The sequence below is a fragment of the Balaenoptera acutorostrata genome, chromosome 8 (genome assembly GCF_949987535.1).
Source record: "Balaenoptera acutorostrata chromosome 8, mBalAcu1.1, whole genome shotgun sequence".
NCBI classification, from domain to species: Eukaryota; Metazoa; Chordata; class Mammalia; order Artiodactyla; family Balaenopteridae; genus Balaenoptera; species Balaenoptera acutorostrata.
In genome coordinates, this window is record NC_080071.1 from 68188043 (window position 1) to 68260131 (window position 72089).

Consider the following 72089-nt stretch of genomic DNA (forward strand, 5'->3'; position numbering starts at 1 on the left):
ACCTCTTGGCTTATTGTGTTTGCTGCTTTCTTCCATTACTCACAAAACTGTCAAGTAAGTCCCAGAGGATGCACTAGCACACGGCTTCTAGAAAATAGTGTTTGAAAAGCTTACATAATGGGACCAATGAAGCCAACATGCTCTCCACTGTAAAAAAGCCCAGGGTTCTCTTGCCTTGTTAATTGACCCTCAGCTTCAGAAGTAAGAGGGCGAATTTGAATGGGAAACAGAATGAGAAAGGAAATTATCAGGGGACTGACTTGTAGATGTTTCTCACTTTAAATGATGCTTATAAGAGTAGAGAATACATGAGGCTTTATAATGACACTGAATCCACAGTGGGAACTGTCTTGGGAAAGAAGAAATGACACAACAATTATTATTCTATTTAGAGAGTATGAGAAGCAGGGAGGCAAAGGCCTTTTCTAATGCAGAGTTTAGGAAAAAATAAACTACTATAGGTAAGTTGCAGGAGATGAATTACTTTTTCAAGTTTTGTTTTTGCTCATGAGGTTACAACTGTGGTGCAACTTAAAGTGCTTGTCATTATTTTTCTTCTGGTAGGAAGATGAGCCAGGGAATGGTAAACCTGAGAACAGAGCTAGCTGTCCTTACCAACTGAAATGTAATCCTGTGGAGAGTTAGGGGGAATGCTCCAAGCATCACTTTGGAGTTTCTGGGTGGCCTCTACAAAGCCCTGTCCTCTCCACACCCCCTTGCCCACATCTAAAGATGTGATGCCATCATCTATACCTTTACTCAAAGGAGCAAAATAAAAATAACTGTGCATTTATCCTCAGTACTATGAGTCATTCAGACAATAGACAAGGGGAATGAAAGGCATTTTAATCATACGGACCAGGGGACAAAATGTAATATGGGGATGGAAACAAGTATTTTATCATTTGGCAAATTTTGGTGTGCTAAGTGACACTAAATAGCTGTGTCATGAAAAGAAGTAGTACAGTCATGCCAGGTGATTCAGCAGAACTCCTTTCCAACATCTGCACATATACTTTATAATTATGCCCCATTTAATCTCCCCCTCTAGTCAAAGTTCCTTTGAGAACTGGTCAGCAGGGAAATCGATTTCTAGAATGAGACCTTTAGTTACTAACCTCAGAGTGGATTCTCATATGTATGAGATGGCTGATATACTGCTCTGCTTGAAGCCTAGTAGATTCTTCATAATTCTATAATGATCAGATTTTTAAATATTTTCCTCTTATAAATTTTTACCTTCATGAAGTACTTCAAATCTTGTTTGACCCAACAATGAAGAAAAAGTCGGGGACAAACCCTAGGGAATGGGTGCATAAAGAAAAAGCCATTGAAGAAATATATTTCTTAAGTTTAAACCAAAGCAAACAAGAAGCGCATGACAATATAGAGTCCTAATAAAATTTTATTGAGAACCAGTTAAGTCAAATCCTTTACGGAACACAGAAATACATACAATTCCAGCCCTTTCCAGTAAATGGCAATATAACATCGGCGTAGGACCCCTGAATATCGTACTTTGTTTTGTACCTGTAGGAGAGAAACAGTTCTTCTACAGCTTAACAATACAGAAGGGGGGTGCTCTGACCTATTTAGGGGGAGCAGCAGTGAAGTCAGAATTGAGTATGGATAACAAAGGATTATAGATGAGTTCAAGCAGCCAAAGGAGTAGATGAATTAATGCTTACTCTTCACGTTTTGTATTTCAAACTCAGTCAAGAGAAGGCAGGGCATTATAAGATCAAACAGCAATTAACCTGAGGACTTATGAGCAAAGTATACCTCTCAATTAAGTTATGCAGGGAAGTTGTAATAAGAGAAAATGGCCACTTTTACCTAAAACTCTACCTACCGTGAAGGCTTTTGATGCCAAATAATTGGAAGTGACATCAAAGATGAAAAGAGGGTCAAATGACTGTAAGGATTAAAGACTGACTTCTTGATGGGACCAATAGGATTGATGTAAATAACTGATCGTGACATTCATAGAAACACACGACAGGATAAATGAATACTGCTTGACAAGGTTTTAAGGTTTCACTACCTAGTCTTTACATGGAGATAAAAGATACTACTGAGTTTTCTGGGAAGCAGTTTTTCGTTTTGTTTTCTAACAAAAAGAAAAATAACTGAGGGAAAAATTATGTAACAGAAATAGAACTGAAATGATGCCTCTTCCTTTCAAAACTAAGAAACTAGTGTAAAAGTTTCAGTTTCTACCATGGTGTTAGGGTATTCGTCTGAGTTTTATAGCCTTTGCCTGAGTTTAAAATCCTATCAAACTTTCTGAGCTCTTAAACATAAATAAAACAAACAATGGCACAAATATAAAATCCTGCCAGTTTAATAACTTAAAAAGCCAAAGAAAAAAATGAAAACTGAATTGTGTTTGCATTGATAAATTTGTTAAGGGATGGCAGTAGCTAAACAGCAATCCAAATAGGAATAAGAATCTTACTCAAAATGTTCTTCTCCCGGCCTTGATGTCTTCCTGGGGTTAAATTAATTAAGCTGCTTGGTGAAGCACTGTGATCAGTCTCCTCCGGTTAAGAGAAAGTGTTTGTTCTTCTCCCCTTGGTTAGTAACTATAGTAGCTCAAAGCGCAGGTACAGTATAGTAAGACGTTTAACTAAACCAAATGGGGTCTATTCTTTCAAGCTGGACTCCCATCCAAAGGCAGATTCGCTTTACTGTGGATGCTGACACTGTTCGTGTGACACGTTCACGAGAAAGGCACGGCTTGCACACAGCTTGCCAGCAACACTTCAACATCTGAGAGGCACAAGGTTGTCCCCAGCTAGCATGAGTCACAGAGGAATAAGCTAATCCTGGGAATTGAGCCGTGGGCTGTGTTTTAGATCCTACTGTCAGTAGCCTTTAAAGGGTTAGGCAATTTCCAATAATATTAGCTATTTTGGTGCTAAATGGAAAACAATAGGGGATTGCTATCCACCGGAACCAACATATACTCAGTGGGGATTTGGTTCAGAGTTCCAATAAAAATAGCATGTTTTTGTGACCGAGAGAGCCGTGAAATAGGCACATTTAAAATTCTTAGAGCCTGTTTTCTTAAAAGCTGCAAAATGTTTCAAAATCAGTCAAAATGCATAGAAAAGACAAAACAAGCCTGGGAAAGTCAGCAATGGAAGGAGAAGGAATGGGAGCTGATGAGTCAAAACAATTTGTATAGAATTTGAAGCACCAGGGATTCTTCACCTACCATATCAGTACCCGATCCTGAGGGCTCAGAAATGGATGAGTGTTAACGCCTAGGCTATGCAAAGAGACAAAAGCCATTTGTTCTAAGAATAATCACTGGATAATACCTTCTCAGGAACCAGCATTTCTATGGAAAGCTTAGCGATTTTGCAATATAGCACCCCTCCCCCCTTTTTTAACAAGTAGAATGCTCTACTATTTAGTGAAAAGATCAACATCTAGGTAGATAGGAAGGAAAATATCTTATGGCTTGTACCAAGCAGCCAACGCTTTATAAAGCATAGTCATCGCAAAATAAGTAAAACACAAATCAAAATTTAGAAGGTCAGTCAGAAAGGGTGGACTCAAATCCTAGGTCATAATATATTTACACACAGAAATCTCATTTCCTGATCTTACAGTAATTCCAAAGAAGAAACAAATATACATAAGTAGTTCCAAAACATACTAGCTTATTAGGAGAAAACAAACTTTTTGTTAGCTTATCTTGAAATGACCTTCAAATCAGAATTTTCATATAACGACCATCACATTTCAGAAGTGTTCGATAAAGATGTTGGATTATAGAGCCTGGATGCTCTACTAACAAAAAGAGGCAAATTTGAAAGCATGTTTATCTCTAGTTTAAATAAGCACTGTGAATTTGAAAAAGGGTGTTTAGGTCCCTAGCCCAGTTGGCAACTCTTTCAATTTTTGTCCTGGAAGCATATAGTTATATTTTTGTCCCCTTTCATAATCAACCACTTAGAGAAAAGCAAAGTCATAAAACTGTCATAAAAAAAATACTAAAGAGAAGAGGTGGAGGTCAATATCCAGCGATAAGCGTGTATTTATCTACATTTAGTTTTTTTAAAACATTTTTAGAACTGTAACATGGTTATATTCATAAGCTTGAGTAAGAATACGACTGCCTCCAAGTTCTGAAATATATGCATATATGCCCTCAAAATACTGTACATATCACCTATCCTCCCTTTAGGATAAGCTGAAGTTAATTAAAGATTTCCCTGGATATTTTAAAATAAAAGTAAATAATAAAAAGGAACTGAATTAAAGACATAGTCTGAAAAAAGAAATCAACTAAATCCAGTACACAGTTTGACTCTATTGTTGCTTTAGCCCAGGAATGATACACAGAAAGGCTCATGCAGTGAGTTGCACTGGGGGGGACTCTCCTCTTACAGTTCAAATGCAGGAAACCTGGCTTTCGTGGGCACTAGGAGGTCAGCCAAGAAATAAATCGTTCCAGCCATTCCTGAAGGAAAAGAAAGAGGCAAACGTTATTACACCAGATGATGATGTATTATAGACTGGCTTCATTTTGTAGCATAAACAACATTATGATATTAATTTAAATGATTTAAACGAAGTGGGCACCTGTTTATATATGTTGCAGCTCATTAGACAAGATCACGAGTCAGAGGCTCAGCCTCTTTACCCAGGTGGAAGACAGGAGGGAGAGCAGAGCCAGACAAGTTCAAAGCACGGCCCTGCCCATTTACCATATGTGAGCTCCTTCACCGTGGCCCCACTTCCCTGTCTGAGCCTCAGGAACCTCATCTGTGACATGAGGATAATAATGTATATTTTTGCTGTGATGATTTACGATGACATCTGCAAAATGCCCAGTGTGTGCCTGGCTCCACGCAGTCACCATGATAACTACTGCTCCTGGGGCCACGCAGTCACCATGATAACTACTGCTCCTGGGGCCACGCAGTCACCATGATAACTACTGCTCCTGGGGCCACGCAGTCACCATGATAACTACTGCTCCTGGGGCCACGCAGTCACCATGATAACTACTGCTCCTGGGGCCACGCAGTCACCATGATAACTACTGCTCCTGGGGCCACGCAGTCACCATGATAACTACTGCTCCTGGGGCCACGCAGTCACCATGATAACTACTGCTCCTGGGGCCACGCAGTCACCATGATAACTACTGCTCCTGGGGCCACGCAGTCACCATGATAACTACTGCTCCTGGGGCCACGCAGTCACCATGATAACTACTGCTCCTGGGGCCACGCAGTCACCATGATAACTACTGCTCCTGGGGCCACGCAGTCACCATGATAACTACTGCTCCTGGGGCCACGCAGTCACCATGATAACTACTGCTCCTGGGGCCACGCAGTCACCATGATAACTACTGCTCCTGGGGCCACGCAGTCACCATGATAACTACTGCTCCTGGGGCCACGCAGTCACCATGATAACTACTGCTCCTGGGGCCACGCAGTCACCATGATAACTACTGCTCCTGGGGCCACGCAGTCACCATGATAACTACTGCTCCTGGGGCCACGCAGTCACCATGATAACTACTGCTCCTGGGGCCACGCAGTCACCATGATAACTACTGCTCCTGGGGCCACGCAGTCACCATGATAACTACTGCTCCTGGGGCCACGCAGTCACCATGATAACTACTGCTCCTGGGGCCACGCAGTCACCATGATAACTACTGCTCCTGGGGCCACGCAGTCACCATGATAACTACTGCTCCTGGGGCCACGCAGTCACCATGATAACTACTGCTCCTGGGGCCACGCAGTCACCATGATAACTACTGCTCCTGGGGCCACGCAGTCACCATGATAACTACTGCTCCTGGGGCCACGCAGTCACCATGATAACTACTGCTCCTGGGGCCACGCAGTCACCATGATAACTACTGCTCCTGGGGCCACGCAGTCACCATGATAACTACTGCTCCTGGGGCCACGCAGTCACCATGATAACTACTGCTCCTGGGGCCACGCAGTCACCATGATAACTACTGCTCCTGGGGCCACGCAGTCACCATGATAACTACTGCTACTGGGGCCACGCAGTCACCATGATAACTAGGGGCCACGCAGTCACCATGATAACTACTGCTACTGGGGCCACGCAGTCACCATGATAACTCCTGCTCTTGGGGCCACGCAGTCACCATGATAACTACTGCTACTGGGGCCACGCAGTCACCATGATAACTAGGGGCCACGCAGTCACCATGATAACTCCTGCTCTTGGGGCCACGCAGTCACCATGATGACTACTGCTCTTGGGGCCACGCAGTCACCATGTTAACTACTGCTCTTGGGGCCACGCAGTCACCATGATAACTACTGCTCTTGGGGCCACGCAGTCACCATGATAACTCCTGCTCTTGGGGCCACGCAGTCACCATGATAACTACTGCTCTTGGGGCCACGCAGTCACCATGATAACTACTGCTCTTGGGGGCCACGCAGTCACCATGATAACTACTGCTACTGGGGCCACGCAGTCACCATGATAACTAGGGGCCACGCAGTCACCATGATAACTCCTGCTCTTGGGGCCACGCAGTCACCATGATGACTACTGCTCTTGGGGCCACGCAGTCACCATGTTAACTACTGCTCTTGGGGCCACGCAGTCACCATGATAACTACTGCTCTTGGGGCCACGCAGTCACCATGATAACTACTGCTCTTGGGGCCACGCAGTCACCATGATAACTACTGCTACTGGGGCCACGCAGTCACCATGATAACTACTGCTACTGGGGCCACGCAGTCACCATGATAACTACTCTTGGGGCCACGCAGTCACCATGATAACTACTGCTACTGGGGCCACGCAGTCACCATGATAACTAGGGGCCACGCAGTCACCATGATAACTACTGCTACTAGGGCCACGCAGTCACCATGATAACTACTGCTACTGGGGCAAAGCAGTCACCATGATAACTACTGCTACTGGGGCCACGCAGTCACCATGATAACTACTGCTACTGGGGCCACGCAGTCACCATGATAACTACTGCTACTGGGGCCACGCAGTCACCATGATAACTACTGCTACTGGGGCCACGCAGTCACCATGATAACTACTGCTCTTGGGGTCACGCAGTCACCATGATAACTACTGCTACTGGGGCCACGCAGTCACCATGATAACTACTGCTACTGGGTCCACGCAGTCACCATGATAACTACTGCTACGGGGGCCACGCAGTCACCATGATAACTACTGCTACTGGGGCCACGCAGTCACCATGATAACTAGGGGCCACGCAGTCAGCATGATAACTACTGCTCTTGGGGCCACGCAGTCACCATGATAACTACTGCTACTGGGGCCACGCAGTCACCATGAAAACTACTGCTCTTGGGGGCCACGCAGTCACCATGATAACTACTGCTCTTGGGGCCACGCAGTCACCATGATAACTACTGCTACTGGGGCCACGCAGTCACCATGATAACTACTGCTACTGGGGCAAAGCAGTCACCATGATAACTACTGCTACTGGGGCCACGCAGTCACCATGATAACTACTGCTACTGGGGCCACGCAGTCACCATGATAACTACTGCTCTTGGGGCCACGCAGTCACCATGATAACTACGGCTCTTGGGGCCACGCAGTCACCATGATAACTACGGCTCTTGGGCCCACGCAGTCACCATGAGAACTACGGCTCTTGGGGCCACGCAGTCACCATGATAACTACTGCTCTTGGGGCCACGCATTCACCATGATAACTACTGCTACTGGGGCCACGCAGTCACCATGATAACTACTGCTACTGGGGCCACGCAGTCACCATGATAACTACTGCTACTGGGGCCACGCAGTCACCATGATAACTACGGCTACTGGGGCCACGCAGTCACCATGATAACTACGGCTACTGGGGCCACGCAGTCACCATGATAACTACTGCTCTTGGGGCCACGCAGTCACCATGATAACTACTGCTCTTGGGGCCACGCAGTCACCATGATAACTACTGCTCTTGGGGCCACGCAGTCACCATGATAACTACTGCTCTTGGGGCCACGCAGTCACCATGATAACTACTGCTACTGGGGCCACGCAGTCACCATGATAACTACTGCTACTGGGGCCACGCAGTCACCATGATAACTACTGCTCTTTGGGCCACGCAGTCACCATGATAACTACTGCTCTTGGGGCCACGCAGTCACCATGATAACTACTGCTACTGGGGCCACGCAGTCACCATGATAACTACTGCTCTTTGGGCCACGCAGTCACCATGATAACTACTGCTCTTTGGGCCACGCAGTCACCATGTTAACTACTGCTCTTGGGGCCACGCAGTCACCATGATAACTAGGGGCCACGCAGTCACCATGATAACTCCTGCTCTTGGGGCCACGCAGTCACCATGATGACTACTGCTCTTGGGGCCACGCAGTCACCATGATGACTACTGCTCTTGGGGCCACGCAGTCACCATGTTAACTACTGCTCTTGGGGCCACGCAGTCACCATGATAACTAGGGGCCACGCAGTCACCATGATAACTCCTGCTCTTGGGGCCACGCAGTCACCATGATAACTACTGCTCTTGGGGCCACGCAGTCACCATGATAACTACTGCTCTTGGGGCCACGCAGTCACCATGATAACTACTGCTCTTGGGGCCACGCAGTCACCATGATAACTACTGGTCTTGGGGTACGCAGTCACCATGATAACTACTGCTCTTGGGGCCACGCAGCCACCATGATAACTACTGCTACTGGGGCCACGCAGTCACCATGATAACTACTGCTACTGGGGCCACGCAGTCACCATGATAAGTACTGCTCTTGGGGCCACGCAGTCACCATGATAACTACTGCTCTTGGGGCCACGCAGTCACCATGATAACTACTGCTCTTGGGGGCCATGCAGTCACCATGATAACTACTGCTACTGGGGCCACGCAGTCACCATGATAACTACTGCTCTTGGGGCCACGCAGTCACCATGATAACTACTGCTACTGGGGCCACGCAGTCACCATGATAACTAGGGGCCACGCAGTCACCATGATAACTACTGCTACTGGGGCCACGCAGTCACCATGATAACTACTGCTACTGGGGCCACGCAGTCACCATGATAACTACTGCTACGGGGGCCACGCAGTCACCATGATAACTACTGCTACTGGGGCCACGCACTCACCATGATAACTACTGCTCTTGGGGTCACGCAGTCACCATGATAACTACTGCTCTTGGGGCCACGCAGTCACCATGATAACTACTGCTACTGGGTCCACGCAGTCACCATGATAACTACTGCTACGGGGGCCACGCAGTCACCATGATAACTACTGCTACTGGGGCCACGCAGTCACCATGATAACTAGGGGCCACGCAGTCAGCATGATAACTACTGCTCTTGGGGCCACGCAGTCACCATGATAACTACTGCTACTGGGGCCACGCAGTCACCATGAAAACTACTGCTCTTGGGGGCCACGCAGTCACCATGATAACTACTGCTCTTGGGGCCACGCAGTCACCATGATAACTACTGCTACTGGGGCCACGCAGTCACCATGATAACTACTGCTACTGGGGCAAAGCAGTCACCATGATAACTACTGCTACTGGGGCCACGCAGTCACCATGATAACTACTGCTACTGGGGCCACGCAGTCACCATGATAACTACTGCTCTTGGGGCCACGCAGTCACCATGATAACTACGGCTCTTGGGGCCACGCAGTCACCATGAGAACTACGGCTCTTGGGCCCACGCAGTCACCATGAGAACTACTGCTCTTGGGGCCACGCAGTCACCATGATAACTACTGCTCTTGGGGCCACGCATTCACCATGATAACTACTGCTACTGGGGCCACGCAATCACCATGATAACTACTGCTACTGGGGCCACGCAGTCACCATGATAACTACGGCTACTGGGGCCACGCAGTCACCATGATAACTACGGCTACTGGGGCCACGCAGTCACCATGATAACTACTGCTACTGGGGCCACGCAGTCACCATGATAACTACTGCTCTTGGGGCCACGCAGTCACCATGATAACTACTGCTCTTGGGGCCACGCAGTCACCATGATAACTACTGCTCTTGGGGCCACGCAGTCACCATGATAACTACTGCTACTGGGGCCACGCAGTCACCATGATAACTACTGCTACTGGGGCCACGCAGTCACCATGATAACTACTGCTCTTTGGGCCACGCAGTCACCATGATAACTACTGCTCTTGGGGCCACGCAGTCACCATGATAACTACTGCTACTGGGGCCACGCAGTCACCATGATAACTACTGCTACTGGGGCCACGCAGTCACCATGATAACTACTGCTCTTTGGGCCACGCAGTCACCATGTTAACTACTGCTCTTGGGGCCACGCAGTCACCATGATAACTAGGGGCCACGCAGTCACCATGATAACTCCTGCTCTTGGGGCCACGCAGTCACCATGATGACTACTGCTCTTGGGGCCACGCAGTCACCATGATGACTACTGCTCTTGGGGCCACGCAGTCACCATGTTAACTGCTGCTCTTGGGGCCACGCAGTCACCATGATAACTAGGGGCCACGCAGTCACCATGATAACTCCTGCTCTTGGGGCCACGCAGTCACCATGATAACTACTGCTCTTGGGGCCACGCAGTCACCATGATAACTACTGCTCTTGGGGCCACGCAGTCACCATGATAACTACTGCTCTTGGGGCCACGCAGTCACCATGATAACTACTGGTCTTGGGGTACGCAGTCACCATGATAACTACTGCTCTTGGGGCCACGCAGCCACCATGATAACTACTGCTACTGGGGCCACGCAGTCACCATGATAACTACTGCTACTGGGGCCACGCAGTCACCATGATAAGTACTGCTCTTGGGGCCACGCAGTCACCATGATAACTACTGCTCTTGGGGCCACGCAGTCACCATGATAACTACTGCTCTTGGGGGCCATGCAGTCACCATGATAACTACTGCTACTGGGGCCACGCAGTCACCATGATAACTACTGCTCTTGGGGCCACGCAGTCACCATGATAACTACTGCTACTGGGGCCACGCAGTCACCATGATAACTAGGGGCCACGCAGTCACCATGATAACTACTGCTACTGGGGCCACGCAGTCACCATGATAACTACTGCTACTGGGGCCACGCAGTCACCATGATAACTACTGCTACTGGGGCCACGCAGTCACCATGATAACTACTGCTACTGGGGCCACGCAGTCACCATGATAACTACTGCTCTTGGGGCCACGCAGTCACCATGATAACTACGGCTCTTGGGGCCACGCAGTCACCATGATAACTACGGCTCTTGGGCCCACGCAGTCACCATGAGAACTACTGCTCTTGGGGCCACGCAGTCACCATGATAACTACTGCTCTTGGGGCCACGCATTCACCATGATAACTACTGCTACTGGGGCCACGCAGTCACCATGATAACTACTGCTACTGGGGCCACGCAGTCACCATGATAACTACTGCTACTGGGGCCACGCAGTCACCATGATAACTACGGCTACTGGGGCCACGCAGTCACCATGATAACTACGGCTACTGGGGCCACGCAGTCACCATGATAACTACTGCTCTTGGGGCCACGCAGTCACCATGATAACTACTGCTCTTGGGGCCACGCAGTCACCATGATAACTACTGCTCTTGGGGCCACGCAGTCACCATGATAACTACTGCTACTGGGGCCACGCAGTCACCATGATAACTACTGCTACTGGGGCCACGCAGTCACCATGATAACTACTGCTCTTTGGGCCACGCAGTCACCATGATAACTACTGCTCTTGGGGCCACGCAGTCACCATGATAACTACTGCTCTTGGGGCCACGCAGTCACCATGATAACTACTGCTACTGGGGCCACGCAGTCACCATGATAACTACTGCTCTTTGGGCCACGCAGTCACCATGTTAACTACTGCTCTTGGGGCCACGCAGTCACCATGATAACTAGGGGCCACGCAGTCACCATGATAACTCCTGCTCTTGGGGCCACGCAGTCACCATGATGACTACTGCTCTTGGGGCCACGCAGTCACCATGTTAACTACTGCTCTTGGGGCCACGCAGTCACCATGATAACTAGGGGCCACGCAGTCACCATGATAACTCCTGCTCTTGGGGCCACGCAGTCACCATGATAACTACTGCTCTTGGGGCCACGCAGTCACCATGATAACTACTGCTCTTGGGGCCACGCAGTCACCATGATAACTACTGCTCTTGGGGCCACGCAGTCACCATGATAACTACTGGTCTTGGGGTACGCAGTCACCATGATAACTACTGCTCTTGGGGCCACGCAGCCACCATGATAACTACTGCTACTGGGGCCACGCAGTCACCATGATAACTACTGCTACTGGGGCCACGCAGTCACCATGATAAGTACTGCTCTTGGGGCCACGCAGTCACCATGATAACTACTGCTCTTGGGGCCACGCAGTCACCATGATAACTACTGCTCTTGGGGGCCATGCAGTCACCATGATAACTACTGCTACTGGGGCCACGCAGTCACCATGATAACTACTGCTCTTGGGGCCACGCAGTCACCATGATAACTACTGCTACTGGGGCCACGCAGTCACCATGATAACTACTGCTACGGGGGCCACGCAGTCACCATGATAACTACTGCTACTGGGGCCACGCACTCACCATGATAACTACTGCTCTTGGGGTCACGCAGTCACCATGATAACTACTGCTCTTGGGGCCACGCAGTCACCATGATAACTACTGCTACTGGGTCCACGCAGTCACCATGATAACTACTGCTACGGGGGCCACGCAGTCACCATGATAACTACTGCTACTGGGGCCACGCAGTCACCATGATAACTAGGGGCCACGCAGTCAGCATGATAACTACTGCTCTTGGGGCCACGCAGTCACCATGATAACTACTGCTACTGGGGCCACGCAGTCACCATGAAAACTACTGCTCTTGGGGGCCACGCAGTCACCATGATAACTACTGCTCTTGGGGCCACGCAGTCACCATGATAACTACTGCTACTGGGGCCACGCAGTCACCATGATAACTACTGCTACTGGGGCAAAGCAGTCACCATGATAACTACTGCTACTGGGGCCACGCAGTCACCATGATAACTACTGCTACTGGGGCCACGCAGTCACCATGATAACTACTGCTCTTGGGGCCACGCAGTCACCATGATAACTACGGCTCTTGGGGCCACGCAGTCACCATGATAACTACGGCTCTTGGGCCCACGCAGTCACCATGAGAACTACTGCTCTTGGGGCCACGCAGTCACCATGATAACTACTGCTCTTGGGGCCACGCATTCACCATGATAACTACTGCTACTGGGGCCACGCAGTCACCATGATAACTACTGCTACTGGGGCCACGCAGTCACCATGATAACTACGGCTACTGGGGCCACGCAGTCACCATGATAACTACGGCTACTGGGGCCACGCAGTCACCATGATAACTACTGCTACTGGGGCCACGCAGTCACCATGATAACTACTGCTCTTGGGGCCACGCAGTCACCATGATAACTACTGCTCTTGGGGCCACGCAGTCACCATGATAACTACTGCTCTTGGGGCCACGCAGTCACCATGATAACTACTGCTACTGGGGCCACGCAGTCACCATGATAACTACTGCTACTGGGGCCACGCAGTCACCATGATAACTACTGCTCTTTGGGCCACGCAGTCACCATGATAACTACTGCTCTTGGGGCCACGCAGTCACCATGATAACTACTGCTACTGGGGCCACGCAGTCACCATGATAACTACTGCTCTTTGGGCCACGCAGTCACCATGTTAACTACTGCTCTTGGGGCCACGCAGTCACCATGATAACTAGGGGCCACGCAGTCACCATGATAACTCCTGCTCTTGGGGCCACGCAGTCACCATGATGACTACTGCTCTTGGGGCCACGCAGTCACCATGATGACTACTGCTCTTGGGGCCACGCAGTCACCATGTTAACTACTGCTCTTGGGGCCACGCAGTCACCATGATAACTAGGGGCCACGCAGTCACCATGATAACTCCTGCTCTTGGGGCCACGCAGTCACCATGATAACTACTGCTCTTGGGGCCACGCAGTCACCATGATAACTACTGCTCTTGGGGCCACGCAGTCACCATGATAACTACTGCTCTTGGGGCCACGCAGTCACCATGATAACTACTGGTCTTGGGGTACGCAGTCACCATGATAACTACTGCTCTTGGGGCCACGCAGCCACCATGATAACTACTGCTACTGGGGCCACGCAGTCACCATGATAACTACTGCTACTGGGGCCACGCAGTCACCATGATAAGTACTGCTCTTGGGGCCACGCAGTCACCATGATAACTACTGCTCTTGGGGCCACGCAGTCACCATGATAACTACTGCTCTTGGGGGCCATGCAGTCACCATGATAACTACTGCTACTGGGGCCACGCAGTCACCATGATAACTACTGCTCTTGGGGCCACGCAGTCACCATGATAACTACTGCTACTGGGGCCACGCAGTCACCATGATAACTAGGGGCCACGCAGTCACCATGATAACTACTGCTACTGGGGCCACGCAGTCACCATGATAACTACTGCTACTGGGGCCACGCAGTCACCATGATAACTACTGCTACGGGGGCCACGCAGTCACCATGATAACTACTGCTACTGGGGCCACGCAGTCACCATGATAACTACTGCTCTTGGGGTCACGCAGTCACCATGATAACTACTGCTCTTGGGGCCACGCAGTCACCATGATAACTACTGCTACTGGGGCCATGCAGTCACCATGATAACTAGGGGCCACGCAGTCACCATGATAACTACTGCTCTTGGGGCCATGCAGTCACCATGATAACTACTGCTCTTGGGGCCACGCAGTCACCATGATAACTACTGCTCTTGGGGCCACGCAGTCACCATGATAACTACTGCTGTTGGGGCCACGCAGTCACCATGATAACTACTGCTCTTGGGGCCACGCAGTCACCATGATAACTACTGCTCTTGGGGCCACGCAGTCACCATGATTACTACTGCTCTTGGGGCCACGCAGTCACCATGATGACTACTGCTCTTGGGGCCACGCAGTCACCATGTTAACTACTGCTCTTGGGGCCACGCAGTCACCATGATAACTAGGGGCCACGCAGTCACCATGATAACTCCTGCTCTTGGGGCCACGCAGTCACCATGATAACTACTGCTCTTGGGGCCACGCAGTCACCATGATAACTACTGCTCTTGGGGCCACGCAGTCACCATGATAACTACTGCTCTTGGGGCCACGCAGTCACCATGATAACTACTGCTCTTGGGGCCACGCAGTCACCATGATAACTACTGCTCTTGGGGCCACGCAGTCACCATGATAACTACTGCTCTTGGGGCCACGCAGTCACCATGATTACTACTGCTCTTGGGGCCACGCAGTCACCATGATAACTACTGCTCTTGGGGCCACGCAGTCACCATGATAACTACTGCTCTTGGGGCCACGCAGTCACCATGATAACTACTGCTCTTGGGGCCACGCAGTCACCATGATAACTACTGCTACTGGGGCCACGCAGTCACCATGATAACTACTGCTACTGGGGCCACGCAGTCACCATGATAACTACTGCTCTTGGGGCCACGCAGTCACCATGATAACTACTGCTACTGGGGCCACGCAGTCACCATGATAACTAGGGGCCACGCAGTCACCATGATAACTACTGCTACTAGGGCCACGCAGTCACCATGATAACTACTGCTACTGGGGCAAAGCAGTCACCATGATAACTACTGCTACTGGGGCCACGCAGTCACCATGATAACTACTGCTACTGGGGCCACGCAGTCACCATGATAACTACTGCTACTGGGGCCACGCAGTCACCATGATAACTACTGCTACTGGGGCCACGCAGTCACCATGATAACTACTGCTCTTGGGGTCACGCAGTCACCATGATAACTACTGCTCTTGGGGCCACGCAGTCACCATGATAACTACTGCTACTGGGGCCACGCAGTCACCATGATAACTACTGCTACTGGGTCCACGCAGTCACCATGATAACTACTGCTACGGGGGCCACGCAGTCACCATGATAACTACTGCTACTGGGGCCACGCAGTCACCATGATAACTAGGGGCCACGCAGTCAGCATGATAACTACTGCTCTTGGGGCCACGCAGTCACCATGATAACTACTGCTACTGGGGCCACGCAGTCACCATGAAAACTACTGCTCTTGGGGGCCACGCAGTCACCATGATAACTACTGCTCTTGGGGCCACGCAGTCACCATGATAACTACTGCTACTGGGGCCACGCAGTCACCATGATAACTACTGCTACTGGGGCAAAGCAGTCACCATGATAACTACTGCTACTGGGGCCACGCACTCACCATGATAACTACTGCTACTGGGGCCACGCAGTCACCATGATAACTACTGCTCTTGGGGCCACGCAGTCACCATGATAACTACGGCTCTTGGGACCACGCAGTCACCATGATAACTACGGCTCTTGGGGCCACGCAGTCACCATGATAACTACGGCTCTTGGGGCCACGCAGTCACCATGATAACTACGGCTCTTGGGGCCACGCAGTCACCATGATAACTACGGCTCTTGGGGGCCACGCAGTCACCATGATAACTACGGCTCTTGGGGGCCACGCAGTCACCATGATAACTACTGCTCTTGGGGCCACGCTGTCACCATGATAACTACTGCTCTTGGGGCCACGCAGTCACCATGATAACTACTGCTTTTGGGGCCACGCAGTCACCATGATAACTACTGCTACTGGGGCCACGCAGTCACCATGATAACTACGGCTCTTGGGGCCACGCAGTCACCATGATAACTACGGCTCTTGGGGCCACGCAGTCACCATGATAACTAATGCTCTTGGGGCCACGCAGTCACCATGATAACTAATGCTCTTGGGGCCACGCAGTCACCATGATAACTACTGCTCTTGGGGCCACGCTGTCACCATGATAACTACTGCTCTTGGGGCCACGCAGTCACCATGATAACTACTGCTCTTGGGGCCATGCAGTCACCATAATAATACTGCTATTGGGGCCATGCAGTCAGCATGATAACTACTGCTCTTGGGGCCATGCAGTCACCATAATAACTACTGCTCTTGGGGCCATGCAGTCACCATGAGAACTACTGCTCTTGGGGCCATGCAGTCACCATGATAACTACTGCTCTTGGGGCCATGCAGTCACCATGATAACTACTGCTCTTGGGGCCATGCAGTCACCATGATAACTACTGCTCTTGGGGCCATGCAGTCACCATAATAATACTGCTCTTGGGGCCATGCAGTCACCATAATAACTACTGCTCTTGGGGCCATGCAGTCACCATAATAACTACTGCTCTTGGGGCCATGCAGTCACCATAATAATACTGCTATTGGGGCCATGCAGTCACCATAATAACTACTGCTCTTGGGGCCACGCAGTCACCATGATAACTACTGCTTTTGGGGCCACGCAGTCACCATGATAACTACTGCTCTTGGGGCCACGCAGTCACCATGATAACTACTGCTCTTGGGGCCACGCAGTCACCATGATAACTACTGCTACTGGGGCCACGCAGTCACCATGAGAACTACTGCTGTTGGGGCCAAGCAGTCACCATGATAACTACTGCTTTTGGGGCCACGCAGTCACCATGATAACTACTGCTACTGGGTCCACGCAGTCACCATGATAACTACTGCTATTGGGGCCACGCAGTCACCATGATAACTACTGCTCTTGGGGCCACGCAGTCACCATGATAACTACTGCTACTGGGGCCACGCAGTCACCATGATAACTACTGCTACTGGGGCCACGCAGTCACCATGATAACTACTGCTCTTGGGGCCATGCAATCACCATGATAACTACTGCTCATTGTGCCACGCAGTCACCATGGTAACTACTGCTACTCGGGCCTCGCAGTCACCATGATAACTACTGCTACTGGGGCCACGCAGTCACCATGATAACTACGGCTCTTGGGGCCACGCAGTCACCATGATAACTACGGCTCTTGGGGCCACGCAGTCACCATGATAACTACGGCTCTTGGGGCCACGCAGTCACCATGATAACTACGGCTCTTGGGGGCCACGCAGTCACCATGAGAACTACGGCTCTTGGGGCCACGCAGTCACCATGAGAACTACTGCTCTTGGGCCCACGCAGTCACCATGAGAACTCCTGCTCTTGGGGCCACGCAGTCACCATGATAACTACTGCTCTTGGGGCAAAGCAGTCACCATGATAACTACTGTTCTCGGGGCCACGCAGTCACCATGATAACTACTGCTCTTGGGGCCACGGAGTCACCATGATAACTACTGCTACTGGGGCCACGCTGTCACCATGATAACTACTGCTCTTGGGGCCACGCAGTCACCATGATAACTACTGCTGTTGGGGCCACGCAGTCACCATAATAATACTGCTATTGGGGCCATGCAGTCACCATAATAACTACTGCTCTTGGGGCCATGCAGTCACCATAATAACTACTGCTCTTGGGGCCATGCAGTCACCATAATAACTACTGCTCTTGGGGCCATGCAGTCCATGATAACTACTGCTCTTGGGGCCATGCAGTCACCATGATAACTACTGCTCTTGGGGCCATGCAGTCACCATGATAACTACTGCTCTTGGGGCCATGCAGTCACCATAATAATACTGCTATTGGGGCCATGCAGTCAGCATGATAACTACTGCTCTTGGGGCCATGCAGTCACCATAATAACTACTGCTCTTGGGGCCATGCAGTCAGCATGATAACTACTGCTCTTGGGGCCATGCAGTCACCATGATAACTACTGCTCTTGGAGCCATGCAGTCACCATAACTACTGCTCTTGGGGCCATGCAGTCACCATGAGAACTACTGCTCTTGGGGCCATGCAGTCACCATGAGAACTACTGCTCTTGGGGCCATGCAGTCACCATGAGAACTACTGCTCTTGGGGCCATGCAGTCACCATGAGAACTACTGCTCTTGGGGCCATGCAGTCACCATGATAACTACTGCTCTTGGGGCCATGCAGTCACCATGATAACTACTGCTCTTGGGGCCATGCAGTCACCATGATAACTACTGCTATTGGGGCCATGCAGTCACCATAATAACTACTGCTATTGGGGCCATGCAGTCACCATGATAACTACTGCTATTGGGGCCATGCAGTCACCATAGTAACTACTGCTCTTGGGCCCATGGTGGGCTGCGTGCTAACTGAGTTTTAACACTGAGTTATTGTATTAGGAAATAAGGAAGCAGTTTAAGAAGTAAGTATGAAATTAATTTGTTGACAAAACTCAAATTAAGATACATTAATTACTAAGCAGAGAAGCAGATGCTGATATTATAAGGCGAATAAGTAACATGTGAAAAATACCTTCAAAGAGGGAGAAGGGGGTGTCTGGTGTTCTGCATCCGTGTTCTCCGTAATCTAAGCACCACTCAGCGAACTGAAGATGAGACCAAGTTAAATTACTGAAGCCATTTTTTCTAGAGACCTCTAAAAGTTGACAGAGGTTGTCTCTAACATTTACTCTGAAAAGTCAAAAACTATCTTCAAGGCAGGGAGAGGGGCTGATGCAGAGAAATGGATGGTCTAAAAGAGAGTACGAATGAAGCATGGGAGGAACTTAATGGGCTGTCTGAGCCTCATCTCCAAGGTTATCAAAGAAGAAAGAAAGGAACAAAACCACCTTACATCTCCCACCACTCTCCCACCCCCACCACAAATGCTGCTGAGTAGACTTATGTCTTTAAAAAAAAAAAAAAAAGCTAATTCAACTGAATACCTTTTTAAAATTTTATTTTATTTTTTAATTAAAAAATGTTTTCTTCCACAGCAAAACACTTAATGACACATGGGTAGTCCAAAGTTCTAGATCACCAACTAAGGCAGTCCTGTTTATAGAACTGCCCTACCAACGCCCTCTTCTCTCATTTTCTTTTCTTTTCCTTTTTAAAAAATTTTTATTGGAGTATGGTTGCTTTACAATGTCGTGTCAGCCTCCACTGTACAACAAAATGAATCAGCCATACACATACAGCTATCCCCTCCCTTTTGGACTTCCCTCCCATTTAGGTTACCACAGTGCACTAGGTGAGTTCCCTGTGCTATACAGCATGTTCCCATCAGTTGTCCATTTTATACATAGTATCAATAATGTATATGTGTCAATCCCAGTCTCCCAATTCCTCCCTCCCCACCCCTTTCCCCCTTGGTACCCATACATTTGTTCTCTACGTCTGTATCTCTATTTCTGCCTTGCAAATACGATCATCTGTACCATTTTTCTAGATTCTACATATATGCATTATTATATGATATTTGCTTTTCTCTTTCTGACTTACTTCACTCTGTATGACACTCTCTAGGTCCATCCACGTCTCTACCAAATGACCAACTGAATAGCTTTTGAAGGTTTTTCTTAAACTGTTTGTTCTATAGACTTACGGTTTAAAAAAATAAATGAATTAAATCAGATTAACTAGAGACACTTCTACAGCCTCCTGGGTAAAGATGCGTTCTGTTTGGCGGTTCTGACTCCTACCTTACAGGCCCTGTACAGGTACTTCGCATCCTGCGTGAGGTTGTACAGCGACAGGAAGGCGTAGGCATTCCCTGCAGCGCCGTGGCACAGCCCGTACCCCTTCTTCAGCAAGCCATACTGCCAGATCACATCAGCACACTGATAGGCATCACTGAGATACCGTTCCTCTTTGAACACCTGCAGAGTCAAGGGACATAGTTTTATTACAAGGGATAGAAAAGAAACCTCCACTGACCTTCCTTCCTGATAGGAGAGAAAGGGAGACAGGATAAGGGAGGAGACAGGGAGGTGCCTCGGCAAAAACGGGTAGGAATTCAGAGACAGAGAGATGTGTTGTATCGGTGGGGACAAATTACAAGAATTCACTAGCTTTTTTTTGTTTTTAAATACATAACTGGGCATGACCTTGTCTGCATGGTGTAAGTTTTATATGTATGTGTGTTTGCGTATGCGGGTGTTATTGGTGAAGTAGCCTTATTTACTTGCAACTTGCTGTTATCATTAGTCACTTTCCAATGAAAAAACACTGTCTTTTCTGTAACAATGATACCCTTCACTACTAGAAAGTTTCTTTATACACTGGAGAAGAAACTGTTTATAAAATTGATTATAAAAACTGATTTGATTGTAAAACACTATACTTTTCAGAAAAATAGAGATACATCTTTACAATCTATTGTGGCCTCCTATATCTTGATCAAAGGTTTAAAAAATATTATTATTATTATTATTATTATTTTTGGCCACACTGCATGGCTTGTGGGATCTTAGTTCCCTGACCAGGGATGGAACCTATGCCCCCTAGAGTGGAAGCATGGAGTCCCAACCACTGGACCGCCTGGGAATTCCCGACATTTTTAATATCTCATTGCAGTAGAGAAGTAGAATAAGACAGTTTTAAAAGTTTGTGCATTATATTTAACTTCCTGAATGCAAAATTTAATATACTAAACGCTTATTTAGACCATGAGATGCCAGTCCCTATTTAGAGTCTATAGATTTGTAATTTGTAGAACAGGTACCAATGAACATAGATATCTTGGTTTACTTCCATTTTTTTCCCCTCAAAGAAAAACCTTTTCTTCTTTGATTATGGCTCTGACATAGCATGCTTTTTAGAAGTGATATTTGAATTTTTAAAATTATGGTAAAATACATATATAAAAGTTACCATCTTAATCATTTAAAGTGGACCATTCAGTGGTATTAATTACATTCCCAATGTTGTATAACCATCACCATTATCTATCTACAAAACTTTTTAAACATTCCAAACAGAAACTTCGTACCCATTAAGCAATAATTCTCACCCTCCCAGCCCCTGGTAACTTTTATTCTACTCTCTATGAATTTACCTATTCTAGATACCTCACATTAACCATCACATCATATAAGTGGAATCCTACAGTATTTGTCCTTCTGTATCTGGCTTATTTTGCTTGGCATAATGTTTACAAGGTTCGTGCATGTTGTTGTATGGATCAGAAGTTAATTCTTTTTTATGGCTAAATAATATTCCATTGTAGGTATACACCATATTTTGTCCATCCATTCATCTGTTGATGGACACTTGGATTGTTTCTACTTTTTGGCTACTGTGAATAATGCTGCTATGGAACACTGCTGTACAAGTATCTGTTTGAAACCTTGTTTTTACTTCTTTTGGGTATATATACCTAGGAGTAGAATTGCTGGATCATATGTTAGTTGTGTTTCATTTTTTGAGGAACCGCCAAACTGCTTTCTACAGTACCTTTACTATTTTACATTCCCACCAGCAATGCCCAAGGAGATTCTTTCTCTTTTTAATTGAGCTCCTGGGATATTTATCTTGGCTCTGCCACTGATGCTAATCTTGGCTACTCTACCTGTCCGTGAAGCAGTCCCCTGTTCTCTGAAATAATGTGTGCTGTGGTACAGATGGATACTGTGAAAATGAATTATAATCCATACAGCAAAGTGATTTTAGGTCCAACAAATGGTTTGTCTATATATTGTTCAAGAATTATACAGAAAACTAATTTTAAATTATAGAATTTTATATTATGTTTTCCAATTTATTTCTAAAAACGAGAAAATTCACAGTACCTTATAGGCCTGAATGAGCATGTAGATTACCCCAGGAGAACCGTGGCACCAATGGACTAGCAGGTCCCGAGTGTCGTCCACACAAGGAGGGTAATTGCCGGAAGGGAATTTCAGCTGGCAGACGTAGTCTACACTGGGCTTGACCAAACTATATAACTTCCCATGGCTCACTTGAAGGCTGGGCTAAAAACAAGAAAGGGAATTATCAGTTCTGCGGAAACAAACAGACCTTCCTAAGGCTCAGGGATGAGTTTTAAATAAGAAGGAAAACATGACCAAAATGAACTGAAAGTCATTAAGAGGTTCTGGATTCCATCCAATTTTTTCACCTACTGATCCAAACTAAAATTAGGCTATCAGTTAATACTTGGAGCCTTATGTACATATTATTTTTCGATATTTATTATCTATATACATATAAATAATCTTCCAAAGCCAATGCTTACGAATGTGAGTGTATGAGAAGTTTCCTAAGGTTTTAATACCTTAAATACACTTTAAAGCCCACAAAGAGATGCATTAGACAAACCAGGCACAACTTGCATTTAGGGAAGTGACAGGTGATATTTCCAATAGGAGAGGACGCTAACAAGTTGGGAGCCCTGGGATCTAGATCCCGAATTGGTGTGACTCTAGATTAAGCCTTTCTGCAAAAGATTTGGGACTGATACTTATGAAGGATTATTTTGATACAACAAATAGGACTCGTTGCCATATGGCATATGAGCCTTCATTTTTGATACAATTTTTAGTTTCTCCTTTTGGTCCTGGTCTTAATTCAATGTACCTCACACTTCTTTAAACAACAGATTCAGTGTTGTCTTTGCCAGGCAGGGGGTGAGCACCTGGGATGAGAGGGAGGCAGTGCTGTGAAGCACAGGCAGAGGCGGCAGGGAACGAGGAGATACCGACCATAAGGCGCTCACAGATACTGAACACGCAACGAAGTTCTTTAGGGCACATTTAGATTTCACTTTACCCAAAGAATATTGTTCAAGCTCAGTTTAAAATGCTAGAGTTGAATGAGTGGATTCTCCTCAAACTTGCAGAAGTTATCCAAAATGGCCTAAAAATAATGTTTTATGTTGATACATAGGCACCTACCAGAATGCACTTTTAGGATTAAAAATTAAATCATTTCAAATAGATAATTATGTGCACATGGAAAATTCAATACTTGGGTTTCCAGGTTTCTTACTGCAACCAACACATGGAGGCAGAGGGTAAGACACCTCCTGATGATCTGCTTCAAAGAAAGGTCATGAGGCCATCCAGTCATTAACATGTCTGATTCTAATTCACCTTGAAACTTCAAGGTTTTTCTTCTTTCCTGAAAACTTTCAAGAATCTATATTTACTTCTGGAAATAGAGAGCCAACGAGGGAGTGTGCCAGAAAAGTAAAGGAATTTAAGTCTGAATTGTCAAAACCCCTAATTATAAGACTCTGAATTGAGAAGTGCAGAATAAATAAAAGAGTTGGTCTCCTACTGCCACTAACATTCAAAGAGTGACTCTGCATTGAAAAGCAATAATAACCTTGTGTTTTTCAGCTTTGTTGTCCTTGTTTAGTTATAGGGAGAGGATAGGTGTGATGTTGATTTTGCATTACTACAGCCAGCTACTCAACCAGCTATTGGTATTTATATCCAACCACTCTTGTAGAACATATCAATGAAACACTTTTCTTTATGCCACATTGTACTTTGGAAAGTTGAGGGGGGGCACCTTTACCATCATTAAAAATGCAATATTCTTTTACCATGAATTCTTATTCTTACACAAAGTGCCTATTTCTCCTTAAGGAGAGTTAAACAAGCCCCTAGAAATGATGCTCTCATGAGAAACCCTCTTCTGACCTCCCTTTCCAGGTTATGCTTGATGCAGTAAACTCTATTTGCCCTTAGTCTATTTGGCTTTGGCTGATGTCCCCCAATAGCTTTAGATCCGAAGAACCGTTGAGCATGGCATATTCAGCTATTTTTCAGGTAAGTTACACAAAACCCATTGAAAAGGCTCCTTAGTTTTGCTCTCTAACTGAGCTTTAGGCAGCATATTCTCCTTTGTTTTCTACTGATTTTGCTCTTACTCCTGAAATTTGTTTCAATGGGTTGTGCCTTATAGTGTGGAATAATACTAATTCAAGGCATCTGGTGAAAGAGAAGAGCCGAGCAGAGGCACTTCATCTAAAAGAATAGGTCAGAACACTTCAGTCTGCACAAGCGGCATGAGATGGGCAAGTGTGCTCACCTACAAATCAATCATCTCAAAGCACACTGGCTTTTATGTTTACACACTCTAAATGCACTTTCACAAGCACTGTCCCTGTTTACCTAGGCCAGGTGATTACCAGCAGAGTGATGCAGTGGTTGGCAGAATGAACAAATAGAGCTGGAGCACCTGTCTTCTCACCCTAGATAGTACAGTCAGGAATCACATTCTAGCTCCATCATCATCCCCTCTTACCTGCATCAGGTAGTAATAAATTCCTGCCAGGCCATGAGCGGCCCCCACGTAATATTCTTGGTACCATTCATACAACAGTGGAGTCTTTCCTGTGAAGTTTCTCTTTCTAGCTAGGTCTTCTCCAGAGGTTAAGACTGTTTCACAAATCTGCAGGGAGAAATCGACCGAAATAAGGAAAGAATTAGAATGGCGCCAAGGACCTTTTTGCTAAGGGGTACTAGAGAACATGGCAAATTCAACACCATCTGATGCCCATGGACGGGCACAGTTTGATTCTGTACTCAGAGAAGCACATGGGTTTATTCTGCCTAAAAGAGGGAGAGTCTGGAAGATTTTGAACTCTTTTTACTACAGCTCACAAGAATTCACCTGTCAAAGGAAAGCAAAACTCCTTCAGATCCAAGAGGAACACCTGCACCTTGGAGGTGAAATGTGGCCCTTACTTTCCTCTGCATGGCCTCTAAACTCTCAAATGGAGCAGCTGGACTTCTTACTCCAAGTCACTCTCTACACAGTTTGCAACAGCACTCCAAGTGCAGCTGCTGGTTCTCTGATCATGCCTGACCTTCAGAGGTTAAGATACACCTTACCTCCCGCGACCTGGGATGTGCCAACTAGGGAAACAAAACCAACAGTTTAGGCAGATAGTAGGTGGGATCCTAAAAAGACTCCAAAAAGCACAGAAACGTCGTACCTGCTGAATATGGCTGTGAGGAATCTTTTCCACTCCAAAGTTCTTATTCACAAAGAGAAGAGCACAGATGTAGCCCATTCGTCCATAGAGCATTTCATTTGGAGCGTGGGGATCAATCTTATTTAGGTGAATTAGCCTGGGAATAAAAATACATGCTTAAGAGAATGTAAAAGGGATCAGGTAGAGATATATACTTAAAAATGATATGTTTAAAACACACACACACAAATATATATATAGTTACATATATACACATATATGGAATTATTATATTATTTTAAATATATAATAATAAAATGTATAAAATATAAATATTTAAATATACTTACATATTATAACCTATATATTGTTATACTTTAAATATTAAGAGGGCTGGGCCAGACCACAAAGGGTAATCAGGGTTCAAAGATCAACCATCAACTACATTTCTTTTCTTCAGCTCACAATGGAACTGACAAATAAGAAATCCAAAGAATGAAGGAATACGTGAGTGTGGCTGGGACCACCTGCAGCCTCCCTAGCGCCTCATGGCGGCATGCTCTGAGACCAGCAGTTGGGGTCAGAGAAGCCAAGAACTACTGGCTATTATAACATTCAGTCTGAGGAAAGGACTAAGTCAACACTCAAAGGGCCTATTTCCATAAAATGAAATGCCTGCTGCACCCCAGTTATCTCCTTGCTTGATTTACTTCTTAAATGTGTCATCTGGCCTAGCTGAAGTGTTTGTATAGCAGCCTGATTTACCACAAACGGTAGCACATACAAACAGCACAGAGGGATCAGTCAGTCTCCCAGCTCCTAGTCCTTCTTTTTAGAAATAACCATGGTTACCAATATCTTGTATATTCCTAGAACTGTTTTATGCACATATAAGAATACATATACTTATTTATAAACATATTTCCCCAAGTGTTTTGTGGCTTTGTTATTTAACAATACATCTTGACAACCATTCCTTATCATCACATACAGAGTGATCTCATTCTTTATCACAGTTGTACAGTATTCCACTGAATGAATGTATTATAATTTATTAGCCCCCTATTGATAGACTCAGTTCAGCTTCTCAAAAAAAAAAAGTTGTTTTCGGTTCTGGTTCCAGGTAAGGTGGGGTAAGCATATGCTAGCCTGCCTCTCCCAGTCAGTATACGTAGCCCCAAAACCCTAGAGAGAATGTGTGAAGCTGCTACTGAGAACCCTGAAAACTACACAGCAGCCGGCACAATGGGGATGACCGGAATCTGAAGTACTGCCACATCAGTGGTGAGTTTACCACATTCTCCCCTCTGGTATTTTCCTGGCCTGAACTCAGTGCCGCCTGAAACCCGGAAGTGGGCATCCAAGTGCTGACAGAGACAGTCCCGGAAAGAGCCCTTTAGTTTTATCTCAAGAAAGACCAGGAAGGGGAACTCTTAATATCAGAGAGAGTGGGTAAAACACCTCATTTTTCTTTATTTTCGTTTTTCTGTTCTTTCACTCCCTAGGCCACAAGCAATCTCATGGTGGCAGCAGAAGCCAAGGCAACAGGAGCCCACAGGAGCCAAAACTCTGAGGGAGGGACCTGTCCTCACTGACTGAAGGGGCTGTGGTCCTGGGGGTGAGGGGGTGAGGGGCTGTGGTCCCGGGGGTGAGGGGGTGAGGGGCTGTGGTCCCGGGGGTGAGGGGGTGAGGGGCTGTGGTCCCGGGGGTGAGGGGGTGAGGGGCTGTGGTCCCGGGGGTGAGGGGCTGTGGTCCCGGGGATGAGGGGGTGAGGGGCTGTGGTCCCGGGGGGGGAGGGGGGGAGGGGGGGAGGGGCTGTGGTCCCGGGGGTGAGGGGGTGAGGGGCTGTGGTCCCGGGGGTGAGGGGGTGAGGGGCTGTGGTCCCGGGGATGAGGGGGTGAGGGGCTGTGGTCCCGGGGGTGAGGGGGTGAGGGGCTGTGGTCCCGGGGATGAGGGGGTGAGGGGGTGAGGGGCTGTGGTCCCGGGGGGAGGGGGTGAGGGGCTGTGGTCCCGGGGGTGAGGGGGTGAGGGGCTGTGGTCCCGGGGGTGAGGGGGTGAGGGGCTGTGGTCCCGGGGGTGAGGGGGTGAGGGGCTGTGGTCCCGGGGATGAGGGGGTGAGGGGCTGTGGTCCCGGGGGTGAGGGGGTGAGGGGCTGTGGTCCCGGGGATGAGGGGGTGAGGGGGTGAGGGGCTGTGGTCCCGGGGGGAGGGGGTGAGGGGCTGTGGTCCCGGGGGTGAGGGGGTGAGGGGCTGTGGTCCCGGGGGTGAGGGGGTGAGGGGCTGTGGTCCCGGGGGTGAGGGGGTGAGGGGGTGAGGGGCTGTGGTCCCGGGGGGAGGGGGTGAGGGGCTGTGGTCCCGGGGGTGAGGGGGTGAGGGGCTGTGGTCCCGGGGATGAGGGGGTGAGGGGCTGTGGTCCCGGGGGGGGAGGGGGGGAGGGGGTGAGGGGCTGTGGTCCCGGGGATGAGGGGGTGAGGGGGTGAGGGGCTGTGGTCCCGGGGATGAGGGGGTGAGGGGGTGAGGGGGTTGAGGGGGTGAGGGGCTGTGGTCCCGGGGGTGAGGGGGTGAGGGGCTGTGGTCCCGGGGATGAGGGGGTGAGGGGCTGTGGTCCCGGGGATGAGGGGGTGAGGGGGATGAGGGGGTGAGGGGGTGAGGGGCTGTGGTCCCGGGGGTGAGGGGGTGAGGGGGGTGAAGGGGGTGAGGGGGTGAGGGAGTGAGGGAAGGCCCACTGCCTCACTTCTCCTTCTAGCCTCCCCATCACTTGACCCCCAAGATGCAGGCACATTCGTGGGAGGTGTGTGCCTGAGTAGGATAACCAGAGCCTCAGATTTCTTTCCAGAGAACCAACAAGGGAAGTCCCAGGGAACCAGAAAGTAGGTGGAGCTCACAGAGGGATAAGAGCTCAGGGACGCAACTGTACTTGTAGTCTGAACTCTGAGAATGAACCTTTTTTTTTTTTTTTTGGTGGGGGGGGGCCGGAAATATGATAGGTAGGGAAAATGTCCTTGCTATTCTGCATTTTTCATCACATACATTTTTCATGAAATTTTGAAAGCACATCTCAATTATCCTTAAATTATTCTATAAATTCAATGTGAGGCCATTTAAATTATTAAAACAATTTAATTTTTGGTGAAACTGGACAAAATGATATTGGTATACTAAAAAAGTATGGGGGTAGAGAGAGTCAGGGAATTTCTGGAAAAGAGTAGTAATGAGAGGACATTAGCCTTACCAAAAAAATAACCTTGTCACCAGGTAGCTTATGACACTAAACATGCTATTTAATCTCTATACTTTAAATTTCTCATCTATAAAATGAATGGTCCCTTCTGATTTAAAAATTTATTTTTAAAGTAGTTACGTATAAACAATGCCTGTGTATGTATATTATTTAACTTTATATACTAAGAATGGTTAATAAGCATTTGAAGTATCAAAAATCATATCCCTGGAGTGATTGGTTATATCTGAAGTATTCTAGTAAGGAATCAACATTCAGAGAGACTTGGCACTTAAAATAACTATCAAAATTTACATCAGAGGAGTTGATAATAAGTGCAGTAAGGAATGTTAGAAAATGGATTTCATTGGTGGAATGAGTGGTGAAGATGGGTGGGACGTTTGGGAGATGGTACGGGCTCTAGCACCGTTTGATGAGTAAGATCTAAGGAGGGTCAAAGGATGATGTGGCTTTCTCTGAGCCACAAAAACAGGGCAGAGGACTAATCGTGTGTGTGTGTGTGTGTGTGTGTCTTCTTCCTAATAAATGTTTGTACATTTGGTAGAGTTTGGTTAACTGCTTGTGCCTTCATTTACTCAGTGGTAAGGTGATAGCTGAGAGGGTATATAGCCCCTACCTCTAATCTCTGGAGGCAACCAGTATCTACAAACAAGAAAACAAAAACCTAACAATTGCTACCACCAGGCTATACATCAGTAGGTAGAGTGTCCTAACTCTGAAAGGAAGGTACTTGTGAAAGAGAAAACAATCCTCCTCTCCCAACCCCTCCCTCCCCACTTCCACAAGCCTGTGGTGGGAGGGGAACACTTAGGGTTAAAAATGAAGAAGACATGTTTAAATAAGCAGAATGAGATGATTTCAGTGAGTAAAAAGGGCTGACAGTTATGAAACAATGACTGAGAAAAAGTTATGAAAGCATCCTTAAGGGAACTTACTCTCCAACAGGAAAGAGGGGTTTGAAAAAGCTTGGCTGGTTGCAGTTCCTGACATAAAAGTTAAATTTGTCCATATTACACCTCGACAAACGGAGGCATCTCGATCAAATTGGTTAAATATGCAAATGCTGGCTCATGCATTTTTCTCTATGACAAACACAGGCATTTAACTCACAGTGGAACAGTGGTTATGTTAGGAATAGGGACACAGTGGTCAGAGGTTGCTTTCAATTTTCTTGTAATACCTTGATTGACTTTTTTCCCCCCAATGCCAACAGAGTTATCTGGGTGGTTATGGACCATTTTTTTCTACTTCAATACCACACACACATACACACACACACACACACACACAATACCCCTAATATTTTTAAATAACTTAAAAACATTTATTAAGAAAAATTCTATTTTTTTCTCACACCAGAACTGGCAGCTCGGTAATGTTGAGAACTTAAGAAAATAAAATCTGTTACTAGATACAAACTCAACTGTTGTAGTAAACAGAATGAACATCTCAGAGTTTTCATGAGAATTTATTATCGAGTTTTAATATAAATGTATCAAACTATATAGAATTTAGAGATAGAAAAGCACTCTTGATTTTTGTAAAGGGTATTGAAAGAACTATTCAAAGAGGGAAATGACTATCAATTTTTTAAACAAACACTGCTCTATGGGAGTTACTAAAAACAATTATTGCATATTGCATTAACTCCAGTGATGTTCTCACCTAAATAAAATGTGTTTGAACCACTGAATTAGAAAACACCATTCCTTTATTTGCCAATGCTATGACCTGCATCACCACTAGGTGGCGATATATAATTAGCATACCAATTATTTTGCAACCAAACACATTTGCATCTGGGAAGTTGATAGTAAATACCTTTCAAATACTCGAAAATAAAGTATTGTTCAGTGCATCTCATTATAATAATACTTAAGAAGGAAGTATTCCATTTTTTCTGGATTTGAATTCAATTCATTAAAACTCATTAGTTGCATGTATCTAACCCAGTGTTCATAGTGCACTATTTACAATAGCCAAGACATGGAAGCAACCAAGCAACCTAAGAGTCCAGTGACAGATGAATGGATAAAGAAGATGTAGTATATATATACAATGGAATACTACTCAGCCATAAAAAAGAATGAAATAATGCCATTTGCAGCAACATGGCTGGACCTAGAGATTATTATTATAAATGAAGTAAGTCAGGCAGAGGAGGACAAATATCATATGATATCACTTATATATGGAATTAAAAAAAATGATACAAATGAACTTATTTACAAAACAGAAATAGTCTCACAGACAGAGAAAACAGACTTATGGTTACCAAAGGGGAAAGGGTGGGGGGAGGGATTAATTAGGAGTTTGGGATTAAAATATATACACCCTACTACATATAAAATAGATAATCAACAAGGACCTACTGTGTAGCACAGGGAACTGTACTCAATATCTTATAATAACCTATAATAGAAAAGATTCTAAAAAAGAATATATACATATTATATATAACTGAATCACTTTATTGTACACATGAAACACAATATTGTAAATCAACCATATTTCAATAAAAATTACAAACAAAGTCAGAGAGAGAAAGACAAAGGAAAAAAACTGTTGGTACGTTCCCTAAAAAAATAAAAAATAAAACTTATTAGTTGGATCTGACAATTACTAAAAGCAGGACTTTAAACTCCATGTTTTACATGCTATATTCTTAAGATAAAATGAAGAAATGACAGCATTTATCAATCAAATGGTTATTTTATATGTTTTCAGAAACTCTCAAACCCATATCATTGCGGCTCTATTTGTTTTGCTATGTTGATATTAATAGCAACTGATCTTTAGAAGAGGCAAGTCACTGAAGGAAGAAAAAAGACATATAAAAACGGGATAATTTTGTTCCACTCCTAGCAATATTTCCCCAGGGTGTTACTGGGAGAGTTTTTGCCTTTTGTCATCAAAAGTTTGTAACTTTTTAAAAAGAAGTCCTTTTCTTACTCATCACACTACAAAAGAGACAGGGTATAACATTTTCTGACCAGAAAGCCAAAGTTCTTCATCACTCTAAGTGCTGGCCCCAAAGCACACTATATGCTATAGTCACTTAACTGGGCACAAAACAGGCAATGCTCTTTATTTGTGTGGTGACACCAGCTATCTCTGTATAGAAGGAAGGGAGAAAACAGACACAGTATAAATCAAGCAGTGGGAAGAACTAGTGCTATTTATTATCTTCCCCAACACTTGCTTCAGACAACTGTAGGACAATTTGAACATGAACGCACACACGTGCACACACACTCCTTTTGGGGAGTCACAGACCCCTCCAAGAAAAGTGTAAATGTTCTCTCCATGTTGAATACAATTTGGGGGTTTTCTATATACCTCTGGAAGCCCTAAGATTCTCAAAATTCCAAAGCAGAGAACCCCTACATTAGGGAAACTGATTTCTTTGGATTCCAGTTTGTCTAAGGATTAGACTTTCATTAATCCCAAAGGTCCTTTTGGTTTCTAAAACTCAAGATTATGATTCTGAAAGACCACTATATTAAGCAAATACAGGAATGGTAAGCTGAAATACTATGCTGGCAGTAGAGCACAACACAGACACCACACGGAGAATATGAGTGTCTGTGATATTAAAGGGCTGTGTGATGTGAGGAAAAAGGTGATGTAAAAAGTAAAACAAGTAGGTTTATTAAATAATTGATGACATCAAGTAATTTTGGATTTCCTGAAGTTGAACTGAAAAGACTTAGAAATTTTTCCCTTAAAAGGGAAGAGATGTGAAAGTAATTTACAAATAATTCTTTTTTTCTTTCTGGTCTGCCATGAACTCTAGAAATCTAAAAAATTAACTCTGCATCCACAAACAGGCTATTTCCTATCATATATCCGCATTTTATATTTTTAACCTTAGCAAGTCTATAAATAAAATACTGTTGAAATGTAATAAAACCAAAAAAGATATAAAACACCTTCAATACCAAGGTATCAAAAAAAATAGAAATTTTAGTTTACTCTCTTAAGAGTGTTTTATAATAAACCAGTATTAATATATGGTATTATTCCCCAAAGAGTGTTAGAACAACAGGCCTGAAGATGTCCTGAGGAAAAAGGGTTGCCTACATGACAAGCGTGGCAAATTCTGTTCCCTAGAGTCACCTGGGTTCCCCCCAAGTATAAAAGCTAGTGAAGACTCTCAGCAGTCAGTAAAGGCACATATTTAACTTTGTTTAATTAGTGTTTCCCCACTGTGTCTGAATATACAACTCTTGTTTTCATTTAATACCTATTAACATTCTTCACATACCAAACTATTACTATTTGGCTGTACATATTTTGAGAGAGGCTGGCATTATATATAGACTATAAAGGCCACTACAATTTATTTTTATGAAAGTTAAGAGTGATTCATTGAATGAGACTTGCTTGTGAACCTCTGAAGCAGAGGGATCCTCAACAAATGAAATCAGGACTGATAATGCTATTCTAACAGTCATTTACAAGAATGAATAGTGGGAATCAAAAACCATGGTCAGCTCAAAGATGATCACTAATTAAAATGTTGCCAGACCCACTTAAAAAATGGGCTAAACTTTAACAGACACTTCACCAAAGAAGATATACAAATAGCAAATAAGTATATGAAAAGATGCCCCAAGACATATGTCATCAGAGAAACGCAAATTAAGCTAACAATGAGATATGAGTACACATCTATTAAAATGGCCAAAATCTGGAACACTGACAACACCAGATGCTGACAAAGATGTGGAGCAACAGGAACTCCCATTCACTGCTGGTGGGAATGCAAACTAGTACAGCCACTTTTGAAGACAGTTTATAAGTTTCTCCTAAAACTAAACATAGTCTTACCATACAATCCAGCAATCATGCTCCTTGGTATTTACCAGAAAGAGCTGGAAACTTATGTCCACACAAAAACCTGCAAATGGATGTTTTTAACAGCTTTGTTTATAATTGCCGAAACTTGGAAGAAACTAAGGTGTCCTTCAGTAGGTGAATGAATAAACTGTGGTACATCCAGACAATGGAATATTATTCAGCTCTAAAAAAAAAAATGAGCTATCAAGCCATGAAAAGACATGGAGAAATCTAAATGCATATTACTAAGTGAAAGAAGCCAATCTGAAAAGGCTACATACTATACGATTCCAACTCTGTGACATTCTGGAAAAGGCAAAACTATGGAGACAGTCAAAAGACCAATACTTGCCAGGGGTTAGGAAGAAGAGAGGAGGGATTAATAGGCAGAGCGCAGAAGACTTTTAGGGCAGTGAAACTACTCTGTATGATACTATAATGTTGGATACATGTCATTACACCTTTCTCCAAACCCATGAAATGTACAATGCCAAGAATGAACTACAGACTTTGGGTGATTATGATGGGTCAATGCAGGTTTATCGATTGCAGCCAAGTGTACTCTGGTGGAGGATGTTGATAACAGGGGAGGCTATGCATGTGTGGGTCAGGGGGTGTATGGGAAATCTCTGTACCTTCCTCTCAGTTTTGCTGTGAATTGAAAACTGCTCTAAAAAGTCAAGTCTATTAAACAACAAAACAAAGAAACCTCTGCTGTCATTGCAACTATCTGTGTGTTGGCATACTTATGGGGAGCCTAACAGCATGGCATGCAGAGTTGCATGGCAGCCAGATTTCTTAGTAGAATTCTGAAAGAGTGTTCAGTAAACTCTACTAAAGCAAAAACCGTAGTTTATTTGTACAAAAGTTTCTTAATTCTTCATGATTCACAAACTTCTAGTGGGTTGCCCTGATTTATATTAAAAATGAAAATCTGGATTTGCATGTCATTTGCCTGTAAGCAAAGCAGTTTTGACTCTGTGTTCCCTTCGGAGGCCTCTCCCAGCCCACTGCAGCACGTGCACCATGTTTCTTCAAATTATTGATCCTGGATAGCACCTTGGATTAGTAATCACATGATTAGGCTTTTGATCTCATTTATGCTAAGGAACTGATGTTTGATCTGGAACATGTCAGTGTCATTATATCTTTTTTTTTTTTTTTTTTTTTTTATTTATTTATTTTTTGGCTGCATTGGGTATTCCTTGCTGCACGTGGGCTTTTCTCTAGTTGTGGCGAGTCAGGACTACTCTTGGTTGCGGCGTGCGGGCTTCTCATTGCGGTGGCTTCTCTTGCTGTGGAGCACAGGCTCTAGGGCATGCAGGCTTTTCAGTAGTTGTGGCATGCGGGCTCAGTAGTTGTGGCTTGCAGGCTCTAGAGCGCAGGCTCAGTAGTTGTGGCGCATGGGCTTAGTTGCTCCGCAGCATGTGGGATCTTCCCGGACCAGGGCTCGAACCCGTGTCTGCTGCATTGGCAGGCAGATTCTTAACCACTGCGCCACCAGGGAAGCCCAGTGTCATTATACCTTGCAATAAAATAAGGATTATAATGGTTGTTCCTTAACTACAACTCAGGAATAATGTGATTGATCAAATGACAGCAGTAAGATTTACTGCTGAGAGAAAAGTAAATTCAATAAAGTGTTCTTTTGCTAACACACACAGAATTAAGGCATAATGTTTAGATAATAATTCTCGGAAAGAAACATGATTACCGGGTGATGCAGTCTTCTGCCCGCTTCTCATTGTTCATCTTGTGATGCACCACAGCAGCCACTGCCAGGGGACCCCCATCCCCACACAGGAAGGTGATGGAATGCTTGGTCAAACAGTTCAGACTTTGCTTTACATAGCCATGTGCCATCTGTAGGTAGGCAGGGTCCCCAAACACATCGTAGAGGTGTAAGTAAAGCACAGCAATACCTGAAAAGCAAAAAGAAAATCACGTACAGCTGAGGAAAGAGCAGTTGACTGTATTATTTTGGTGTACTGTCTACTCAGCAGTGTTGATTTTCGATAAGCTGTAACAAATACGTAAATTATCTGGAAGTTCAGATGACCTTAGTCTAGACTCAGCTTTATTACTAAGCAGCTCTAAGAACAGTAGGCAGACACTTCCTTGTTCTCAGTTTCCTCATCATTACAACTCTAAATTAAAATAGGAACTCTGAGAACTCTAAACCCAAGTTTAATATTAATCCTTGTTGCACTCTGGCTATTGTGCTGATGTATTCTTTTTGATGGTTAAAATGATAGGTAATCAACCTTTGGTAAATAATCACCTATTTATTTTACAAATAATTTACTTAATAATAAACAAGAAATGTTTGTTCTTATGAGCTAAAGAAATTCAAAGACTAGGGAATGAAAAACTAGATTTTTCTTTATATAGAAGATCATTTTTTGCATGAGAAGATAGGTAGAGTAACCAAATCCTCTATCCCAGTATTGTTCCAGGCAGGGGATTATAAGAAAACTATTAAGTTATTTGAGATCTAAGAAAATATACTCAGTTTCCCAATTTTTTTTTTTCCACTGTCAGGGACCCAGCCGCTTTAGGAACTATACCAGAAAAGCTGCCAATGCCTTTTGCGTTGGGCTTTACTTGATTTGCTTCTTATCCTACTCTTGAAGCCTGCTATATGTAAGTGAGGCCTTGTCTGTCCTCATTCCAAATGCCTGTCACAGTAGATAGAGCCTTTCCTCTGAAGCTGACTAGTCTCAGGGCAGACTCAAAGATGTGGGGCAGGGAGCCTGCCTGCCTGCAGCATTTCCAGAAACTCGTTTCTCCCCTTAAAGTACATTTTCCATCTCATTTACCATTTTTAGAAGACACAGAACCTCTGTTTAAATCTAAATTAACAGAGCCAATCTCTTTATGGATTTCAATGCAGTAAAAATGCAGTTTGCAAAATTACTTTTCACTGTACTGAGGACAATTTTAAATTTAGATAGTTTTCTTATCTCGCATGGGTGATTTCCAAAGCTTTGTGCTATAGACAATTCAATTTCACATGTATATTAAGGCCAAATTTTCATTTTCTGCCAAAGATAACCTTGTCTACTCTTTCAAAGCGACTTGGTGTTAGTAATTCTACAAGCTGCTGATCAGATGTACCAATACTTAAGCTTTGTAGACGTAAGTGTACAAAACCTGTACGTGGGTAAGAAAAAAAATTCTCCTTTTCACAAATGATCAATGTCAAGAGCTTCTTCTAGAATTAGGTCCTTAATAGGCTTCATCTCCATCCATACCAGGCATCTGCAGGCAATCCGTTTAAATTGTTACCCTTTCATTTTGCCCTCCTGTTCCCATCACTGCCTGTACTCCCCTAATTAAGTTATGTAGGCACCGAAGCCAGATAATGACATGACTGAGATCTGAGAAAATAAAAAGTGATTAAATACAAGCCCAATGATTGTTTTCCTTTTCAGACCTTTGTCTCTTATTATCAACAATTCCTCTTGGCCTAAACATTTAACAAACAAAACCCATTAAGGTGTGCAATTTTAAGGTTTGATGCATTTCTCATGAAAAACAGGTAATCATTTCTCAAGTCTCACAATATTTTATTTAGATGAAAAAAAATTTTTTTTTTCTTTTTTCTTTTTGATCAGCAGAGAATTAGCTTTCCATCACCTCAGGTTCTATTTCTCTCTGTCTTTTCATTCTGGGCCTCTGTGTCTGCATATTTTGATTAAGCAATCTTCTGTAGGTTGTAGTTTACAGTGCCTACCTTCTTCCCTGCTACAAGACACTAAAGGATGAAAAGGGTTTCAAGTGAGGAGTGCTGCTGCCAAACAGAAAAATCCTCCTGGACAACCTTATTACAAATCAGTCTAGGTCAGGAAAATAAGACAAAATGCCTAAGTCAAAGACATTTAATGCCTCATCAATATTTTATACCCCAGGTGGCCTAATGTAATAATAGAAAAAGTGGGGGAATTGCCTGTGACCAAATATCTTGAACTTGATTCTTATGATCTAACCTTTGACAATATTCATGCATATAACAACACCTTTGCATAAATACTGAAGGCTGAGCGATAATTGGCAAGGTGGGAAATAAAAACACAACTTCAAGGGCTCTGCAGGGTAAACTCATCCAGTCCTTATGTGTACTCACAACCCTGGCCTCAGTCCATGCTTTTTTTTTTTTTTTTTTTTTTTAAATATCCTATTTATTTGCTATTCAATATGGGTGTGGAAAAACTAGCTTAAGTCATTTTTTTAATGGAAATGCTAAAGGAGAACCACACAGGAAAATAGTCCACAAGAGAGCTTTATCCCTGGGAATCGAGTCAGTCCATGCTTTTAAAAACTCTTTTCAAAATGTAATTTTTATCAAAATAAATTTGTCCTTCATGGAAGAAGTCAAACAGTACTATAAGGCTTAATACGCATTTGCAGTCTCCTGCCCCAGTCTATTCCTGTCTCCCAGAAGCAACCACTTTCAATCATTTTATCTATTTCCTCTAGTGTCTGCCTCCATATTTCTAATAATATGCTATGTACTTTCTCTTGATTTTTCTTTATCAGTTATTTTTGATTCACATTCCAATCTGGAAGATAAGGATTTAGCTCTTATAATAGACACTGCTAAGTGGTCCCCCCAAATCTATCTCCCTCTTCTCTAAACAATACTGCCCTGGATTTTAGCTAGGCACATGGCGGCCCAGAACAGTCTCCTTTGCAGATGGGTATGGCCATGTGCATGGGTAAGTTCTGACCAATAAGACGTAGTGGGAATAATGGGGGTAAATTCAGAAGATGTTCTTGAAGGGAGGGGACCTGCCATTTCTTCCTTCCTGGCTGGAATGCAGATGTGATGGTGTAGCTGGAGCAGCCATTTTAGACCATGAAGTGGCAGCTCTGTGATGAGGATGGTAAAGCATCAAGATCAAAGAAGCTTAGAACCCAAAGGACTGTGAAGCTGCCACACACTGATTGCCTTACACAAGACAGAAATTCTGTTGTGTTAAAGCCACTGTTATTTTAGGCACATTCCCCTTATGCTAGTAAGCCTAATCCTAAGGAATACAGCTCTCTTCAAAGCTGGGGAGGTAGGCTGAAGGTAGATCACATAGGGTCTTGTAAATTTGAAAAGCACCATTTAAGAGCATAATTAAATTTGTGTTTTTAAAAGTTCACTGTAATTGAACTGTAAGGTTTGGAAAAGTGTATACGGAACAGTGGATGCAGGCGGAGCAATTTTAGGAGGACAGTTCAGGAGCACAAGCGAGAGACAAGAGTAGCTGCAGTAGAGATGACGTGAGACTGAACTGGAAAGATACTTGTCTTGGAAGGTAAAAGTCAACAGAACCTGGTGGGGAACGAGTGAGAAGGAAAAATCAAGATGACTCCCAGATGCCCAACTTCAACAGCTAGATGGGCAATGGTGCCATGCTCTGAGATGGCAAACACCTCTAGGGGAGGGCCAGGTCTGGGAGGGAAGATTACAGTTGTATCCATTCATAAACTCATCTCCAAATACGATTCCAGTCCCTAAAGGACATTTAATATAATGAGAAAGAATGTTTCTTACTGGCTTCTAGGATAACAACCATCAAAACTGGTCATGAGGCTCAATATAGAATGATGAACGGAGTTTAAACTTTTTAATGTTTTTTTTTTCTTTAATCATAGAATATGTTACTTAATCAAGAATATTCTTGGGCTTAAATTTGAGCAGCAGATAAAATGTCCTTCTATACTGTTTGCTAAGCAAAAGGTAGACTAATCAAGATTTGCTTCCTTCTTCTACCCCTTTCACCTCTTCTTCTAGACCAGAAAAGATTGAAATGAGATTTAAAATAAAAATATGCTCCAAATTGTTTCAGACTTCAGAATTATTTTGTTAAAAAAATGGAAGACCACCCTACCTTTTATGAATCTGGATGAAGTTTGACATTTTCATTGATATAAAATTTAAGTTAAATATTCTTTTATTTTTTAGCTGGTCCACTCCATGATAATGAGTGTCACTAAGCCATGAAAACTAATGCTTTTTGGTCTTAATTTTACTATCTTGTCAGATTTGCTCATATATATGACTTAAACATTGACATATTTAAAAAAGAAAATAATCCACCTGAAGAGAGATATGCTGAGAAATCAGTAAAGCAAAATCGAATCCATTATTTTCCCATTAATTCTCGAGTCATTAAAGGTGACTTTACAATAAATATTTGGGATAATATCCTAATTCTGTTAAGTAATGAGTACTTTCCTTCAGGAACAAGAGATTATTCCTACTCTGGATGATGTCTTACGTTATTTCCCAGAGGGTATAGGAAAGTTGTTATAGGGATATCATCTCTATTTTACATGCAAAACCAGACAAATTTAAGTCATATCAGTAAAGCACCATTTAGAATTAAGCATGTGAAGTCAGTCATTGTTTTAGAAATGGTATGTTAATTCCGTAGTTATTCACAGCCTTGGAAGCTGACTTGGTGGAGAAGGAACAGACAAGTGGGCAGAGTATCCGCTGTATCCCAGGGGAAAAAAAACACCATAAGGAAGTAGTTATGGGTGGGGTGTGGACTGAAAGGGGAGCTTCATTTGTGGGAAGCCCGAAATGGAGCAAAGGCAGAGAGTACTCCCAGCACGTGGAATTATCTGAGCGAATCCACGTAGACGAGACTAGAGGGTGACCTGGTTAGTAAGGCTGGACTCCTTGGGGGTTCAAATTATTAAAAACTAGACATAGAAATGTAGATCTGATGTTAACCTACTGTCAGTTTATGTAGAGGAGGAGTATTCAAAAACAGCATTTTTCAAAGATAAATGTGGCTATATGTGTTAGTCCAGGTCCTCTAAGATGGGACTGAATATATAAGACTTTATTAGGGACATACATAACATGAAGAGTACTGCAGGGCACCATACCAGCAATTGCATGCTTTGGCTTGGAAGTGACCTCTTCTGGTCCAGGGGGTCCACCCGGAGCCCCTGGACCAGAAGAGGTGGCCTCATCTAACTACAATGAAGTTGAGAGGTCTAATCCTCCTGGGACCCCAGAAGGAGAGGGACAACCCGATATGGACGAGCACTAGAAGTGCCTAACATGGGGCCTGGCAGGGAGGTGGCAGAAAGAGGGAGCCAAACCTTGGACAGGTCAGGTTTGAGATGTTCATTAGACATCCAAGTGAAGATGTCAAGCAGGCAGCTGGATATATGAGTCTGAGTTCGGGGAAGAGAGGCTGGACAAATGTCCTCCAAAAAATAAAAAAAGAACCTACTTATCTCCTGTGATCTCAGAGGCCGGTAGAAACCCAGATATCTATTACTTTGATCTTATAACTCCTGGAGCCTGTTTGGTTGCTCAGAACTGCAGTGTCCAATGTGACAAACTCTAACCATAAGTATCTATAGAAACTTAAGTTAGTTAAAGGTAAACACATTTAAAATTCAGTTTCTCAGTCACACTAGCCACATTTCAAATGCTTGATAGCCACATGTGGCTAGTGGCTGCTGCATGGACAGCAAAGAAACTATCCATCACAGCAGAATGGTCTAAGGACAGCACTGTTTTGAACACCAGGGACAGATGTCATTCTTTATAAGAAGTTCAGAATGTCTGGCACTGCCTCACAGCTCATCCTACGAATCTCTTGGTTTTGAAATGTTGAAAACTAATTTACTTGAAAGACAAAAACAAATAAAACTTTGCCGTAACAGGAATATGTCCTGGCTTTCAGTATGGAAGCTCTGAACCAGATTTTTTCTGTTCTGTTTCCTTCTGTAGCTACAACTCTGGGAAGGGAGGGTAAACTGTTTAGGGACACTTCTAAATCTGCAGTTTCCTTACTCAGCTCCTTATCTCCAGTAGTGCTATAAATATAGCCAGCTGTTGAGAAGTAATTAATACTAAGCCTTTGGATTTCTGAGGGATCATTAGTCCTATTCATCTTGACCAATCAAGACCTCGATGCATCTCAAATGTCTATGGAGATGATACAAATCTCCACAGATGTATGAAGCTCTCAAAGCACTTCTCTGTAATTCTGCATTTTAGAGATTATTCCTTAACATTATTCACTTATTTTACCACCAGCCTACACTGATGTAAAAACCTTTGCCATGGTACTTCAGATCTGCAAGTTATTTCCTTGTAGGTTAGGTGCTTTTGAAGACTCTCTTCATGTACTCTGGTGGGAAAAATCATGTTCAGATTAACGAGTACTGCTGGAGCCAACAGAGATGTTCAGCTAATGCCCAAGAATGGGTCTTAATAGTTCTGAGTGATACGGAGACAAGAACTTCCTAAAGGCGGGGGCATGGGTTGTTCCAACCTAAGTTTCAAATAAACTGTTCCCTAGTTGAAACTTTAAAGGCTCATCAATTACTTAATTTTTTTTTCCTTTCAGATTAATGGAAATGTAAGAAATGAAAGTTTTCTCTGATTAACCCCATACATCATGATCACCTGCTTTTTAAGCACGTTGACACTTTCTAATGTGTTATTCTGTAACTGTCTAAATTTTGTTTGTGTTTTGAGGGTGTGTGTTTCCATTTCTTCAGCTAAACGACAGGGCCTTCAGGGCAGGACTCCCGTTCCTAGTCACTGAAGTCACTCTCCACAAAGCCTGGGTGTAAACACCACACGGACTAGTGCATCCGGTCAGTCTTCAGATGAAAGCCGGGCACACTGCTGCCTTTCCAAATACTCCAGTACTCTTAATACAGGTAATCTGGGGAGGAAACCGGTTGTGACTCCACACCCTTAATTTAATAATATTGGCCCAAACAAAGAAGTGGAAATGTAACTTAAAAAAGGCAGATGAGCACTCTGAAGATGTGTCTTCTTTTCTCTGTTATCTATTTCCAGAGCTAAATAGGAAAAGAGGTTAAAATTTAAAAAAAGGAGATATATACTTTCCTCCTTCCTTCCCTCAGTGCCCTGCAGTGTACTGCTTTGTAACTGTCAAATTAGGAAGTGCTCCTAGTCTTTTATTCAGACTACCATAATAGGTGATAACTCCTTCAGCATAGTAGTCATTAAGAAGCACGGGTTCAGGAATCACTGCCTGGGATTGAAGCCTAGCTCTGCCACTTCCCTGCTGTGTGATCTTACCCCACTTACTAAACCTTTCTGTGCCTGAGCATCTTTATCTATAAAATGAAAATAACAGTAGCTACTCCCAGTTACTGTACATCATTCTGATCAGTACAATAGTCCCTAGCACATAGTAACTACTCAATAAATGTCCAAACCCCATTAGACTGTGAATCTCCATGAGTGTTGAATGAGTCACTTCGTCTCATCACTGATGCCTGATCTAAAGGGACAGAAAGTACAGAGGGAACCATATTCTTCCTCTTCCCATTTCCTGCCTCTCTCCTCCCTCACTGGCTCCTCAGACTGGGGAGGATTAGCAAAGTGTTCCCTATACATGTGCCATCTTGAGCTTTCTGGGAGTCTCCCCGCATCAGGCGCTCTCTCTTCTCAATCCTGTTTCTCATGTCATAACCCATTCTTTGGCTGTCCAGATGTTCTTTGAGTCTAGGGAGGTAAATTCAAATTGGGTGCAATAAGAAGGAAGCCCACTTTATGTCCAGGTCTAAACAGTATGCTCTGTATTCTGCTTTACCAGGTGTAAAGTGAACATTCTGAGCCCTGTCTCATTTCTGAGTTCATGCTCAATTGCATCAGAGGTTGAAGGGAAAGAGATGTGACTGACTCTTTTACATCCTAAAAGACATGAAATGAGTTGGATTCCCACCCTTTCCCCATTCCACCTAGTTATGTTTGTTATTATTTTTAGTTTGCTTAGATGGTAGCTAGAGTAGTAACAGCAGGCCACTCTCCATTCATTCATTCAGTTGTTCATTCAACAGATATTTATTAAGCACCAACTATGGACCTGGCATTGTATTAACTGCTGAAGTTAATGGAATGAAAATGACAAGACATGGACTCAGTCTCCTGGTGCTGTCCGTAGAAGTCAAATGCTTAGATACGTCTTCCTTCTTTACCTCCTCCTACTTCTTCTGATCTATCTTCAAACATTCTCATCCTGCTCTGTGCTTCACCCAAGCACACTGGTGATATCAAAACCCTCCAGCTGTTTCAAGCTTGTGTCTCAGCCATTTAAGATTACTGACAGCACAGTGATATCAGCACCATATAAAGTGCAGGCACAAAGAAAGCAGGCGACATTCTTGGTGCATTCATCTGTCTAGCAGTCACTGTGAAGAGCTCTAATAGACCCGGTGTAGATCCACGCCACTGATGCCTTCTGTTTGTCCTAGCAGTTTAGTGCTGCTCATGAAGGTGAAGGACACTTGGTCAGGGCTCAAATTAGACAATGAAATGCTGGCTCTGATGAAGAGCTACTTATAAGAATATCAAATTGCAAAGAAAAGACACCTGGCCAGTGCAGTTCCTTTCAAACAAGTCTGGTATCTGCAGAAACTAAGACCCACATGCTAAAGCTGTAGCTCAGAGGCTATACATTTGGCAGATCAGAGGAACAGCATCTTGAAACGCTTTAATAACTTGCATTTAGCGCGTGAGTTAATATTACTCTAGGGATTATGCTGCATATCCTCTCATTTAAAATGTTATCTAATACTTGAAAAGAGGAAATATATGCCAATCTTAGCCTCATTAACTTTGTGAGTTGGTTATAGAAGATTGGGTCATGTCTTCTAGAACTAAAGCCCCTAGAGTCTTGTGTGTATTTTTAAAGTGTGAGCTGATCATCATTTCCCTTGGGAATTATCATAGTTAAGAGTGGGAAAAAATGAAATTAAATGAGGGCTGGCACTTTCCCTCATTCTCTCTTAAAGATATTGGTGAGATCAGCCATCCCTTGGGTTTACTTAACTTTCCTACTTTGTTATCTGCGAGGGAAGCAATGTCTCCTACTAAATGCTTACTTCAAACACGAGAATACTTCCATCTGCTCATTTAATCCTTTATAACAGCAATTCCTCACCAGTGTTTCATGTTTTCCATTTTATAAAGCACTTTAAAATCTTCTCCACCCTAGAACAGATATACTTCAAACAAAACCCAGGTGGCAGGGGGCGTCATGCTCTCTGGTGAGTCCCCAGAGATCCCTGGACACCACCTACCATCACTTAATAGCTGGCCTTTAGATTTGATCTTAAGGGGCTTCCATGCCCGCTATTTTTCTACACTGTCTGCTATATGCACAGGCATAAAGAACCAAATGGCTTCCCTTAGCCCCCAAACTGGGATCACGCAGCAAAGAATTCTTGAAAATCTACCAGGATAGGATTAAGGCTAAAAAAGAACAACTCAGTGCTTACTGCTGGTGTGTGTCATACATCAATATCATGATGCACTGCACTTCAGTGTATTAAATTTTATAAAAGGGGATTTCAGTGAAAAGAACTGAGACTGTTCATTTCAAATATCGCCTTATTAACAGTTGCGAGAGCTACTGATTGCTTTCAGACTAGGGGTAATATTTTACTCAAGAAGATCCTCAACATGCCTTTTCAAATACAAGCAATTATGAGGAAAAGCTTCTGTTTTGGCCGAGTTAATTTTCTATCCTGAAACCACATTGAATATATTAATTCAGGATTAGGAAGGGGAAAAACACATTCTATGGAACAATGCTGGAGATTACACTTTTCTAGTTGCCAATGCCCATAAATCTTTCTAGGGTTTCCTCTATGTCCAGTCCCAAACAACTTTTTCCTGTAGACATTTTAATAGTAATTACTGTTGCCTGTCTAACAAGCCATGTTTCCCTCTAGCTTTCTAAATTCCTCCTGTCATGTTTGAGCAGGGCTTATCCTGATTTTCTTTCCTTAAACACTTAAAATTGACTAGTCATTAGCCATTTCTAAAAAGTTCATACAGCATAAGTATCATCATGTAGGTATCACTCAAATTATTCCATCTTACAGCTTATGTGTAGATCTTCTTCACTTATAAAATGCACGGAGTAAACCAGAATATAGGAGTGGAGAGTAAACAACACACACACACACACACACACACACTCACACTCTCATGGGGTAAAGAGCACGGCTCTAAAGCCAGGCTTGCTGCAACGAATCTTATCTTTGGCACTTACTAGCTGTGTAACCATGAACAAGGTGCTCAGCTTCACTATGCTTCAGTTATCTCCATCTGTGAAATCAGGATGTGAATGGTATCCACACCACAGAGTTGTTTTGAGATTTAGATGTGTTATTTAATGCAAAGCACTTACATCAGTGCCTGGCGTTAACATTAGTTACTGGCATACATGCACACACTCTCTGGCTCCCGTCATTCAAATGTCAATACTATTAACATTTTATTAACAAGAATCATGTTTTAATCTTCACTCCTGTCTTTCCACAGTCAAATGATCACAAAACTGCATACTGATGATCCTCATTCCTTTAGGAGCCAAAATTCAATGTATTTTATTATTAAAGTATTGAATTCTTGTTTTTTGAACATTAATGTATAGTAATAATTTGTTAACTCTCAGTTACTAACTGAAAAATTGATTATTCATGACACTTCATTCCTGAATAAGTAACAGAGAGGATTTACAGTAATAACTGCTTCATTTGCCAATATGAGACAGCTGTGGGGTTTTAAAAATTCTTCCCTCCTTTCCTTCCGAAGGGTCAAGGCATTTTACCTCTCTGCTGTGAACAAAAAAAAGGTAAAAGCCAAGAATACGGCTTATAAAACTGCACTATGACAACCCACATGTATAAATAAATATGCAGGCTTTGGAGAAGATGATGTCTGAATCCTATTAAAAGCTTATGTTAACCACTCTCATCACTGTATTATATCCTCTGCTTCATTTAAAAATAAAAGCCAAGATAATTTCAGCTGTAAAATAGTTTGTGAAATGAATGTTAACTTTCTGAAGCAATGATTTGCTCCTTTTAAATTTCAACTTAAACTTGTATGTATCACCCTTATCAATAAAGCATTATAGTGTTTTCTAAAGCACATACGACACACAGAGGTGCTCTAACAGAAATTCCAATAAGTACCCTGTCACTAATTGTCTCAATTTTTGCTGGAAAAAAACAAAAAACAGAAAATGGAAAAAAATGACATGAGTCCAGTTTTTCAGCTTGAAGTACATATGTAACATTAAAAACATATGGATGCTTCCTCTCTTCACTAAAACTCTTTCAAGATCAAGTGAGTAACTGAGACAAATCTAGGCATAGCATGAATGAGGTATGATGAAGTTGGGCAGCCTAGCTCTATAGTTTTCTTTAGAGTCATGAACCAGAAACACAGACACATTATTATGGGGTGTACTATGGATTGATAAATGTTTCAAACAAATTAACGACTTTGAACTACAATCCTGCAGCCTGTGGACCACATTCACAGAAACATAGACAAGATGACAAGGCAGAGGGCTATGTACCAGATGAAGAACAAGATAAACCCCCAGAAAAACAACTAAATGAAGTGGAGATAGGCAACCTTCCAGAAAAAGAATTCAGAATAATGATAGTGAAGATGATCCAGGACCTTGGAAAAAGAATGGAGGCAAAGGTTGAGAAGATACAAGAAATGTTTAATAAAGACCTAGAAGAATTAAAGAACAAACAAACAGAGATGAACAATACAATAACTGAAATGAAAACTACACTAGAAGGAATCAATAGCAGAATAACTGAGGCAGAAGAACGTAAAAGTGACCTGGAAGACAAAATAGTGGAATTCACTGCTGCGAAACAGAATAAAGAAAAAAGAATAAAAAGAAATGAAGACAACCTAAGAGACCCCTGGGACAACATTAAACGCAACAACATTCGCATTATGGGGGTCCCAGAAGAAGAGAGAGAGAAAGGACCAGAGAAAATATTTGAAGAGATTATAGTCGAAAACTTCCCTAACATGGGAAAAGAAATCGCCTCCCAAGTCCAGGAAGCACAGAGAGTCCCATACAGGATAAACCCAAGGAGAAACATGCCGAGACACATAGTAATCAAATTGGCAAAAATTAAAGACAAAGAAAAATTATTGAAAGCAGCAAGGGAAAAGTGACAAATAATATACAAGGGAACTCCCATAAGGTTAACAGCTGATTTCTCAGCAGAAACTCTACAAGACAGAAGGGAGTGGCACGATATACTTAAAGTGATGAAAGGGAAGAACCTACAACCAAGATTACTCTACCCAGCAAGGATCTCATTCAGACTCAATGGAGAAATCAAAAGCTTTACAGACCAGCAAAAAAAGCTAAGACAATTCAGCACCACCAAACCAGCTCTACAGCAAATGCTAAAGGAACTTCTGTAAGTGGGAAACACAAGAGAGGAAAAGGACCTACAAAAACAAACCCCAAATAATTAAGAAAATGGTAATGGTAATACATATCGATAATTACTTTAAACACGAATGGATTAAATGCTCCAACCAAAAGACACAGGCTTACTGAATGGATACATAAACAAGACCCATATATATGCTGTCTACAAGAGACCCACTTCAGACCTAGGGACACATACAGACTGGAAGTGAGGGGATGGAAAAAGATATTCCATGCAAATGGAAATCAAAAGAAAGCTGGAGTAGCAATACTCATATCAGATAAAATAGACTTATAAATAAAGAGTATTACAAGGGACAAAGAAGGACACTACATAATGATCAAGGGATCAATCCAAGAAGAAGATATAACAATTGTAAACATTTATGCACGCAACATAGGAGCACCTAAATATATAAGGCAACTGCTAACAACTGTAAAAGAGGAAATCGACAGTAACACAATAATAGTGGGGGCCTTTAACACCTGACTTAACACCAATGGACAGATCATCCAAAATGAAAATAAATAAGGAAACAGAAGCTTTAAATGACACAATAGACCAGATAGATTTAATTGATATTTGTAGGACATTCCATCCAAAAACAGCAGATTACGCTTTCTTCTCAGGTGTGCTCGGAACATTCTCCAGGATAGATCACATCTTGGGTCACAAATCAAGCCTCAGTAAATTTAAGAAAATTGAAATCATATCAAGCATCTTTCCTGACCACAATGCTATGAGATTAGAAATGAATTACAGGGAAAAAAATGTAAAAAACACAAACACATGGAGGCTAAACAATACGTTACTAAACAACCAAGAGATCACTGAAGAAATCAAAGAGAACATCAAAATATACCTAGAGACAAATGACAATGAAAACACGACGATCCAAAACCTAAGGGATGCAGCAAAAGCAGTTCTAAGAGGGAAGTTTATAGCTATACAAGCCTACCTCAAGAAACAAGAAAAATCTCAAGTAAATAATCTAACCTTTCACCTCAAGGAACTAGAAAAAGAAGAACAAACAAAACCCAAAGTTAGCAGAAGGAAAGAAACCATAACGATCAGAGCAGAAATAAATGAAATAGAAACAAAGAAAACAATAGCAAAGATCAATAAAACTAAAAGCTGGTTCTTTGAGAAGATAAACAAAATTGATAAACCATCAGCCAGACTCATCAAGAAAAACAGGGAGAGGACTCAAATCAATAAAATTAGAAATGAAAAAGGAGAAGTTACAACAGACACCGCAGAAATACAAAACATCCTAAGAGACTACTACAAGCAACTCTATGCCAATAAAATGGACAACCTGGAAGAAATGGACAAATTCTTAGAAAGGTATAACCTTCCAAGACTGAACCAGGAAGAAACAGAAAATATGAACAGACCAATCACAAGTAATGAAATTGAAACTGTGATTAAAAATCTTCCAACAAACAAAAGTCCAGGACCAGATGGCTTCACAGGTGAATTCTATCAAACATTTAGAGAAGAGCTAACACCCATCCTTCTCAAACTCTTCCAAAAAAATTGCAGAGGAAGGAACACTCCTAAACTCATTCTATGAGGCCACCATCACCCTGATACCAAAACCAGACAAAGACACTACAGAAAAAGAAAATTACAGAGCAATATCACTGATGAATATAGATGCAAAAATCCTCAACAAAATACTAGCAAACAGAATCCAACAACACATTAAAAGGATCATACACCACGATCAAGTGGGTTTTATCCCAGGGATGCAAGGATTCTTCAATATACGCAAATCAATCAGTGTGATACACCATATTAACAAATTGAAGAATAAAAACCATGTGATCATCTCAATAGATGCAGAAAAAGCTTTTGACAAAATTCAACACCCATTTATGATAAAAACTCTCCAGAAAGTGGGCATAGAGGGAACCTACCTCAACATAATAAAGGCCATATACGACAAACCCACAGCAAACATCATTCTCAATGGTGAAAAACTGAAAGCATTTCCTCTAAGATCAGGCACGAGACAAGGATGTCCACTCTCACCACTATTATTCAACATAGTTTTGGAAGTCCTAGCCATGGCAATCAGAGAAGAAAAAGAAATAAAAGGAATACAAATTGGAAAAGAAGTGAAACTGTCACTGTTTGCAGATCACATGATACTATACATAGAGAATCCTAAAAGTGCCACCAGAAAACTACTAGAGCTAATCAATGAATTTGGTAAAGTTGCAGGATACAAAATTAATGCACAGAAATCTCTTGCATTCCTATACACTAATGATGAAAAATCTGAAAGAGAAATTAAGGAAATACTCCCATTTACCACTGCAACAAAAAGAATAAAACACCTAGGAATAAACCTACCTAGGGAGACAAAAGATCTGTATGCAGAAAACTATAAGACCCTGATGAAAGAAATTAAAGATGATACAAAGAGATGGAGAGATATATTATGTTCTTGGATTGGAAGAATCAACATTGTGAAAATGACAGTACTACACAAAGCAATCTACAGATTCAATGCAATCCCTATCAAATTACCAACGGCATTTTTTATGGAACTAGAACAAATCATCTTAAAATTTGTATGGAGACACAAAAGACCCCGAATAGCCAAAGCGGTCTTGAGGGAAAAAAACGGACCTGGAGGAATCAGATTCCCTGACTTCAGACTATACTACAAAGCTACGGTAATCAAGACAATATGGTACTGGCACAAAAACAGAAACATAGATCAATGGAACAAGATAGAAAGCCCAGAGATAAACCCACGCACCTATGGTCAACTAATCTATGACAAAGGAGGCAAAGATATACAATGGAGAAAAGACAGTCTCTTCAATAAGTGGTGCTGGGAAAACTGGACAGCTGCATGTAAAAGAATGAAACTAGAACACCTTACACAAAAATAAACTCAAAATGGATTCGAGACCTAAATGTAAGACCGAACACTATAAAACTCTTAGAGGAAAACATAGGAAGAACACTCTTTGACATAAATCACAGCAAGATCTTTTTTGATCCACCTCCTAGAGTAATGGAAATAAAAACAAAAATAAACAAATGGGACCCAATGAAACTTCAAAGCTTTTGCACAGCAAAGGAAACCATAAACAAGACGAAAAGACAACCCTCAGAATGGGAGAAAATATTTGCAAACGAATCAACAGACAAAGGATTAATCTCCAAATTATATAAACAGCTCATGCAGCTCAATATTAAAGAAACAAACAACCCAATTCAAAAATGGGCAGAAGACCTAAATAGACATTTCTCCAAAGACATACAGATGGCCAAGAAGCACATGAAAAGCTGCTCAACGTCACTAATTATTAGAGAAATGCAAATCAAAACTACAATGAGGTATCACCTCACACCAGTTAGAATGGGCTTCATCAGAAAATCTACAAACAACAAATGCTGGAGATTGTGTGGAGAAAAGGGAACACTCTTGCACTGTTGGTGGGAATGTAAATTGATACAGCTACTATGGAGAACAGTATGGAGGTTCCTTAAAAAACTAAAAATAGAATTACCATATGATCCAGCAGTCCCATTACTGGGCATATACCCAGAGAAAACCATAATTCAAAAAGACACATGCACCCCAGTGTTCATTGCAGCACTATTTACAATAGCCAGGTCATGGAAGCAACCTAAATGTCCATCGACAGACGAATGGATAAAGAAGTTGTGGTACATATATACAATGGAATATTACTCAGCCATGAAAAGGAACAAAATTGAGTCATTTGTTGAGACATGGATGGACCTAGAGACTGTCATACAGAATGAAGTAAGTCAGAAAGGGAAAAACAAATATTCTGTATTAATCCATGTATGTGGAACCTAGTAAAATGGTACAGATGAACCGGTTTGCAGTTGCAGAAGTTGAGACACAGATGTAGAAAACAAACATATGGACACCAAGGGGGGAAAACCACGGTGGGGTGGGGATGGTGGTGTGCTGAATTGGGCGATTGGGATTGACATGTATACACTGATGTGTATAAAATTGATGACTAATAAGAACCTGCAATATAAAAAAACAAACAAAAAAAAACAACTAATACTAAACTTTCTTTGGGTTATTTGTATGGAAATATGTTAATATAAATGTTTCAGATATTATATGAAATTTCTAAAAATCTTATATGTTCTGGTATAATGTTATAAGTCATAATTCTAGTTATTACTTTAAAATGTACATCTCAGAAATAACTAAAAAAAACCAAAACAAAAAACAAATTAAGGACTTTATATCCCTGCAAGAAGCAAACAAGACTTGAGAGGAAGCAGAAAGGGGAGGCAGAGAGCTGTTTAATCAAGCTGAGAAAACAATAATGTTTCCCAGTATCAAATTTAGAACCTGTTGTAGCCCCTTTGTAAATTGAAATTACACTTGGCTCTACAAAAATTATTTATGATTTGGCATTTCTATAATACTTCCTTTCTATGGCAGGCTTTATGAAAAGACTATTACTTACTGCAATAAGCAAATGAACTTAAAAATGAATAAGAAATTTTCACTCAAAATCAAATATCAATTTCCCTAGAAATACAGAGCAGGCAAAATATTGCTTAGCAAATTTCAAATATTTATAGACATTGGTAAATTTATCCTTATAAAAATTTCCCCGAAGTGGGCAGAAGCTAGAGATCCTTTGGCAGATGAAAAAAATTGTGTCTTGCTGTCTAAATACTCTGTGCAAGCACAGGAACAAAAAAGGATCATTTTTTTTGTTATACAGAACTTATAGCAGAGATTGCTAGGTCTTACCCCCAAATCCACGCTCCTCTTTCCTTTAGTAACAGAACCTCAGGTAACAGACTACATTCACCATCCTTTCTTTCTAAGGGGTATGAATATGTGACTATGCTCCAGCCAATGCAAAGAAAGTAGAATTGAAATGCTGAGTGCGACTTCCAGGAAGTCTTTTTAAAGGGAAGAAATGCACTTGTCTTTGCCTCTTTTTACTCTGCAGCCTTGAAAAGCCGATGTAATGGCTGGATATTCAGTCACTATTTGGCTGAGGGTTAGAAGCCAGTGGCTGAGGGATAATGTAGCAGAAAGAAAGGAGCCTGGGTTCCTTTTGACATCCTGAGGCCATCATAGCAGCCCTGGACCCCCTCCCTCTGGCTTTCTTTTACATTAGAGGAAAAAACAAAACAAAACAAAAACTTCTATCTTATTTAAGTCACTGTAATTCTGATTATTTTGGGTATATGCAACTGAACCCAATCCTATTCCAAAACCAAGCCTATCTGAATCAGCACAAATATCAGACCATGCTTCCACTGGGGAATGAAACTTAACAAAATAAGATGGTAATTTAAGGTTCTAGTTGTAACAGTCATGTAGTTTCTCAAATAAACTATGTGTTGTATGCAAAAGCTTTCATTGCATACTGACAACAGATGCTTAATAAACATGAATGCTGAAGAAGAAAATAAAGTTTTAAAGGATTTCTACAATTAGTATTTCCCAAAGTAATATTATTTTGGACAAGTTAATAACAAGAGCAAATAATAAGTTAATATTTATAGAAATATGACCCTAAATTTGGGGAACAAAGTTAAAAATATATAATCCCCTTTTCCTCAAAAGTATTACTTTTTGAAAGATAATGAAGGGACTTCCCTGGTGGCGCAGAGGTTAAGGATCTGCCTGCCAATGCAGGGGACACGGGTTCGAGCCCTAGTCCGGGAAGATCCCACATGCTGCGGAGCAACTAAGCCCGTGTGCCACAACTGCTGAGCCCACGTGCCACAACTACTGAAGCCTGTGGGCCTAAAGCCCGTGCTCCACAACAAGAGAAGCCACCGCAATGAGAAGCCTACACACTGCAATGAAGAGTAGCCCATGCTCGCCGCAACCAGAGAAAGCCCAGGCGCGGCAACGAAGACCCAACGCAGCCAAAAATAAATAAATAAATAAATTAATTATTTTAAAAAAAGAAAGATAATGAGGCACAAAAAGTAACATACAAAGCCACACATAATTATGTAAACACTGCTCTGAGACATAACACCAAGTATTTTTATTGTGTTAAGATGTTTATGAATGTATTTTTGGTAATAAAATAGCAGTTATGAATAGATGATACTTGATAAGACATAATATAATGGGAGGAAAAGGTATTATGATTTTCTGCGGTTGAATCAGCTTTAGTTTCTCATGCAACTCAGAGTTTTATGCTATTCAGATGGAACACTGCATAGGAAAGCATTTTACTATTCAGAACACTGGAGGAGACTCCATTTTACGTGGGAACAATGGCTTTTTAACAGTGCTTGATGGGGAGACTTTAGGAACCTTGCCTTGAAAGCCATTAGCAAATTTATCTAGAAAATTTTATGCTACATCATAAACTAACCAGCAACTGAAGACATCCTAAACTGCTTAGTATGCCATTTGCCCCTACAAGCTGCTTTCAGGAGACAGCAATGAGCAATCTATATCATAGATACTGAAACATAAAAAGTTGAAGGACATGGGCAATTCAAAGAAAATGATGCCAAAAACTCCATAGTGCCAAAAAAATTTAAACAAACTTGCATTTTACTTTGGAGTAACATTTTTTTTTTCTATTTCCAAGTAAATTTTAACTTTGTTTCTCAACTAGTCCTGCCAATAGAGGAGCTTTTCCTTACACTGCCAAACTATCAATTCAAACTTGAAATCAATCACCACTTCTTCTCCTAAAGCAAGCAAGTACCTTATAATATATAATAAATAATATAAGCTCACCTGAAGCGGGTGAGTTAGAGATTTAAGTCATTCTTTTAACAATCAGTTATGGAATTAAATCTAGCCATCTGTCTCAGTTGTCCTGTTTTGTTCAAATCCTCATAATTTAAAATAAAGAACAGTAATGCTCATTAATGAGATTCATCTACCAATTACTGCGCAATTGGGACACAGCAGCTACTCAATAAATGACAACTGTTGCTATAGTGTCTCTTGAAGCAAAATACTTTTTTATTCTCACCTTAACATTTCTTGTGTTAAGCTTCTAAGATCTATAAAAATCATAAAACTAAACTATAAAAGGGAGGGTCCAACACTATTTAGTCTATTCCTTTTATTTTATAAAATACTGACCTTAAACGTCCCTGAGAGATTATAATTTTACAATTTTACTGATTGTATCTGCCTTCCCCATCCTCGTAAGAAAGAAATCAGTTGCCATAACTGAGAGGATTGCTAGGAGACTGCTATTAGTAAATTCCTCTCAGAAAAGCTCTCAAAGTATGCTCTAAGGATGACCATCTACATCAAGACCACTGAGGCTTGCAAACTGCAGATTCCTGGCCTGTTCAAGACTACCGAAGCAGAATCTTGCTGTGAGGCCCAGGAACATGCATGTTTATGATAAGCATCATTGCCTTAAAATCAAATCCAAACTCCTTAAGCTGAAAACCTATTCCTCCTTGTCTGCTTTTCAGAGTAACTGGGAAACACTAAGTCTCTAAATTGTGCTTTCTTCAAGATTAGAAAGCTGTCTATCTCTCTGTATTAGTAAGCTAGCTGCAGTTATTCAACTTTCCTTTGGTTTCTCTCGCTCTCACTTTTTTGATATTTATGTACTATTTCCTCCCAAACTTTCTCAACCTCTCAATGACCAGTAAAACAGTGAATGTACACCAACCAGCAACAACTATACTGGAGGATTAGTTCACGGAATCTATACTCTACCCTGAGTTCCTGTATGGATCCCTGTTATGTGGTAACGTTAAAAAAAAAAAGACAATTCTGGACATGTTTTATTTTCCGTGGGCAAATTCCTCTGTTTCATGCACTGCATTTTGGGAATCTTCCCAACTCTTCCCACTGAAATTCCATCTCTGAATTAACTATGTAATGCTGAACATCAATTTTTCTCCCAAGTATGGCAGCCATCCAAATTTGTGTCAGGCGTGAATTACAGGAATATGCTTACCCTGCCCTAAATTCTGAGCACTGTTAAAGATCCAGAAGATACCCAGGTTAGGCTGAGAGCACAGCATTCTCCCCAGAAGCAATTACTCCTCTGCAGATGCAGGAAGCATTTAAGGGTGCAGCATTCAGCCAGACAGCTCTCCTCTACCACGCTTATGCCAGTTCACAGTCAGCACTTCATACCTGCCCAGCCAGTGTAAACAGTGCTATCCCGAGGGTCTGCTGACTTTAGGCCTCTCTCCATTCGCTGAAGAAGCTCTCGAATCTTATTGTTCAGGCGTTGTGAGAACTCAGTAGTCAGCTGTAGGTATTAAAGGGAAAACAAATATCAAAAAATATGGGGCACTGGGTGTCCTGGACTATATAGGCTATTAAAAATAGGAGGGTACTTCATTTCCACTTAAGCTACATTTTTTTTGCCTAAGAGAACTGGACAATTACTTTATTCTTAAACAAGAACAAATTGACAAAACTTAAAAGTACTACTGTGTTTTCTTACTCAAGTTGGGAAATATTTTTGATGTAACTTAAATGTTTTACATAAAATTTTTAGTTAAATACTAAAATAGACTGCCAGTGATAAACTGGATCATAGTCATTTCCACCTACTAAGAATCATCTATTATTTAAACCAATATTTTTTATTATAATAAAAGTCATTTTATTAAACTAAGCACAAATCAGAAAATGTCTGCTGTTTTCAAGCCACTGGAGTTTTAGTATTCAAGCAGCAGCAATGTTAATCCCCTAAAGAAACATTCTAATTGCTTCTGTTATTTGAAAAATGAGGATAAACCTTTATAAAAAATCCATTTATAAAAAATGTATAAACATTTTAAAAAATTGTAAAAGTAGCATAAGAAAAGCAAAATAAATTCACAGATATCAGGAGCCTCCAGCAGAGTGGAAAGAACATCAGACCAAGTATCAAAAACCCATGCCCAGCACAGTGCCCAGAAGGCTTGGGGCCTCCTAAATACTGCTCAGTGAATGTGCCTGGCTACATCCTTATCCACTATTAGCTGAGTGACCATGTTCAACCCATAACTCCTTTATGCTTCAGTTGCCTCTGTAAAGTCAGGATAATACCTGTCCCACCAATTTCAAAAGGTGCATTGAGGATCAAATGAGATTGTGTCTCTCATGTCTTTTGCATTCAGGGATGTAAATGTTGATATTTTTACTATTTTAAGCAGTCCAATGGTCTATAAAGAGTAATTTGGATGTAGATTGAAAGCACACTGAGGCTGGGGTGTGGGGTTAGTGACATCCATATAAAGGCCCACAGATGTGGCACAAACGGTGAGGCATACCGAATAATTATTTGTTCTAAAAGTAACTGAAAAATATTTTGAAAGTTCTGTATACACTGACTCATGAAGTGTCTTAAAAGAGCATTTTAATGTATCCTTCAATATTTTTAGGAATCTGCTGTGATTCCCAGACTTGGATTTCACAAAGCAGTAAAACTGTGAAATAATGTTGGGGAACATTACAAGGACACAGACATTTCATCACACAAGGACTGTAAAAACAAACCTAACTACTACCTGTTAGCATCATAACCTCATTTTTTAAAAAGGGCATTTAAAAACCGAAAAAAGTAGAAAAGGTGGTATCAGAATTATTAATAATAATAAAAGACATTAAGTTTTACTGATACTCTTAAGAGTATCTCTGATAAGACAAATCAGACGATTAACCATATCTGGGTTATTTATTTTGAAGCACCACTATGATCCATTATTTCACTCTCTGAAGAAGAAACCAGTGTTTGATGGACACACTCCCTTTATTTAACAATGTCTGCCAAGGGGTTAAGATTTCAACAAGCCTTAAAAATACATTTAGTAAGGTAAAATATACTTCAGTATTGATATAAAAGGTCTATAAATCTCAACTAGATAGAAGAGTGCATCTACATAAGAACATGTCATATTCTGTTCATAGATCATGGATAATTTATCATCTTGCCTGGCCTTACTGTAAGCGACCAAGAATAATGAGAATGCCTCAGCCTTAAGAAGGGAAGTCACTTTCTATTTGGCACATAATTGCATTTAAGAAAAGTGAGCTGCCTAAAAATACTAATTGCTTGTAGCAGACCACAAAATTATTCAAACCTAGGAATAATTTGAAGAGTGTCTAAAAACGCTTTTTTCTGATAGATGCCAGGAAATAGAGCAGTTCCTTATTGAAATCTTTGCATTAACAAATTAAGGAGGACAGATCTTCAGGGTCCCATCCTTGATGTTCAACATTAAACAATTTTAAAACTGGTAGGTTAATTTCTTTCTGGGATGGGTCCAAAAACCATGTGTCAGGCAATAAATTACACTATTATTTTGGGGCCAGACTTCAAATTTATGAACATTTTTTTTTCTCCCTTAGAAACAGAGTTAAATTTATAAAAAGCATTTACTTTATAAACAGCCTAAATAGTGAGATACATTTTATTGAAGGCTGCTGTCATTAGGATCCATCCTCAAGTGTTCTCTTTGCCAAGTAAGCATGAAGCAGCAGGTCTTCCTCCAACAAGACAAGACAAATGCTTCAGCTTCAGGATCTGCAGAGCTGGGCAGAATGCAAGTCCAAATAGCCAAAAGGAAGCCATCTAACTTCAAGGTAATGATTACAGGCTTTGTCTAGGGAGTTCAATTCTGGTCTTAAAAGAATCAGATTGATTCTAGCTCCATACACACTTTGGCATCTTACAGCTCTTCTCCATCTCTTTCATTCCTCCTACCTGCATTACTCACCCAAGTTAATTTATAATGACAAGTGTTTTAAGGAAAGAAACAACAGAATCACTGAAAGTTCACTTGGCAAATATGAAATCTCTAAGGCCCTTACATCGCATGCAAAATGCTTTTCATATGGCTGATAAGCTTAGAAGAAATAAACTGGTAAAATTAAAAAAAAAAAAAAGTGTGCACATTTAAAGATATCACTCTTCCAACCTAACTCACTCTTAGGATTTCTCAACTAGGTATTCTTAAAAAGAACTGTATTCCCTCTTAACAATTATATTCAGAGGCATGAGAAAACACAGGCTTCCGGTATCTCACGTCCAGGTTCTCTTTCTTACACTGACTTGTGAGATGCTCACCAGTTAAACTGACCAGTTTTATGTATTTATTTATTTTCCAGTTGTGGGGATGTCCTGGGAAGAGTGGAAATGATACAAAGATTTCAGGACTATGTCCCAAATCTCTCTTAGCACTTTCAGTTTAAAGATGTCTTCACCACATTCTGGTTTACTCTCGTCCTTACCCTGTCCGTACTCCTGTTCAATCATAAAACAGTAACGTGGCACCCATTAAATACCATCAGGATTTCTCACCTCTCTTTAAAAAACAAACCAAAAGTGATCAAAAATGCAAGATTACACAGAAAATTGCAGAGCCGCGAATTTTTATAATTTAAATATCAATGTTTGAGACTGTTTCAATTATTATTGTTGATAATATTAACAATGACTCTTACATTAGTTCAACATGTTAGAGCTCAGATTGTATATTTTCACATATACTTTATATATTTAAAATATATTTTGTATGTTTATAGTTAAACTCTATTATATTTTTTAAAAAAGGATGCTCATCCCTTTCTTTCAGGCAAAACTGAACTTTCCAAACACTCGGGGCTGGAGGTAGGGATGCAGGCAGATATTTCCCAAACTCACCCTCCCAGCAGAATCAAAGTAGCCTTCGGCCAGGGATTTGTTATAATCGGCATAAGGATTCGGGAAGGCCCTTTGCGCCATGATGCCAGAAACGAGCCTGCAGAACAGGGGAAAAAGAAAATCTACGTTGAGATACGGGCCTCGGCCCAGTTGCAAAGGCGGCGGCCAGCGCCCCGGGAACACCTTCCTTCCAGTTCCCGGACCACTGCTTGGTCCTGGCGGTCCGAGCGGACCCCGGGCCCACCGCGGCCCAGCCGCTAGGGCGTGGCACCTCCGCAAAAAGGCTGCCAGGGCCCCGAACCCACAGCGATGAATGGGACCCGTTTCGCACCCCACGTTCGCACTCTAGAGATTCAAAGTAACTACCAGTCCAGGGCCCCTAAGCCCTGCACGGTCTCGGGCCACTCACCCCGCAGCCTCCGGACAAAAACAGAAGCGACGCTTTCACGGCCCACTTCCTGCCAGCTGGACCAATCAGAGCCTGCGCCACTCCGGAGGCCCGCCCCATTCTCATTTTCACTTGTTAAAGAGACAGAAGTGTGGTTTCCAAAGGATGATACAGGGTGATTTAATTCTTGGAGGGCTGGAGTGGTGACATATCTTAGAATAATGTGCAGCTGTACCCAATATTTCCTACCTTTCTTCTCTTTTAAATTTTTTTAAAAAAAGTTAAGTAAACTAATACTACTCCAGATGATTCATAAGAATTCAATTCAATTTTTTTTTTTTTTAATCTGGAGGAGAAAAAAAGACTGCTTTGAGATCTGAATATATTCATAGTCCTACCGCTAGAACTGAATAAAATTGGGGAGGATTATGTTTCTCCAGAGACTTGTCAAACTTTTTCTTTCATTTCTTAAAAGACAAACAAATGAAACAAAACACCACCACTACCATCAGCAACAACAGTGACAAAAATCTTTGAAGATAATTCATGATAATTTAACCTCAAAGGCTCTTGGTGGATGTGACTGGCCAAGGGCAAGGTATCAAATAGCAATTGCCAAAACTTCAAGGAAAATAACATGAAAACACAAATCACAGCTCTTAAGAACTTTAAACTCCTCCTTAGTCTAAATTAGACTATAATACTGTATACCCAAACCCTTTAAAAAGATAACAACGTCCAATAGAGCAGGACAACCAAAGCAATCAATTTCAATGTTTAACAGTCTCTAGTATTTGAAAAATTTTGCTTTCATTTAAATTTACACTCCACCTGGTCCACATTAGGCCCATTCTGTTGCTCAGAGAATTTTGAAGTTCTGTTAAATGGTCAGAAAGAGTCACATTCTCTTTTCTTTCCTTCTCTCTTGTTTCAAGGAAGGACCCTAGCCCCAAACCTCTTGTTGAAGCTCAATCCCTACCCCACCCCCACCTTGGCCCAAGCTTGTCCCTCTGTGGCTGCCATCCCAAAGTCTCCTTCTGACCCTGCTCTGGCTCAATTTGTTCTTTTGAACTGCTGCCCTCCTAGGATACTTTTTAGCTCCTTCACCAAATTCATGAAGGTTTAGTGGAAGCCCTCAGTGCATCTTAAGTTGGACACCCTTCCTATTTTAATAGATGGGTATGTGGAGGAGAAACTCATAAGAGAGAAAAGGATAAGGAGTGAGAGGCATTTTTAATTATTTTTCTTTAGTTATTAAAGGCTTACTACCAGTTTATCCTATTCACAATCTTGGAGCAATTAAAATCCGAGTGATACTGGAAGGACTGCTTCTTTGTGTGGAAGCTGTCCTGTTCATTGTATGTGTTTAGCAGCATCCCTGGCTCCTGCCCACTAGATGCCAGTAGCACCTTGCCCCCCTAAGTGGTGACAACTAAAAATGTTTCCATACATTGCCAAATACCAAATATCCCTGGGAGGACAGAGGGACAAAATTGAGTCTGGTTGTGAACCACTGAGATACCTGAAAGACCATATTCTATCTCAATTTTTCCCTTAATTCCCATTTCCCACCCATTCCTCTCCTCCAGAAGGCAAACACCACAATATGTATAATTTACATAATATTTGGAAAATATGGGCTGTGTAGGTGTGCATTTTTAATAAGTGGAGTAGTGCTATAAATAACTTGTGTTTTATATTTATTTGTGTTGCTCTATGTACACTTGGTTGTTTTAGATAATTGCATACTTAATATTTTCATAGTATGTCTCCACCTCATTTTACTTATCCTTTCCCCCAAGGATGGACATTGTTTCTAACTTCCACATCACAAATAATACAGCCAGGAATATCCAAGTACATGTTCTAAGAAGGATCTGGATGTGACTGTACCTGAGATATATACCAGAAGTGGATTGCTGGATCACAGGACATCCTCATACTTAATTTCCCCAGTACTGTTAGATTGCTTTCCAGAACTACTAAACAAGTTTATATTCGCTCCAATAGTACCTAATAGTTTCTGTCATTCCCGTGTCCTCTACAATACTTGATACTATCTAGTGTTCTATTTTTTGCAATTCTAATGGACAACATGGAATCTCATTGATTGTTAAACTTTAAGTATTTTTGTAGCTAATAGTGTTGAGTTTTTCTTCATATACTCATTAGACATCTGACCTTTCCCTAAGATTTACCTACTCATATCTTTTACCCATTTTTCTTTTGGGATTGTAGTATTTTCTTGTTGATTTGTAGCAGTTTTTTGTTTTTTTGGAGGGAGAGGATACTCTACCTATTAATCTCCTTTGGCTTTAGATGTTGTACATATCTTCTCGTCTGTTAACTTTTTCTAAGGTAACCCTCGTTGAACCACAGTTCTTCATTTTGATGAAGGAAAACCCATCCAATTTTAACATTGCAATTTATGGATTTAGCTTCATGTTCAAAAAGTCTTTGTTCATTCCTAGGCTGCAAAGATGACTTACATTTTGTTTTATTAGCTTTTTACTCTTAATGTTTAGGTCTTTATCTGGAGTTTGCTTATGAATATAGTGTAAGGCATGGATCCACACTTATTTTGGAAGGGTATAGAGTTGTTCTGAAAGTTCAGATATAGTCAAAGCATGACAAGTCCTCTCTTTGTTAATCAGAAAAGCACAAAGATTTGAAAGACTGGAAATAGTATAGAATTCATTTCTTTTGTTCATTTGTTTCGTTTTGTTTTAGAAGCAACCCAAAGAATTTCTCCTTGGTTCTGACTCAGAAGAAAAGTGATTGACACTGACATACTTGTATTAGCCTTCTAGGGCAGCCATAACAAAATACCACCAGATTGGGTGGCTTAAACAACAGAAATTATTGTCTCACAATTCTGATGTTGGAAATCGAAGATAAGGTGCCGGAAGTCTTGATCTCTTCTGAAGCCTCTCTCCTTTGCTTGCACATGGTTGTCTTCTCCTGTATCCTAGCATGGTCTTCTCTTTGTATCTGTCTGCTACCTAATCTCCTCTTCTTATGAGGACACCAGTCATATTGGATTAGGGCCTACCCTACTGACTTCATTTCACTGTAATTAGCTCCTTGAAAAACCTACGTCTTCAAATTTAGCCATGTGCTGAGGTACTGGGAGTTGGGTTTCAACAAATGAATTTTCGGGGACACAGTTCACCCCATAATAGTGCTTATGTTTTCACGTATGGCTGTGGTGTCTGCACACATTTGTGGCTAATATAGTTTTGATTGTTGATTATTTTTCAAGGACCATTCCACTTTTGATAAATATAGAATTTTTTTGAAAAGCATTCTAATATTCTTTCTCTTAATTTGTGAATCTGTTTTGTGTGAACTCTTAGGAAACAGTCATTGTATTATTGCCTTTAAAAAAGAATACCTCTAGAAATCTGGGAAAGTTTATATTAAACTGAGAAAACATGTATGATCTGTGAGCTCCTTAGTTCTCTTCTAAGACCTTAATTTCAAAATGCTATAATGTGTATTAGGGTGAAGGCTAAGTTACAGTTATAAAGAGGCTCAAAAACACAATCACTAACATAAATAGAAACTTATTTTTCTCTTACTGGAGCATAGCTTTGCTCCATGCAGCCATTCATGATCACAGGTTCCTTCCATCTTGTTGTTTTTCCCTCCATTAGTGCGCTATCCTCGTCTGCAAGATCCATGCTGGTCCTAGGCATGTTTCTTCCAGCTTGTGGGACGGTCAGAAAAATACAGAGAAGTACACATCTGATGCCTTCAACCTCAGAGCAGGAAGTGGAATCCATCACTTCCCACATTATTCCATTGGTAAGAATCCAGCTGCCTGGGAGGCTGTGGAATGAAGTCTTCTGCTGAGCTGCTGAGTGCCCAGTATAATGAAAGAAAGGGAAGACTCACTGTGGCGGACAGTTAGTGGTCTCTAATGCAGAATGGAAGCTCTAGTAACTGATACTGTGTCTCCCATCAAAGGGGCAACATGCTTAAATTTCTGTGGTGTTCCCTTTTCCTCTGACCTCCTAGCAATCACATCATCTCTGTCTCCTCGGGCATATTCCCTTGAACTTTCTGGGTCACTGACTTACGGTAGAAGATAGATTGTAAGACTCCATATTCTTTCTTTTTTCTAGAAAATTCTCCCCTCTCAAAACAAAATGAAATGCATGCGCAAAATCAGGTAGATGGCTATGACTTTTTTTCACTTTTCTCTGAAGTATTAGATCTTTGTGGAGAGTACCCTATTTCCATTTCAGCTCAAAGAAGTATAAAGCAAGCATTATCTAAGTTTGAGTTTAATATCGCCACGCTCTTGGTTTAACATCCATCTGGGGCTGTGTAATATTGAAGCAATTTTCTATTTCATTTACAGTACAGAATTCATGGATTGACAGGAGCTATTGCCAGTGGAGGAAACAAGAACCTAAACAGATGTACACCACATGCACTATGGTACAGTTTTAATTTCCCAGAGAGAGTATTCCCTAAGGTACTGGTAACATTTCCTCCCTCCCTTGTCAGGACTGTTATTAGTGTGCTGACAGATTTCCTTTCTCTAAATGTACCTGCTGGGTGAGAGCCTCTATTATGTGAGACAGGTGCACTGGGGTTTTCTTGGGATATTAAAGACTGTGAGTACAGAAAGTTGGTAAAAAGTGTACAAACATTTAAACTGTCTTTTCCTCTCTACACTTAACATTTGAGAAGGGATCTTGATCAACAGTGTTAGTCCATGTCTTTACAAGCAAAATAAAAAAGAGGCTTCGCCCTTTATTGCTGAACATATGTACCTGTACTAGTTGTTAAAATTATGCAGCTCCCCATTTCTCTCTATGCTTTAGATGCACAATGAAGGTAGCAATGGAAAGTGTCCCTAAGCAGAGCAACCTTCTCACGACAATGAATCATTAATCAGGCGGTTACATTTGCTTCCTTCCCCACTCAACCATACAGAACCCACCCATGGAATGAGATGATTTATTATCAAAGCCTTGCAAAATGTTTTCCCATTTCAAGGTGTTCTTTTGGCATATCTGGCAGTCCTATTTCCTGGTGGGGGAAGTAACCAACAGAGAGACATTCTGGCCCATGCAGTCCTTCTTTTAAGCTTCAGAATTGCCTCACAGCAGGTATTTTTCAATCATTTAAAAGAGAAACTTTAAAATTTCCTGACTTGCCTGGTAGCCACGTTATTTGTACCTTGTTTTTCCTTTCTATTTGCCGTAAGAGGAGAGAGTTCAGATGGATCAGGGAGTAACTATGTGAGTAGATTAATTTATAACCTAGAGTCTGTCATACAGAGTGAAGTAAGTCAGAAAGAGAAAGATATCGTATATTAATGCATATATGTAGAATCTAGAAAAATGGTACAGATGCACCTATTTGCAGGGCAGGAATAGAAACGCAGACATAGAGGACGGACCGTGCGGACACAGGTGGGGGAAGGGGAGGGTGGGATGAATTGGGAGATTAGGTTTGACATAAATACACTACCATGTGTAAAACAGATAGCTAGTGGGAACCTGCTGGATAGCACAGGGAGCTCAGCTCGGTGCTCTGTGATGACCTAGATGGGGGGGGGGGGTTGGGAGGAGGAGGGGGGTCCAGGAGGGAGGCGATATTTGTATACATGTAGCTGATTCACTTCATTGTACAGCAGAAACTAACACACCATTGTAAAGCAATTATACTCTAATAAAGATGTTAAAAAAAAAAAGAAAAAAAAACACAAAATGTGGGAGGAACTGCTACTTCAGGGCAATATGAACTTTCCCATGCAACTTACAGACTTAGAAGGAAACTTCAAGAATTCAGCTGGCTCACTCTGCTGCTGCCACATGAGATTATCTGGAACTGACCACGTTACTGGTCAGCCAGTGGCTTTGGTACAGAGGAGAGGGCCTGCAGACCCAGGGAGGAGCTGGCTCCTTTGCCATCCTCATAACATCTGGCTTGAACCTCAAAGCCTGGATCCAGAGCTGCTCTTGGAGGCAGCTGAGAAAGCGAGGAGCACATTCTCAGGCTGATTTCCTTACCCCTGAGAGACAGGACTTGGAGTCTAAGGAGTTATACAGAACTTTCCCCCCAGGTAATTGCAAGTTCTAGAGCAATCAATATATTGTGTCACCTTGGAACTTACTAAAAATACAGATTTTCTAACTTCACTGCCAGAGATTTTGATTCAGGAGTTTGGGGTTGAATCTGCATTTTTAAAAAAAGTTCTCCGTAGGATTCTCTTGCAGACTAAAATTTGAAAAATGCTGGAGGAGAGAGTGAGAGAGAGAGAGAGGGGGAGACAATATAAAAACTATGGTGCTAAATGGTAACAAGTAGACTGAGCTTTTGTGAATTATCATACTCTCCAGTTTATATTTGATGCATCATAGCCCTTAAATATTTCCTGGGACTACTGTTAAAAACCAGAAAAACAACCCCCACCCCCCAGAAAAAAAGAAGAGAAAGGAAAAAGAAATGTCTGTTCACTCTAAGCTAATACAACCTGCACTTACAGGCAGCTATTTCACCCTAGATCCTTCCAGAAAAGGAGCATTCATAACTTCTTTTGACAGCCAATTAGGGTTTTTAACATCCTTATATTTCCAGGAGTTCTGTCTTAGATCTAACCTACATATCTCTCAAACAGAAGTTTAAACATCTTTTGAGCAAGGTGGAGAACAACCGGTCAGGACAAGTCTTTTTGAAACTTTAGCTTGATTTTCTTCAGGCAGGATAATTGCATTTTACACCTTTTCGTCATGGGGCTATCTAAGAGCTCTTTATTTTTAAAAAAATTTTTTTAAATTTAAAATTTTTTCATCAAACCTATCTATTTAATAATTGTGTTTTATGTCTTCCATAATCACATCAAAACATTAGATGATAAGTTACATGTGTGGATTTTTACTGACTTATTATGTATTGTTGTTTACCCCTCAGGGCAAAAGCTTCAAGGTTAGATATGATGGCTAGTAGGTGTGGGGCAACACTGGCTCCACTCTTGATGACCCTAGTGGTATATCTACCCACCTTGCCCTGGATCATCTATGGAGATTTTCCCATCATTGCTGGTCCTGTTCTCCTTTTGCTACCTGAAACCAGAAATCTGCCTTTGCCTGACACAATCCACAATGTGGAAAATAAGTGAGTAAACCTTCTAACCATCCCCTGGGAGGGACTGTGTGCTTTGGATCTGTGGGTAAGAATGACAAAACACCTAGTGGGTCCCTCAGAGCACTGGGAAGGCTGAGCCTTGCCTGGGATACTTCCATCTTGGGCCGTTGCCTTCATGAGTGGCAAGGTCATTTCTATCCATTGTGAGTTCCAGTCTAGACTGCAGAAATCCCCTCAGCCCTGTTCTCATTGATAGTTTAGTGCTGAAGAGATGATAATTAGCTCTGTTGTGACAGCACATCCTACCTGCCCTCCTGGTGGTATTTCATGATCCTCAAATCCATAAGAGCCTGGGATATAAAAGGGAAACAAATGAAATGGCCAGTGAAGGAATAATGTTAGGAAGATCCCATAGAGTTAAAGATTCTCTTTGAAAATATAATAAAGAAATAAATCTTATGTATGTGCCTATAAGATTCAGGCAATTTTGCTGCCATAGGTAATGGAAAGATTGAGGATAGGGAAAATAAGAAACTGATAAGATATTTTAAAATAAGAAAAATGGTATATTAGTGATCTAGGGATCCCATAATAAAGTTCCACAAACTGAATGACTTAAACAACAGAAATGTATTGTCTCACAGTTATATAGGCTGGCAGTCTGAGCTTAAGTTGTTTGCAGGACCATGCTCCCTCTGAAGGCTCTAGGGAAGGGTCTGTTCCAGGTTTCTCCTGGCTTCTGGTAGTTCCTTGGCTTGTGGCAGCATAACTCCAATCTTCACATGGCATCTCCCTGGCATGCCTCTGTGTCCAAATTTTCCCTTTGTTAAATAACACCAGTCATATTGGATTAGGGGCCCACCCTATTCCAGTATGACCTGATCATAATTAATTATATCCACAACAACAAATGTTTTCAAATACAGCAATCTCATATTCTGAGGTACTGAGAGTTAAGACTTCTACATACGAGTTTTGTGAAGGACACAAGTCAACGTGTAATAGGTGGAGAGTTCCCTTAAGATTTTCATTCCACCTCTTGACTTTCCAAAGGTGTCATTCGCAAGAGGTCTAAAGAGACCAACTGACAATTGGCAACTTCCAAACTGCTTTCTGGGGTCTGCAGAGTCAGCAGAGCTTTTTCCAGCCTAAGTGTCAATCCCATGGATTTTATTGGATTGTAAGAAGCTGATGGTTAGAGGATCAGTTTGTACTTGTGCATGGAGGGCACCCAAATTTATTTATTTATTTTCTGTTTTTTAACGTTTGTTTTTATTTGCTAATTGGCTGGTTGAATAGTTGTTTCTGTTTTGTTTTTCCAGCAAAAAATTCTCAAGAAAAGTAAGTGAAAAAGATTCCTACATAAAAGTGACAAAATTTTAATAAGATTTTATGAGCTGACTGGTGAGGAAAAGAAAAATATGAAGGAAAAAATGGGAGTTTTCCTTTATATCTACAAACTAGCAAGGAAGTATACAAAATATACAAACTAGCAAGAAAATATACTAGAAAATGGAATCTCATTTATAATTAGTGATTATTTATAATCATTTGTAATTAGTGATGTTGAGAATCTTTTCATGCATCGGTTGTCCATCTTGACTTCTTTGAAAAAATGTCTGTTTTGCACCTCTGCCCATTTTTTTTTTTACCTTTAATTTCTGTTTATTTATTTATTTATTTATTTATTTATTTTACTGTTTTTCTTTAATAAAGCCTCAAATCATCAAGCTGGGAACCAGGCAGATAGTGCTGAGGGGACCAGGAGGTTGCTGTCACTCATAAACCTGCCAGAGCATTTGGTGTTGTTGACGGGGCTACAAAAAGGCCAAGAAGGACAGATGGGTCCACAGCCCCTTCCTAATAACAACATCTACTGTATACAGGGCCTTTAGTGTGTGCTGGGAAGTTTACTTGAGATATTTGCTTTGATACTCGGAACAGTCTTTCGAGTAGTCACTACTATTAACATCCTGCTTTTGCAGGTAAGGAAACCAAGACTTAACAAAGTTAAGACACTTTTCCAAGGTGGCCCTAGACCTTCCAACTGGAGAGCCAGCATGCTCACACATTATCCCCCTCCTTCAACCCAGACAGCTCCAGCCCTCAGTGCTTCCGTCCCTGCCCCCTGCTGACATTAGGGCCCCAGTGCTGGCTGTCAGTTGCTCAGACCCTCTCATAACCCCCACCATTCCTTGTAAATTCCTATTTATTCTCTCTGCTCCAAATCTGTGTTTCTTTCACTCTGAATATTTAGAGTTCAAATAACCTGATGCAGATGTATGTGGTGGGAGGTAAAATTTTACACTTGCCTGCAAAAATCACGTATTATCTGTTTCCATATATTTGGTTTATACACAAGTTTTGGCCCTGCCTGGATGTATAAGGGCTGGACCTCTAACATGCCTCCAAATTATACTCTCTAATTCAGTTGTTGGTTCTTTTGTTCATTATTCATCCTTTTACTTTTCAAATAGGTATTTCAAGTAGATGTTTGTGGAACGTCTATTGTGTTCTAGGTTTTGGGAATACAAAACTAAAAGGTGTGGTGTCTGAGCTAAAGAATCTCAGTCTAGTAAGAAGATGAACAAGTAGATAGATGAGTTATGCTATAAGATGTGCAGGAAACTGTGGGAAATCATAGCAGGAGCACCTCACCCAACCTGTGGGAGCCTGGAAGGTTTCCTCGCAGGTGACACCTGAGATGAGTCTAGAAGGAAGTGTAGCAGTGAGCTAAATAAAAGTGAGCAGGGGTGATCATTCTGTACTAGAATGATTTCATTTTCTAGATTATATATATATGAAATTATATGGTATGTACTCTGCCTTCTTTTCACCTGGCATAATTATTTTGAGATTTATCCATATTGAATATATATCAATATCCTTTTTATTGTTCAGTTTTATTCTATTCTGTGGATATACCACAATTTGCTTCTTCATTCACCTCTTCATGAACATTTGGGTTGTCTCCAGTTATTGGCTATTTACAAATAAAAGTGCTAGAAGCATGTACAAGTCTTTGTAAGGGTATACGCTTTTGCTTTTCTTGGGTAAAAGCCTAAGAATGGAATGGCTGGGTTGTATGTAAAGTGTATGTTTGACGTTAAGAAATGAATGAACTGTTCACCAAAGTGGCTGTACCATTTCTCATTCCCACCATCAGTGTATGAGAGTTCCAGTTCCTCCACATATTCATTGACACATGGTGTGTTCAGTCCTTTAATTTTAGCCGTCCTAGTGGATTTGCAGTAGTATCTGATTATGCTTTTAGTTTTCATTCTTCCAGTTACTAACACTGTTAAACATCTTTTCATGCTTACTTGCAAACCATATGTCTGTTTTGGTGAAGTGTCTGTTCAGTTCCTTTGCCCCTCTTTTTATTAGGGTGTTTATTTTCTTAGTAGTTTTGAGAGTTCTTTATATATTCTGGACACAAGTCCTTTATCAGATATGTGATTTGCAAATGTTTTATCTCAGGCTGTGTCTTGTCTTCTCATTTTCTTAACACTGTCTTTGAAGAGCATCTAATGACTGGTCATTTGGGGAAGTATAAGTGCCCAGAACCCTTGCTTCAATCTGGGATGACTCTGAAGGGACATCTTAGATCCAGAGCTCCCCATGGGATGGGCGAGGGCTTCTATTGTGACTACATTATGGGTCAGCTTCTCAGTCTGCAATCTGCCTTCTCTCTTCTTCACAGCTCTTATTCCAAAAGATACTCTACAATAACCTCTTACATGCAAGTTTCTCTCTGAGTCAGTTTCCAGGAACCACGCCTAAAGCAGGGCCTGTGACTGTTTTTGCTTGCTTTAAATCCTTACTCTCTAACTGAATCCTACCCTATACACACACAAAAATGTACACTGAAGCACATCTTTGTTTGTCCCTAGTTAAAATTTCTGGAAATCAAGTCTAACTCAAGAATATACGTAACCTTCTTTTACCCTCTTTTTTCCTTAAAGAAGCTGTACGTTACTTTCTCAGAAGGATCTACTGAACCACATGCCACTCCGCTTGTCTTTCATGTGGCTCCAGGTGTAGTGCCTCCACCTCCAAACCTCCTTCCTGCTAGCCTATTGTCACCTTTCTGACCTTAGCCATTTAGATATTCAGTAGAGGGATATGCATTCTTGTGTCTTACAACTAGCTGTACAAATCATGCATGGACCCTAATATACAACAGATTCAATCTGAGTCATTGGAATTTTGTGGCAGCTCTATAATTTGCATGTGGGAGTGGCTCAGGCAGCTGTCTCATGGGGTGGAACACAGAATGGGGTTGTCTGAACCTGCATTTGCAAAAAACTTTACCTAAGACAGAAAAAGAGTCTATTGTGTGTATGAAGGAATGAACGATGAGGAAGTTGATGGAAATTATATTAATGTTCCTCCAAGCCACCTCTTGGCACTGGCATTCTTTGAGTGACTTGCTGTCTTTATGTTTAAGTTTATCTTAGGCATTGTTTAGTACATTGAGATGCACCACCCCACCTTCCCACCCCCTTTTTAAAAGCAAAGTCTGATTTCTCTTTTTTTGTTTTCTTTTCCCCACAGTTTGTATTTCCTCATTCAAGTGTTTGGATAGTAAATTTACCTTTACACATGTCTGTACTCCCAGCCATACATATCAATTTGTAAAAAGCCAAATAGAGAACAGTTTAGTACCAGTGAAATGTCAGGAAAATGCCCAGAAAGCACCAATGCAATACTGGAGTTTCAAATTTTGA

At 42.0% G+C, this 72089-nt stretch overlaps 1 protein-coding gene across 4 annotated transcripts; it reads right to left on the bottom strand.

Annotated features, from left to right (window-relative positions):
* Window positions 1-1387: 1387 nt before the first annotated feature.
* LANCL1 (LanC like glutathione S-transferase 1) lies at window positions 1388-60320 on the bottom strand. Of its 4 annotated transcripts, none has more exons than XM_007187860.2 (10): window positions 60277-60320; window positions 59868-59964; window positions 56366-56483; window positions 35687-35894; window positions 25912-26047; window positions 25218-25364; window positions 22754-22936; window positions 20666-20842; window positions 19495-19567; window positions 1388-4474 (listed from the first exon to the last, which is right to left on the bottom strand). In XM_007187860.2, the coding sequence occupies exons 2-10, from the start codon at window positions 59946-59948 to the stop codon at window positions 4398-4400; spliced, it is 1200 nt and encodes a 399-aa protein (XP_007187922.2). In that variant the 5' UTR covers window positions 59949-59964; window positions 60277-60320; the 3' UTR covers window positions 1388-4397. The 4 variants fall into 4 exon arrangements, with proteins under 4 accessions (XP_007187922.2, XP_028023728.2, XP_007187923.2 ...); XM_028167927.2 differs by lacking the exon at window positions 60277-60320 and adding an exon at window positions 60199-60259; XM_007187861.3 differs by lacking the exon at window positions 60277-60320 and adding an exon at window positions 60234-60257.
* Between the last annotated feature and the right edge of the window lie 11769 nt (window positions 60321-72089).

Bases quoted from the DNA above. Each gene is read 5' to 3' on its own strand.
- LANCL1 (XM_007187860.2), bottom strand. From the start codon at position 59,948: ATGGCGCAAAGGGCCTTCCCGAATCCTTATGCCGATTATAACAAATCC. The intron at 56,484-59,867 runs GTGAGTTTGGGA...TAATACCTACAG, and splicing joins ACTTTGATTCTGCTGGGAGG to CTGACTACTGAGTTCTCACA. The intron at 20,843-22,753 runs GTACTGTGAATT...TTGACTCTGCAG, and splicing joins TGCTCATTCAGGCCTATAAG to GTGTTCAAAGAGGAACGGTA.